The sequence below is a fragment of the Haematobia irritans genome, chromosome 3 (assembly GCF_050003625.1).
Source record: "Haematobia irritans isolate KBUSLIRL chromosome 3, ASM5000362v1, whole genome shotgun sequence".
Classification (NCBI taxonomy): Eukaryota; Metazoa; Arthropoda; class Insecta; order Diptera; family Muscidae; genus Haematobia; species Haematobia irritans.
In genome coordinates this window covers 182,049,684-182,121,772 of record NC_134399.1, presented here as the reverse complement: position 1 = coordinate 182,121,772, position 72,089 = coordinate 182,049,684, and positions in this window count along the sequence as shown.

Sequence of the window (72,089 nt, the reverse complement as noted above, 5' to 3'; positions counted from 1 at the left end):
TTTTACGATTTTGATGGAATTTTCGATTTTTTGGGGGTGGACATGAATTAAGCTCCTTTTCGCTCTAGGACGCATAGTTTAGGAGATATGAGCAAAACAAGTTTTTCATATAAAAATTTAAATTTTTTCAGGATTTGGATGGAATTTTCGATTTTTTGGAGGTGGATATGAATTAAGCTCCTTTTCGCTCTAGGACGCATAGTTTAGGAGATATGAGCAAAACAAGTTTTTCATATAAAAATTTAAATTTTTTCAGGATTTGGATGGAATTTTCGATTTTTTGTGGGTGGTCATGAATTAAGCTCCTTTTCGCTCTAGGACGCATAGTTTAGGAGATATGAGCAAAACAAGTTTTTCATATAAAAATTTCAATTTTTTCAGGATTTGGATGGAATTTTCGATTTTTTGTGGGTGGTCATGGATTAAGCTCCTTTTGGCTATAGGACGCATAGTTTAGGAGATATGAGCAAAACAAGTTTTTCATATAAAAATTTTAATTTTTTCAGGATTTGGATGGAATTTTCGATTTTTTGGGGGTGGTCATGAATTAAGGTCCTTTTCGCTCTAGGACGCATAGTTTAGGAGATATGAGCAAAACAAGTTTAGTTTAGGAGATATGAGCAAAACAAGGGTTTCATATAAAAATTTCAATTTTTTTACGATTTGGATGGAATTTTCGATTTTTTGTGGGTGGTCATGAATTAAGCTCCTTTTCGCTCTAGGACGCATAGTTTAGGAGATATGAGCAAAACAAGTTTTTCATATAAAAATTTAAATTTTTTCAGGATTTGGATGGAATTTTCGATTTTTTGGGGGTGGTCATGAATTAAGGTCCTTTTCGCTCTAGGACGCATAGTTTAGGAGATATGAGCAAAACAAGGTTTTCATATAAAAATTTCAATTTTTTTCCGATTTGGATGGAATTTTCGATTTTTTGGGGGTGGTCATGAATTAACCTCCTTTTCGCTCTAGGACGCATAGTTTAGGAGATATAAGCAAAACAAGTTTTTTATATAAAAATTTCAATTTTTTCAGGATTTGGATGGAATTTTCGATTTTTTGGGGGTGGTCATGAATTAAGCTTCTTTTTGCTCTAGGACGCATAGTTTAGGAGATATGAGCAAAACAAGTTTTTCATTACGCGGCGAATAATTTGGGTCGAAGAACCACCACTCTTGGCAGAGCTGGCCACCTTACAACTTTTATGCCATCAACCCTTCTTATTGCCGATATTTTAATAAATTTATAAATTTGGAAAAAAAAATATTTCATAAAGACACGCGTAACATAGATTGAATTTTCGATTTTTTGGGGGTGGTCATGAATTAAGCTTCTTTTCGCTTTAGGACGCATAGTTTAGGAGATATGAGCAAAACAAGTTTTTCATATAAAAATTCCATTTTTTTCAGGATTTGGATGGAATTTTCGATTTTTTGTGGGTGGTCATGAATTAAGCTCCTTTTCGCTCTAGGACGCATAGTTTAGGAGATATGAACAAAACAAGTTTTTCATATAAAAATTTAAATTTTTCCAGGATTTGGATGGAATTGATTTTTTGGGGGTGGTCATGAATTAAGCTTCTTTTCGCTCTAGGACGCATAGTTTAGGAGATATGAGCAAAACAAGTTTTTCATATAAAAAATTCAGTTTTCCAGGATTTGGATGGAATTTTCGATTTTTTGTGGGTGGTCATGAATTAAGCTTCTTTTCGCTCTAGGACGCATAGTTTAGGAGATATGAGCAAAACAAGTTTTTCATATAAAAATTTAAATTTTTTCAGGATTTGGATGGAATTTTCGATTTTTTGTGGGTGGTCATGAATTAAGCTCCTTTTCGCTCTAGGACGCATAGTTTAGGAGATATGAGCAAAACAAGGTTTTCATATAAAAATTTCAATTTTTTACGATTTGGATGGAATTTTCGATTTTTTGGGGGTGGTCATGAATTTAGCTCCTTTTCGCTCTAGGGCGCATAGTTTAGGAGATATAAGCAAAACAAGTTTTTCATATAAAAATTTAATTTTTTTCAGGATTTGGATGGAATTTTCGGTTTTTCATATAAAAATTCCATTTTTTTCAGGATTTGGATGGAATTTTCGATTTTTTGGGGGTGGACATGAATTAAGCTCCTTTTCGCTCTAGGACGCATAGTTTAGGAGATATGAGCAAAACAAGTTTTTCATATAAAAGTTTCAATTTTTTCAGGATTTGGATGGAATTTTCGATTTTTTGGAGGTGGACATGAATTAAGCTCCTTTTCGCTCTAGGATGCATAGTTTAGGAGATATGAGCAAAACAAGTTTTTCATATAAAAATTTAAATTTTTTCAGGATTTGGATGGAATTTTCGATTTTTTGTGGGTGGTCATGGATTAAGCTCCTTTTGGCTATAGGACGCATAGTTTAGAAGATATGAGCAAAACAAGTTTTTCATATAAAAATTTTAATTTTTTCAGGATTTGGATGGAATTTTCGATTTTTTGGGGGTGGTCATGAATTAAGCTCCTTTTCGCTCTAGGACGCATAGTTTAGGAGATATGAGCAAAACAAGTTTTTCATATAAAAATTTCAATTTTTTTACGATTTTGATGGAATTTTCGATTTTTTGGGGGTGGACATGAATTAAGCTCCTTTTCGCTCTAGGACGCATAGTTTAGGAGATATGAGCAAAACAAGTTTTTCATATAAAAATTTCAATTTTTTCAGGATTTGGGTGTAATTTTCGATTTTTTGGGGGTGGTCATGAATTAAGCTCCTTTTCGCTCTAGGACGCATAGTTTAGGAGATATGAGCAAAACAAGTTTTTCATATAAAAATTTAAATTTTTTCAGGATTTGGATGGAATTTTCGATTTTTTGGGGGTGGTCATGAATCAAGCTCCTTTTTGCTCTAGGACGCATAGTTTAGGAGATATGAGCAAAACAAGTTTTTCATATAAAAATTTCAATTTTTTTTACGATTTTGATGGAATTTTCAATTTTTTGGGGGTGGTCATGAATTAAGCTTCTTTTCGCTCTAGGACGCATAGTTTAGGAGATATGAGCAAAACAAGTTTTTCATATAAAAATTCCATTTTTTTCAGGATTTGGATGGAATTTTCGATTTGTTGTGGGTGGTCATGAATTAAGCTCCTTTTCGCTCTAGGACGCATAGTTTAGGAGATATGAGCAAAACAAGTTTTTCATATAAAAATTTCAATTTTTTCAGGATTTGGATGGAATTTTCGGTTTTTTGGGGGTGGACATGAATTAAGCTCCTTTTCGCTCTAGGACGCATAGTTTAGGAGATATGAGCAGGATTTGGATGTAATTTTCGATTTTTTGGGGGTGGTCATGAATTAAGCTCCTTTTCGCTCTAGGACGCATAGTTTAGGAGATATGAGCAAAACAAGTTTTTCATATAAACATTTCAATTTTTTCAGGATTTGGATGGAATTTTCGGTTTTTTGGGGGTGGACATGAATTAAGCTCCTTTTCGCTCTAGGACGCATAGTTTAGGAGATATGAGCAAAACAAGTTTTTCATATAAAAATTTTAATTTTTTCAGGATTTGGATGGAATTTTCGATTTTTTGTGGGTGGTCATGAATTAAGCTCCTTTTCGCTCTAGGACGCATAGTTTTTCATATAAAAATTTCAATTTTTTTACGATTTTGATGGAATTTTCGGTTTTTTGGGGGTGGACATGAATTAAGCTCCTTTTCGCTCTAGGACGCATAGTTTAGGAGATATGAGCAAAACAAGTTTTTCATATAAAAATTTCAATTTTTTCAGGATTTGGATGGAATTTTCGATTTTTTGGAGGTGGACATGAATTAAGCTCCTTTTCGCTCTAGGACGCATAGTTTAGGAGATATGAGCAAAACAAGTTTTTCATATAAAAATTTAAATTTTTTCAGGATTTGGATGGAATTTTCGATTTTTTGGGGGTGGTCATGAATTAAGCTCCTTTTCGCTCTAGGACGCATAGTTTAGGAGATATAAGCAAAACAAGTTTTTCATATAAAAATTTAAATTTTTTCAGGATTTGGATGGAATTTTCGATTTTTTGGGGGTGGTCATGAATTAAGCTCCTTTCCGCTCTAGGACGCATAGTTTAGGAGATATGAGCAAAACAAGTTTTTCATATAAAAATTTCAATTTTTTCAGGATTTGGATGGAATTTTCGGTTTTTTGGGGGTGGACATGAATTAAGCTCCTTTTCGCTCTAGGACGCATAGTTTAGGAGATATGAGCAAAACAAGTTTCTCATATAAAAATTTCAATTTTTTCAGGATTTGGATGGAATTTTCGGTTTTTTGGGGGTGGAGATGAATTAAGCTCCTTTTCGCTCTAGGACGCATAGTTTAGGAGATATGAGCAAAACAAGTTTTTCATATAAAAATTTAAATTTTTTCAGGATTTGGATGGAATTTTCGGTTTTTTGGGGGTGGACATGAATTAAGCTCCTTTTCGCTCTAGGACGCATAGTTTAGGAGATATGAGCAAAACAAGTTTTTCATATAAAAATTTCAATTTTTTCGGGATTTGGATGGAATTTTCGGTTTTTTGGGGGTGGACATGAATTAAGCTCCTTTTCGCTCTACGACGCATAGTTTAGGAGATATGAGCAAAACAAGTTTTTCATATAAAAATTTCAATTTTTTCTGTATTTGGATGGAATTTTCGATTTTTTGGGGGTGGTCATGAATTAAGCTCCTTTTTGCCCTAGGACGCATAGTTTAGGAGATATGAGCAAAACAAGTTTTTCATATAAAAATTTCAATTTTTTCAGGATTTGGATGGAATTTTCGATTTTTTGGGGGTGGTCATGAATTAAGCTCCTTTTTGCTCTAGGATGCATAGTTTAGGAGATATGAGCAAAACAAGTTTTTCATATAAAAATTTCAATTTTTTTACGATTTTGATGGAATTTTCGATTTTTTGTGGGTGGTCATGAATTAAGCTTCTTTTCGATCTAGGACGCATAGTTTAGGAGATATGAGCAAAACAAGTTTTTCATATAAAAATTTCAATTTTTTACGATTTGGATGGAATTTTCGATTTTTTGGGGGTGGTCATGAATTTAGCTCCTTTTCGCTCTAGGGCGCATAGTTTAGGAGATATAAGCAAAACAAGTTTTTCATATAAAAATTTAATTTTTTTCAGGATTTGGATGGAATTTTCGGTTTTTCATATAAAAATTCCATTTTTTTCAGGATTTGGATGGAATTTTCGATTTTTTGGGGGTGGACATGAATTAAGCTCCTTTTCGCTCTAGGACGCATAGTTTAGGAGATATGAGCAAAACAAGTTTTTCATATAAAAATTTCAATTTTTTCAGGATTTGGATGGAATTTTCGATTTTTTGGAGGTGGACATGAATTAAGCTCCTTTTCGCTCTAGGATGCATAGTTTAGGAGATATGAGCAAAACAAGTTTTTCATATAAAAATTTAAATTTTTTCAGGATTTGGATGGAATTTTCGATTTTTTGTGGGTGGTCATGGATTAAGCTCCTTTTGGCTATAGGACGCATAGTTTAGAAGATATGAGCAAAACAAGTTTTTCATATAAAAATTTTAATTTTTTCAGGATTTGGATGGAATTTTCGATTTTTTGGGGGTGGTCATGAATTAAGCTCCTTTTCGCTCTAGGACGCATAGTTTAGGAGATATGAGCAAAACAAGTTTTTCATATAAAAATTTCAATTTTTTTACGATTTTGATGGAATTTTCGATTTTTTGGGGGTGGACATGAATTAAGCTCCTTTTCGCTCTAGGACGCATAGTTTAGGAGATATGAGCAAAACAAGTTTTTCATATAAAAATTTCAATTTTTTCAGGATTTGGGTGTAATTTTCGATTTTTTGGGGGTGGTCATGAATTAAGCTCCTTTTCGCTCTAGGACGCATAGTTTAGGAGATATGAGCAAAACAAGTTTTTCATATAAAAATTTAATTTTTTTCAGGATTTGGATGGAATTTTCGATTTTTTGGGGGTGGTCATGAATCAAGCTCCTTTTTGCTCTAGGACGCATAGTTTAGGAGATATGAGCAAAACAAGTTTTTCATATAAAAATTTCAATTTTTTTTACGATTTTGATGGAATTTTCAATTTTTTGGGGGTGGTCATGAATTAAGCTTCTTTTCGCTCTAGGACGCATAGTTTAGGAGATATGAGCAAAACAAGTTTTTCATATAAAAATTCCATTTTTTTCAGGATTTGGATGGAATTTTCGATTTGTTGTGGGTGGTCATGAATTAAGCTCCTTTTCGCTCTAGGACGCATAGTTTAGGAGATATGAGCAAAACAAGTTTTTCATATAAAAATTTCAATTTTTTCAGGATTTGGATGGAATTTTCGGTTTTTTGGGGGTGGACATGAATTAAGCTCCTTTTCGCTCTAGGACGCATAGTTTAGGAGATATGAGCAGGATTTGGATGTAATTTTCGATTTTTTGGGGGTGGTCATGAATTAAGCTCCTTTTCGCTCTAGGACGCATAGTTTAGGAGATATGAGCAAAACAAGTTTTTCATATAAACATTTCAATTTTTTCAGGATTTGGATGGAATTTTCGGTTTTTTGGGGGTGGACATGAATTAAGCTCCTTTTCGCTCTAGGACGCATAGTTTAGGAGATATGAGCAAAACAAGTTTTTCATATAAAAATTTTAATTTTTTCAGGATTTGGATGGAATTTTCGATTTTTTGTGGGTGGTCATGAATTAAGCTCCTTTTCGCTCTAGGACGCATAGTTTTTCATATAAAAATTTCAATTTTTTTACGATTTGGATGGAATTTTCGATTTTTTGTGGGTGGTCATGAATTAAGCTCCTTTTCGCTCTAGGACGCATAGTTTAGGAGATATGAGCAAAACAAGTTTTTCATATAAAAATTTAAATTTTTTCAGGATTTGGATGGAATTTTCGATTTTTTGGGGGTGGTCATGAATTAAGGTCCTTTTCGCTCTAGGACGCATAGTTTAGGAGATATGAGCAAAACAAGGTTTTCATATAAAAATTTCAATTTTTTTCCGATTTGGATGGAATTTTCGATTTTTTGGGGGTGGTCATGAATTAACCTCCTTTTCGCTCTAGGACGCATAGTTTAGGAGATATAAGCAAAACAAGTTTTTTATATAAAAATTTCAATTTTTTCAGGATTTGGATGGAATTTTCGATTTTTTGGGGGTGGTCATGAATTAAGCTTCTTTTTGCTCTAGGACGCATAGTTTAGGAGATATGAGCAAAACAAGTTTTTCATTACGCGGCGAATAATTTGGGTCGAAGAACCACCACTCTTGGCAGAGCTGGCCACCTTACAACTTTTATGCCATCAACCCTTCTTATTGCCGATATTTTAATAAATTTATAAATTTGGAAAAAAAAATATTTCATAAAGACACGCGTAACATAGATTGAATTTTCGATTTTTTGGGGGTGGTCATGAATTAAGCTTCTTTTCGCTTTAGGACGCATAGTTTAGGAGATATGAGCAAAACAAGTTTTTCATATAAAAATTCCATTTTTTTCAGGATTTGGATGGAATTTTCGATTTTTTGTGGGTGGTCATGAATTAAGCTCCTTTTCGCTCTAGGACGCATAGTTTAGGAGATATGAACAAAACAAGTTTTTCATATAAAAATTTAAATTTTTCCAGGATTTGGATGGAATTGATTTTTTGGGGGTGGTCATGAATTAAGCTTCTTTTCGCTCTAGGACGCATAGTTTAGGAGATATGAGCAAAACAAGTTTTTCATATAAAAAATTCAGTTTTTCCAGGATTTGGATGGAATTTTCGATTTTTTGTGGGTGGTCATGAATTAAGCTTCTTTTCGCTCTAGGACGCATAGTTTAGGAGATATGAGCAAAACAAGTTTTTCATATAAAAATTTAAATTTTTTCAGGATTTGGATGGAATTTTCGATTTTTTGTGGGTGGTCATGAATTAAGCTCCTTTTCGCTCTAGGACGCATAGTTTAGGAGATATGAGCAAAACAAGGTTTTCATATAAAAATTTCAATTTTTTACGATTTGGATGGAATTTTCGATTTTTTGGGGGTGGTCATGAATTTAGCTCCTTTTCGCTCTAGGGCGCATAGTTTAGGAGATATAAGCAAAACAAGTTTTTCATATAAAAATTTAATTTTTTTCAGGATTTGGATGGAATTTTCGGTTTTTCATATAAAAATTCCATTTTTTTCAGGATTTGGATGGAATTTTCGATTTTTTGGGGGTGGACATGAATTAAGCTCCTTTTCGCTCTAGGACGCATAGTTTAGGAGATATGAGCAAAACAAGTTTTTCATATAAAAGTTTCAATTTTTTCAGGATTTGGATGGAATTTTCGATTTTTTGGAGGTGGACATGAATTAAGCTCCTTTTCGCTCTAGGATGCATAGTTTAGGAGATATGAGCAAAACAAGTTTTTCATATAAAAATTTAAATTTTTTCAGGATTTGGATGGAATTTTCGATTTTTTGTGGGTGGTCATGGATTAAGCTCCTTTTGGCTATAGGACGCATAGTTTAGAAGATATGAGCAAAACAAGTTTTTCATATAAAAATTTTAATTTTTTCAGGATTTGGATGGAATTTTCGATTTTGTGGGGGTGGTCATGAATTAAGCTCCTTTTCGCTCTAGGACGCATAGTTTAGGAGATATGAGCAAAACAAGTTTTTCATATAAAAATTTCAATTTTTTTACGATTTTGATGGAATTTTCGATTTTTTGGGGGTGGACATGAATTAAGCTCCTTTTCGCTCTAGGACGCATAGTTTAGGAGATATGAGCAAAACAAGTTTTTCATATAAAAATTTCAATTTTTTCAGGATTTGGGTGTAATTTTCGATTTTTTGGGGGTGGTCATGAATTAAGCTCCTTTTCGCTCTAGGACGCATAGTTTAGGAGATATGAGCAAAACAAGTTTTTCATATAAAAATTTAAATTTTTTCAGGATTTGGATGGAATTTTCGATTTTTTGGGGGTGGTCATGAATCAAGCTCCTTTTTGCTCTAGGACGCATAGTTTAGGAGATATGAGCAAAACAAGTTTTTCATATAAAAATTTCAATTTTTTTTACGATTTTGATGGAATTTTCAATTTTTTGGGGGTGGTCATGAATTAAGCTTCTTTTCGCTCTAGGACGCATAGTTTAGGAGATATGAGCAAAACAAGTTTTTCATATAAAAATTCCATTTTTTTCAGGATTTGGATGGAATTTTCGATTTGTTGTGGGTGGTCATGAATTAAGCTCCTTTTCGCTCTAGGACGCATAGTTTAGGAGATATGAGCAAAACAAGTTTTTCATATAAAAATTTCAATTTTTTCAGGATTTGGATGGAATTTTCGGTTTTTTGGGGGTGGACATGAATTAAGCTCCTTTTCGCTCTAGGACGCATAGTTTAGGAGATATGAGCAGGATTTGGATGTAATTTTCGATTTTTTGGGGGTGGTCATGAATTAAGCTCCTTTTCGCTCTAGGACGCATAGTTTAGGAGATATGAGCAAAACAAGTTTTTCATATAAACATTTCAATTTTTTCAGGATTTGGATGGAATTTTCGGTTTTTTGGGGGTGGACATGAATTAAGCTCCTTTTCGCTCTAGGACGCATAGTTTAGGAGATATGAGCAAAACAAGTTTTTCATATAAAAATTTTAATTTTTTCAGGATTTGGATGGAATTTTCGATTTTTTGTGGGTGGTCATGAATTAAGCTCCTTTTCGCTCTAGGACGCATAGTTTTTCATATAAAAATTTCAATTTTTTTACGATTTTGATGGAATTTTCGGTTTTTTGGGGGTGGACATGAATTAAGCTCCTTTTCGCTCTAGGACGCATAGTTTAGGAGATATGAGCAAAACAAGTTTTTCATATAAAAATTTCAATTTTTTCAGGATTTGGATGGAATTTTCGATTTTTTGGAGGTGGACATGAATTAAGCTCCTTTTCGCTCTAGGACGCATAGTTTAGGAGATATGAGCAAAACAAGTTTTTCATATAAAAATTTAAATTTTTTCAGGATTTGGATGGAATTTTCGATTTTTTGGGGGTGGTCATGAATTAAGCTCCTTTTCGCTCTAGGACGCATAGTTTAGGAGATATAAGCAAAACAAGTTTTTCATATAAAAATTTAAATTTTTTCAGGATTTGGATGGAATTTTCGATTTTTTGGGGGTGGTCATGAATTAAGCTCCTTTCCGCTCTAGGACGCATAGTTTAGGAGATATGAGCAAAACAAGTTTTTCATATAAAAATTTCAATTTTTTCAGGATTTGGATGGAATTTTCGGTTTTTTGGGGGTGGACATGAATTAAGCTCCTTTTCGCTCTAGGACGCATAGTTTAGGAGATATGAGCAAAACAAGTTTCTCATATAAAAATTTCAATTTTTTCAGGATTTGGATGGAATTTTCGGTTTTTTGGGGGTGGAGATGAATTAAGCTCCTTTTCGCTCTAGGACGCATAGTTTAGGAGATATGAGCAAAACAAGTTTTTCATATAAAAATTTAAATTTTTTCAGGATTTGGATGGAATTTTCGGTTTTTTGGGGGTGGACATGAATTAAGCTCCTTTTCGCTCTAGGACGCATAGTTTAGGAGATATGAGCAAAACAAGTTTTTCATATAAAAATTTCAATTTTTTCGGGATTTGGATGGAATTTTCGGTTTTTTGGGGGTGGACATGAATTAAGCTCCTTTTCGCTCTACGACGCATAGTTTAGGAGATATGAGCAAAACAAGTTTTTCATATAAAAATTTCAATTTTTTCTGTATTTGGATGGAATTTTCGATTTTTTGGGGGTGGTCATGAATTAAGCTCCTTTTTGCCCTAGGACGCATAGTTTAGGAGATATGAGCAAAACAAGTTTTTCATATAAAAATTTCAATTTTTTCAGGATTTGGATGGAATTTTCGATTTTTTGGGGGTGGTCATGAATTAAGCTCCTTTTTGCTCTAGGATGCATAGTTTAGGAGATATGAGCAAAACAAGTTTTTCATATAAAAATTTCAATTTTTTTACGATTTTGATGGAATTTTCGATTTTTGGTGGGTGGTCATGAATTAAGCTTCTTTTCGATCTAGGACGCATAGTTTAGGAGATATGAGCAAAACAAGTTTTTCATATAAAAATTTCAATTTTTTACGATTTGGATGGAATTTTCGATTTTTTGGGGGTGGTCATGAATTTAGCTCCTTTTCGCTCTAGGGCGCATAGTTTAGGAGATATAAGCAAAACAAGTTTTTCATATAAAAATTTAATTTTTTTCAGGATTTGGATGGAATTTTCGGTTTTTCATATAAAAATTCCATTTTTTTCAGGATTTGGATGGAATTTTCGATTTTTTGGGGGTGGACATGAATTAAGCTCCTTTTCGCTCTAGGACGCATAGTTTAGGAGATATGAGCAAAACAAGTTTTTCATATAAAAATTTCAATTTTTTCAGGATTTGGATGGAATTTTCGATTTGTTGTGGGTGGTCATGAATTAAGCTCCTTTTCGCTCTAGGACGCATAGTTTAGGAGATATGAGCAAAACAAGTTTTTCATATAAACATTTCAATTTTTTCAGGATTTGGATGGAATTTTCGGTTTTTTGGGGGTGGACATGAATTAAGCTCCTTTTCGCTCTAGGACGCATAGTTTAGGAGATATGAGCAAAACAAGTTTTTCATATAAAAATTTTAATTTTTTCAGGATTTGGATGGAATTTTCGATTTTTTGTGGGTGGTCATGAATTAAGCTCCTTTTCGCTCTAGGACGCATAGTTTTTCATATAAAAATTTCAATTTTTTTACGATTTGGATGGAATTTTCGATTTTTTGTGGGTGGTCATGAATTAAGCTCCTTTTCGCTCTAGGACGCATAGTTTAGGAGATATGAGCAAAACAAGTTTTTCATATAAAAATTTAAATTTTTTCAGGATTTGGATGGAATTTTCGATTTTTTGGGGGTGGTCATGAATTAAGCTTCTTTTTGCTCTAGGACGCATAGTTTAGGAGATATGAGCAAAACAAGTTTTTCATTACGCGGCGAATAATTTGGGTCGAAGAACCACCACTCTTGGCAGAGCTGGCCACCTTACAACTTTTATGCCATCAACCCTTCTTATTGCCGATATTTTAATAAATTTATAAATTTGGAAAAAAAAATATTTCATAAAGACACGCGTAACATAGATTGAATTTTCGATTTTTTGGGGGTGGTCATGAATTAAGCTTCTTTTCGCTTTAGGACGCATAGTTTAGGAGATATGAGCAAAACAAGTTTTTCATATAAAAATTCCATTTTTTTCAGGATTTGGATGGAATTTTCGATTTTTTGTGGGTAGTCATGAATTAAGCTCCTTTTCGCTCTAGGACGCATAGTTTAGGAGATATGAACAAAACAAGTTTTTCATATAAAAATTTAAATTTTTCCAGGATTTGGATGGAATTGATTTTTTGGGGGTGGTCATGAATTAAGCTTCTTTTCGCTCTAGGACGCATAGTTTAGGAGATATGAGCAAAACAAGTTTTTCATATAAAAAATTCAGTTTTTCCAGGATTTGGATGGAATTTTCGATTTTTTGTGGGTGGTCATGAATTAAGCTTCTTTTCGCTCTAGGACGCATAGTTTAGGAGATATGAGCAAAACAAGTTTTTCATATAAAAATTTAAATTTTTTCAGGATTTGGATGGAATTTTCGATTTTTTGTGGGTGGTCATGAATTAAGCTCCTTTTCGCTCTAGGACGCATAGTTTAGGAGATATGAGCAAAACAAGGTTTTCATATAAAAATTTCAATTTTTTACGATTTGGATGGAATTTTCGATTTTTTGGGGGTGGTCATGAATTTAGCTCCTTTTCGCTCTAGGGCGCATAGTTTAGGAGATATAAGCAAAACAAGTTTTTCATATAAAAATTTAATTTTTTTCAGGATTTGGATGGAATTTTCGGTTTTTCATATAAAAATTCCATTTTTTTCAGGATTTGGATGGAATTTTCGATTTTTTGGGGGTGGACATGAATTAAGCTCCTTTTCGCTCTAGGACGCATAGTTTAGGAGATATGAGCAAAACAAGTTTTTCATATAAAAGTTTCAATTTTTTCAGGATTTGGATGGAATTTTCGATTTTTTGGAGGTGGACATGAATTAAGCTCCTTTTCGCTCTAGGATGCATAGTTTAGGAGATATGAGCAAAACAAGTTTTTCATATAAAAATTTAAATTTTTTCAGGATTTGGATGGAATTTTCGATTTTTTGTGGGTGGTCATGGATTAAGCTCCTTTTGGCTATAGGACGCATAGTTTAGAAGATATGAGCAAAACAAGTTTTTCATATAAAAATTTTAATTTTTTCAGGATTTGGATGGAATTTTCGATTTTTTGGGGGTGGTCATGAATTAAGCTCCTTTTCGCTCTAGGACGCATAGTTTAGGAGATATGAGCAAAACAAGTTTTTCATATAAAAATTTCAATTTTTTTACGATTTTGATGGAATTTTCGATTTTTTGGGGGTGGACATGAATTAAGCTCCTTTTCGCTCTAGGACGCATAGTTTAGGAGATATGAGCAAAACAAGTTTTTCATATAAAAATTTCAATTTTTTCAGGATTTGGGTGTAATTTTCGATTTTTTGGGGGTGGTCATGAATTAAGCTCCTTTTCGCTCTAGGACGCATAGTTTAGGAGATATGAGCAAAACAAGTTTTTCATATAAAAATTTAAATTTTTTCAGGATTTGGATGGAATTTTCGATTTTTTGGGGGTGGTCATGAATCAAGCTCCTTTTTGCTCTAGGACGCATAGTTTAGGAGATATGAGCAAAACAAGTTTTTCATATAAAAATTTCAATTTTTTTTACGATTTTGATGGAATTTTCAATTTTTTGGGGGTGGTCATGAATTAAGCTTCTTTTCGCTCTAGGACGCATAGTTTAGGAGATATGAGCAAAACAAGTTTTTCATATAAAAATTCCATTTTTTTCAGGATTTGGATGGAATTTTCGATTTGTTGTGGGTGGTCATGAATTAAGCTCCTTTTCGCTCTAGGACGCATAGTTTAGGAGATATGAGCAAAACAAGTTTTTCATATAAAAATTTCAATTTTTTCAGGATTTGGATGGAATTTTCGGTTTTTTGGGGGTGGACATGAATTAAGCTCCTTTTCGCTCTAGGACGCATAGTTTAGGAGATATGAGCAGGATTTGGATGTAATTTTCGATTTTTTGGGGGTGGTCATGAATTAAGCTCCTTTTCGCTCTAGGACGCATAGTTTAGGAGATATGAGCAAAACAAGTTTTTCATATAAACATTTCAATTTTTTCAGGATTTGGATGGAATTTTCGGTTTTTTGGGGGTGGACATGAATTAAGCTCCTTTTCGCTCTAGGACGCATAGTTTAGGAGATATGAGCAAAACAAGTTTTTCATATAAAAATTTTAATTTTTTCAGGATTTGGATGGAATTTTCGATTTTTTGTGGGTGGTCATGAATTAAGCTCCTTTTCGCTCTAGGACGCATAGTTTTTCATATAAAAATTTCAATTTTTTTACGATTTTGATGGAATTTTCGGTTTTTTGGGGGTGGACATGAATTAAGCTCCTTTTCGCTCTAGGACGCATAGTTTAGGAGATATGAGCAAAACAAGTTTTTCATATAAAAATTTCAATTTTTTCAGGATTTGGATGGAATTTTCGATTTTTTGGAGGTGGACATGAATTAAGCTCCTTTTCGCTCTAGGACGCATAGTTTAGGAGATATGAGCAAAACAAGTTTTTCATATAAAAATTTAAATTTTTTCAGGATTTGGATGGAATTTTCGATTTTTTGGGGGTGGTCATGAATTAAGCTCCTTTTCGCTCTAGGACGCATAGTTTAGGAGATATAAGCAAAACAAGTTTTTCATATAAAAATTTAAATTTTTTCAGGATTTGGATGGAATTTTCGATTTTTTGGGGGTGGTCATGAATTAAGCTCCTTTCCGCTCTAGGACGCATAGTTTAGGAGATATGAGCAAAACAAGTTTTTCATATAAAAATTTCAATTTTTTCAGGATTTGGATGGAATTTTCGGTTTTTTGGGGGTGGACATGAATTAAGCTCCTTTTCGCTCTAGGACGCATAGTTTAGGAGATATGAGCAAAACAAGTTTCTCATATAAAAATTTCAATTTTTTCAGGATTTGGATGGAATTTTCGGTTTTTTGGGGGTGGAGATGAATTAAGCTCCTTTTCGCTCTAGGACGCATAGTTTAGGAGATATGAGCAAAACAAGTTTTTCATATAAAAATTTAAATTTTTTCAGGATTTGGATGGAATTTTCGGTTTTTTGGGGGTGGACATGAATTAAGCTCCTTTTCGCTCTAGGACGCATAGTTTAGGAGATATGAGCAAAACAAGTTTTTCATATAAAAATTTCAATTTTTTCGGGATTTGGATGGAATTTTCGGTTTTTTGGGGGTGGACATGAATTAAGCTCCTTTTCGCTCTACGACGCATAGTTTAGGAGATATGAGCAAAACAAGTTTTTCATATAAAAATTTCAATTTTTTCAGGATTTGGATGGAATTTTCGATTTTTTGGGGGTGGTCATGAATTAAGCTCCTTTTTGCTCTAGGATGCATAGTTTAGGAGATATGAGCAAAACAAGTTTTTCATATAAAAATTTCAATTTTTTTACGATTTTGATGGAATTTTCGATTTTTGGTGGGTGGTCATGAATTAAGCTTCTTTTCGATCTAGGACGCATAGTTTAGGAGATATGAGCAAAACAAGTTTTTCATATAAAAATTTCAATTTTTTACGATTTGGATGGAATTTTCGATTTTTTGGGGGTGGTCATGAATTTAGCTCCTTTTCGCTCTAGGGCGCATAGTTTAGGAGATATAAGCAAAACAAGTTTTTCATATAAAAATTTAATTTTTTTCAGGATTTGGATGGAATTTTCGGTTTTTCATATAAAAATTCCATTTTTTTCAGGATTTGGATGGAATTTTCGATTTTTTGGGGGTGGACATGAATTAAGCTCCTTTTCGCTCTAGGACGCATAGTTTAGGAGATATGAGCAAAACAAGTTTTTCATATAAAAATTTCAATTTTTTCAGGATTTGGATGGAATTTTCGATTTTTTGGAGGTGGACATGAATTAAGCTCCTTTTCGCTCTAGGATGCATAGTTTAGGAGATATGAGCAAAACAAGTTTTTCATATAAAAATTTAAATTTTTTCAGGATTTGGATGGAATTTTCGATTTTTTGTGGGTGGTCATGGATTAAGCTCCTTTTGGCTATAGGACGCATAGTTTAGAAGATATGAGCAAAACAAGTTTTTCATATAAAAATTTTAATTTTTTCAGGATTTGGATGGAATTTTCGATTTTTTGGGGGTGGTCATGAATTAAGCTCCTTTTCGCTCTAGGACGCATAGTTTAGGAGATATGAGCAAAACAAGTTTTTCATATAAAAATTTCAATTTTTTTACGATTTTGATGGAATTTTCGATTTTTTGGGGGTGGACATGAATTAAGCTCCTTTTCGCTCTAGGACGCATAGTTTAGGAGATATGAGCAAAACAAGTTTTTCATATAAAAATTTCAATTTTTTCAGGATTTGGGTGTAATTTTCGATTTTTTGGGGGTGGTCATGAATTAAGCTCCTTTTCGCTCTAGGACGCATAGTTTAGGAGATATGAGCAAAACAAGTTTTTCATATAAAAATTTAAATTTTTTCAGGATTTGGATGGAATTTTCGATTTTTTGGGGGTGGTCATGAATCAAGCTCCTTTTTGCTCTAGGACGCATAGTTTAGGAGATATGAGCAAAACAAGTTTTTCATATAAAAATTTCAATTTTTTTTACGATTTTGATGGAATTTTCAATTTTTTGGGGGTGGTCATGAATTAAGCTTCTTTTCGCTCTAGGACGCATAGTTTAGGAGATATGAGCAAAACAAGTTTTTCATATAAAAATTCCATTTTTTTCAGGATTTGGATGGAATTTTCGATTTGTTGTGGGTGGTCATGAATTTAGCTCCTTTTCGCTCTAGGGCGCATAGTTTAGGAGATATAAGCAAAACAAGTTTTTCATATAAAAATTTAATTTTTTTCAGGATTTGGATGGAATTTTCGGTTTTTCATATAAAAATTCCATTTTTTTCAGGATTTGGATGGAATTTTCGATTTTTTGGGGGTGGACATGAATTAAGCTCCTTTTCGCTCTAGGACGCATAGTTTAGGAGATATGAGCAAAACAAGTTTTTCATATAAAAATTTCAATTTTTTCAGGATTTGGATGGAATTTTCGATTTTTTGGAGGTGGACATGAATTAAGCTCCTTTTCGCTCTAGGATGCATAGTTTAGGAGATATGAGCAAAACAAGTTTTTCATATAAAAATTTAAATTTTTTCAGGATTTGGATGGAATTTTCGATTTTTTGTGGGTGGTCATGGATTAAGCTCCTTTTGGCTATAGGACGCATAGTTTAGAAGATATGAGCAAAACAAGTTTTTCATATAAAAATTTTAATTTTTTCAGGATTTGGATGGAATTTTCGATTTTTTGGGGGTGGTCATGAATTAAGCTCCTTTTCGCTCTAGGACGCATAGTTTAGGAGATATGAGCAAAACAAGTTTTTCATATAAAAATTTCAATTTTTTTACGATTTTGATGGAATTTTCGATTTTTTGGGGGTGGACATGAATTAAGCTCCTTTTCGCTCTAGGACGCATAGTTTAGGAGATATGAGCAAAACAAGTTTTTCATATAAAAATTTCAATTTTTTCAGGATTTGGGTGTAATTTTCGATTTTTTGGGGGTGGTCATGAATTAAGCTCCTTTTCGCTCTAGGACGCATAGTTTAGGAGATATGAGCAAAACAAGTTTTTCATATAAAAATTTAAATTTTTTCAGGATTTGGATGGAATTTTCGATTTTTTGGGGGTGGTCATGAATCAAGCTCCTTTTTGCTCTAGGACGCATAGTTTAGGAGATATGAGCAAAACAAGTTTTTCATATAAAAATTTCAATTTTTTTTACGATTTTGATGGAATTTTCAATTTTTTGGGGGTGGTCATGAATTAAGCTTCTTTTCGCTCTAGGACGCATAGTTTAGGAGATATGAGCAAAACAAGTTTTTCATATAAAAATTCCATTTTTTTCAGGATTTGGATGGAATTTTCGATTTGTTGTGGGTGGTCATGAATTAAGCTCCTTTTCGCTCTAGGACGCATAGTTTAGGAGATATGAGCAAAACAAGTTTTTCATATAAAAATTTCAATTTTTTCAGGATTTGGATGGAATTTTCGGTTTTTTGGGGGTGGACATGAATTAAGCTCCTTTTCGCTCTAGGACGCATAGTTTAGGAGATATGAGCAGGATTTGGATGTAATTTTCGATTTTTTGGGGGTGGTCATGAATTAAGCTCCTTTTCGCTCTAGGACGCATAGTTTAGGAGATATGAGCAAAACAAGTTTTTCATATAAACATTTCAATTTTTTCAGGATTTGGATGGAATTTTCGGTTTTTTGGGGGTGGACATGAATTAAGCTCCTTTTCGCTCTAGGACGCATAGTTTAGGAGATATGAGCAAAACAAGTTTTTCATATAAAAATTTTAATTTTTTCAGGATTTGGATGGAATTTTCGATTTTTTGTGGGTGGTCATGAATTAAGCTCCTTTTCGCTCTAGGACGCATAGTTTTTCATATAAAAATTTCAATTTTTTTACGATTTTGATGGAATTTTCGGTTTTTTGGGGGTGGACATGAATTAAGCTCCTTTTCGCTCTAGGACGCATAGTTTAGGAGATATGAGCAAAACAAGTTTTTCATATAAAAATTTCAATTTTTTCAGGATTTGGATGGAATTTTCGATTTTTTGGAGGTGGACATGAATTAAGCTCCTTTTCGCTCTAGGACGCATAGTTTAGGAGATATGAGCAAAACAAGTTTTTCATATAAAAATTTAAATTTTTTCAGGATTTGGATGGAATTTTCGATTTTTTGTGGGTGGTCATGAATTAAGCTCCTTTTCGCTCTAGGACGCATAGTTTAGGAGATATGAGCAAAACAAGTTTTTCATATAAAAATTTAAATTTTTTCAGGATTTGGATGGAATTTTCGAGTTTTTGGGGGTGGTCATGAATTAAGCTCCTTTTCGCTCTAGGACGCATAGTTTAGGAGATATGAGCAAAACATGTTTTTCATATAAAAATTTAATTTTTTTCAGGATTTGGATGGAATTTTCGATTTTTTGGGGGTGGTCATGAATTAAGCTCCTTTTCGCTCTAGGACGCATAGTTTAGGAGATATAAGCAAAACAAGTTTTTCATATAAAAATTTAAATTTTTTCAGGATTTGGATGGAATTTTCGATTTTTTGGGGGTGGTCATGAATTAAGCTCCTTTCCGCTCTAGGACGCATAGTTTAGGAGATATGAGCAAAACAAGTTTTTCATATAAAAATTTGAATTTTTTCAGGATTTGGATGGAATTTTCGGTTTTTTGGGGGTGGACATGAATTAAGCTCCTTTTCGCTCTAGGACGCATAGTTTAGGAGATATGAGCAAAACAAGTTTCTCATATAAAAATTTCAATTTTTTCAGGATTTGGATGGAATTTTCGGTTTTTTGGGGGTGGAGATGAATTAAGCTCCTTTTCGCTCTAGGACGCATAGTTTAGGAGATATGAGCAAAACAAGTTTTTCATATAAAAATTTAAATTTTTTCAGGATTTGGATGGAATTTTCGGTTTTTTGGGGGTGGACATGAATTAAGCTCCTTTTCGCTCTAGGACGCATAGTTTAGGAGATATGAGCAAAACAAGTTTTTCATATAAAAATTTCAATTTTTTCGGGATTTGGATGGAATTTTCGGTTTTTTGGGGGTGGACATGAATTAAGCTCCTTTTCGCTCTACGACGCATAGTTTAGGAGATATGAGCAAAACAAGTTTTTCATATAAAAATTTCAATTTTTTCAGGATTTGGATGGAATTTTCGATTTTTTGGGGGTGGTCATGAATTAAGCTCCTTTTTGCCCAGGACGCATAGTTTAGGAGATATGAGCAAAACAAGTTTTTCATATAAAAATTTCAATTTTTTCAGGATTTGGATGGAATTTTCGATTTTTTGGGGGTGGTCATGAATTAAGCTCCTTTTTGCTCTAGGATGCATAGTTTAGGAGATATGAGCAAAACAAGTTTTTCATATAAAAATTTCAATTTTTTTACGATTTTGATGGAATTTTCGATTTTTGGTGGGTGGTCATGAATTAAGCTTCTTTTCGATCTAGGACGCATAGTTTAGGAGATATGAGCAAAACAAGTTTTTCATATAAAAATTTAAATTTTTTCAGTATTTGGATGGAATTTTCGATTTTTTGGGGGTGGTCATGAATTAAGCTCCTTTTCGCTCTAGGACGCATAGTTTAGGAGATATGAGCAAAACAAGTTTTTCATATAAAAATTTCAATTTTTTCAGGATTTGGATGGAATTTTCAATTTTTTGTGGGTGGTCATGAATTAAGCTTTTTTTCGCTCTAGGACGCATAGTTTAGGAGATATGAGCAAAACAAGTTTTTCATATAAAAATTTCAATTTTTTCAGGATTTGGATGGAATTTTCGGTTTTTTGGGGGTGGACATGAATTAAGCTCCTTTTTGCTCTAGGACGCATAGTTTAGGAGATATGAGCAAAACAAGTTTTTCATATAAAAATTTCAATTTTTTCAGGATTTGGATGGAATTTTCGGTTTTTTGGGGGTGGACATGAATTAAGCTCCTTTTCGCTCTAGGACGCATAGTTTAGGAGATATGAGCAAAACAAGTTTTTCATATAAAAATTTTAATTTTTTCAGGATTTGGATGGAATTTTCGATTTTTTGTGGGTGGTCATGAATTAAGCTCCTTTTCGCTCTAGGACGCATAGTTTTTCATATAAAAATTTCAATTTTTTTTACGATTTTGATGGAATTTTCGGTTTTTTGGGGGTGGACATGAATTAAGCTCCTTTTCGCTCTAGGACGCATAGTTTAGGAGATATGAGCAAAACAAGTTTTTCATATAAAAATTTCAATTTTTTCAGGATTTGGATGGAATTTTCGATTTTTTGGAGGTGGACATGAATTAAGCTCCTTTTCGCTCTAGGACGCATAGTTTAGGAGATATGAGCAAAACAAGTTTTTCATATAAAAATTTAAATTTTTTCAGGATTTGGATGGAATTTTCGATTTTTTGTGGGTGGTCATGAATTAAGCTCCTTTTCGCTCTAGGACGCATAGTTTAGGAGATATGAGCAAAACAAGTTTTTCATATAAAAATTTAAATTTTTTCAGGATTTGGATGGAATTTTCGAGTTTTTGGGGGTGGTCATGAATTAAGCTCCTTTTCGCTCTAGGACGCATAGTTTAGGAGATATGAGCAAAACATGTTTTTCATATAAAAATTTAATTTTTTTCAGGATTTGGATGGAATTTTCGATTTTTTGGGGGTGGTCATGAATTAAGCTCCTTTTCGCTCTAGGACGCATAGTTTAGGAGATATAAGCAAAACAAGTTTTTCATATAAAAATTTAAATTTTTTCAGGATTTGGATGGAATTTTCGATTTTTTGGGGGTGGTCATGAATTAAGCTCCTTTCCGCTCTAGGACGCATAGTTTAGGAGATATGAGCAAAACAAGTTTTTCATATAAAAATTTCAATTTTTTCAGGATTTGGATGGAATTTTCGGTTTTTTGGGGGTGGACATGAATTAAGCTCCTTTTCGCTCTAGGACGCATAGTTTAGGAGATATGAGCAAAACAAGTTTCTCATATAAAAATTTCAATTTTTTCAGGATTTGGATGGAATTTTCGGTTTTTTGGGGGTGGAGATGAATTAAGCTCCTTTTCGCTCTAGGACGCATAGTTTAGGAGATATGAGCAAAACAAGTTTTTCATATAAAAATTTAAATTTTTTCAGGATTTGGATGGAATTTTCGGTTTTTTGGGGGTGGACATGAATTAAGCTCCTTTTCGCTCTAGGACGCATAGTTTAGGAGATATGAGCAAAACAAGTTTTTCATATAAAAATTTCAATTTTTTCGGGATTTGGATGGAATTTTCGGTTTTTTGGGGGTGGACATGAATTAAGCTCCTTTTCGCTCTACGACGCATAGTTTAGGAGATATGAGCAAAACAAGTTTTTCATATAAAAATTTCAATTTTTTCTGTATTTGGATGGAATTTTCGATTTTTTGGGGGTGGTCATGAATTAAGCTCCTTTTTGCCCTAGGACGCATAGTTTAGGAGATATGAGCAAAACAAGTTTTTCATATAAAAATTTCAATTTTTTCAGGATTTGGATGGAATTTTCGATTTTTTGGGGGTGGTCATGAATTAAGCTCCTTTTTGCTCTAGGATGCATAGTTTAGGAGATATGAGCAAAACAAGTTTTTCATATAAAAATTTCAATTTTTTTACGATTTTGATGGAATTTTCGATTTTTGGTGGGTGGTCATGAATTAAGCTTCTTTTCGATCTAGGACGCATAGTTTAGGAGATATGAGCAAAACAAGTTTTTCATATAAAAATTTAAATTTTTTCAGTATTTGGATGGAATTTTCGATTTTTTGGGGGTGGTCATGAATTAAGCTCCTTTTCGCTCTAGGACGCATAGTTTAGGAGATATGAGCAAAACAAGTTTTTCATATAAAAATTTCAATTTTTTCAGGATTTGGATGGAATTTTCAATTTTTTGTGGGTGGTCATGAATTAAGCTTTTTTTTCGCTCTAGGACGCATAGTTTAGGAGATATGAGCAAAACAAGTTTTTCATATAAAAATTTCAATTTTTTCAGGATTTGGATGGAATTTTCGGTTTTTTGGGGGTGGACATGAATTAAGCTCCTTTTTGCTCTAGGACGCATAGTTTAGGAGATATGAGCAAAACAAGTTTTTCATATAAAAATTTCAATTTTTTCAGGATTTGGATGGAATTTTCGGTTTTTTGGGGGTGGACATGAATTAAGCTCCTTTTCGCTCTAGGACGCATAGTTTAGGAGATATGAGCAAAACAAGTTTTTCATATAAAAATTTCAATTTTTTCGGGATTTGGATGGAATTTTCGCTTTTTTGGGGGTGGACATGAATTAAGCTCCTTTTCGCTATACGACGCATAGTTTAGGAGATATGAGCAAAACAAGTTTTTCATATAAAAATTTCAATTTTTTCTGGATTTGGGTGGAATTTTCGATTTTTTGGGGGTGGACATGAATTAAGCTCCTTTTCGCTCTAGGACGCATAGTTTAGGAGATATGAGCAAAACAAGTTTTTCATATAAAAATTTATTTTTTTTCAGGATTTGGATGAATTTTCGATTTTTTGGGGGTGGTCATGAATTAAGCTCCTTTTCGCTCTAGGACGCATAGTTTAGGAGATATGAACAAAACAAGTTTTTCATATAAAAATTTCAATTTTTTCAGGATTTGGATGGAGTTTTCGATTTTTTGGGGGTGGTCATGAATTAAGCTCCTTTTCGCTCTAGGACGCATAGTTTAGGAGATATGAGCAAAACAAGTTTTTCATATAAAAAGTTAAATTTTTTCAGGATTTGGATGGAATTTTCGATTTTTTGTGGGTGGTCATGAATTAAGCTCCTTTTCGCTCTAGGACGCGTAGTTTAGGAGATATGAGCAAAACAAGTTTTTCATATAAAAATTTAATTTTTTTCAGGATTTGGATGGAATTTTCGATTTTTTGGGGGTGGTCATGAATTAAGCTCCTTTTCGCTCTAGGACGCATAGTTTAGGAGATATGAGCAAAACAAGTTTTTCATATAAAAATTTAAATTTTTTTCAGGATTTGGATGGAAGTTTCGATTTTTTGGGGGTGGTCATGAATTAAGCTCCTTTTCGCTCTAGGACGCATAGTTTAGGAGATATAAGCAAAACAAGTTTTTCATATAAAAATTTAAATTTTTTCAGGATTTGGATGGAATTTTCGATTTTTTGGGGGTGGTCATGAATTAAGCTCCTTTTCGCTCTAGGACGCATAGTTTAGGAGATATGAGCAAAACAAGTTTTTCATATAAAAATTTCAATTTTTTCAGGATTTGGATGGAATTTTCGGTTTTTTGGGGGTGGACATGAATTAAGCTCCTTTTCGCTCTAGGACGCATAGTTTAGGAGATATGAGCAAAACAAGTTTTTCATATAAAAATTTCAATTTTTTCAGGATTTGGATGGAATTTTCGATTTTTTGGAGGTGGACATGAATTAAGCTCCTTTTCGCTCTAGGACGCATAGTTTAGGAGATATGAGCAAAACAAGTTTTTCATATAAAAATTTTAATTTTTTCAGGATTTGGATGGAATTTTCGATTTTTTGTGGGTGGACATGAATTAATCTCCTTTTCGCTCTAGGACGCATAGTTTAGGAGATATGAGCAAAACAAGTTTTTCATATAAAAATTTCAATTTTTTTACGATTTTGATGGAATTTTCGATTTTTTGGGGGTGGACATGAATTAAGCTCCTTTTCGCTCTAGGACGCATAGTTTAGGAGATATGAGCAAAACAAGTTTTTCATATAAAAATTTCAATTTTTTCAGGATTTGGATGGAATTTTCGATTTTTTGGGGGTGGTCATGAATTAAGCTCCTTTTTGCTCTAGGATGCATAGTTTAGGAGATATGAGCAAAACAAGTTTTTCATATAAAAATTTCAATTTTTTTACGATTTTGATGGAATTTTCGATTTTTGGTGGGTGGTCATGAATTAAGCTTCTTTTCGATCTAGGACGCATAGTTTAGGAGATATGAGCAAAACAAGTTTTTCATATAAAAATTTAAATTTTTTCAGTATTTGGATGGAATTTTCGATTTTTTGGGGGTGGTCATGAATTAAGCTCCTTTTCGCTCTAGGACGCATAGTTTAGGAGATATGAGCAAAACAAGTTTTTCATATAAAAATTTCAATTTTTTCAGGATTTGGATGGAATTTTCGATTTTTTGTGGGTGGTCATGAATTAAGCTTTTTTTCGCTCTAGGACGCATAGTTTAGGAGATATGAGCAAAACAAGTTTTTCATATAAAAATTTCAATTTTTTCCGGATTTGGATGGAATTTTCGGTTTTTTGGGGGTGGACATGAATTAAGCTCCTTTTTGCTCTAGGACGCATAGTTTAGGAGATATGAGCAAAACAAGTTTTTCATATAAAAATTTCAATTTTTTCAGGATTTGGATGGAATTTTCGGTTTTTTGGGGGTGGACATGAATTAAGCTCCTTTTCGCTCTAGGACGCATAGTTTAGGAGATATGAGCAAAACAAGTTTTTCATATAAAAATTTTAATTTTTTCAGGATTTGGATGGAATTTTCGATTTTTTGGGGGTGGTCATGAATTAAGCTCCTTTTCGGTCTAGGACGCATAGTTTAGGAGATATGAGCAAAACAAGTTTTTCATATAAAAATTTCAATTTTTTTACGATTTTGATGGAATTTTCGATTTTTTGGGGGTGGACATGAATTAAGCTCCTTTTCGCTCTAGGACGCATAGTTTAGGAGATATGAGCAAAACAAGTTTTTCATATAAAAATTTCAATTTTTTCAGGATTTGGATGGAATTTTCGATTTTTTGGAGGTGGACATGAATTAAGCTCCTTTTCGCTCTAGGACGCATAGTTTAGGAGATATGAGCAAAACAAGTTTTTCATATAAAAATTTAAATTTTTTCAGGATTTGGATGGAATTTTCGATTTTTTGTGGGTGGTCATGAATTAAGCTCCTTTTCGCTCTAGGACGCATAGTTTAGGAGATATGAGCAAAACAAGTTTTTCATATAAAAATTTAAATTTTTTCTGGATTTGGATGGAATTTTTGATTTTTTGGGGGTTGTCATGAATTAAGCTCCTTTTCGCTCTAGGACGCATAGTTTAGGAGATATGAACAAAACAAGTTTTTCATATAAAAATTTAAATTTTTTCAGGATTTGGATGGAATTTTCGATTTTTTGGGGGTGGTCATGCATTAAGCTCCTTTTCGCTCTAGGACGCATAGTTTAGGAGATATGAGCAAAACAAGTTTTTCATATAAAAATTTAAATTTTTTCAGGATTTGGATGGAATTTTCGATTTTTTGGGGTGGTCATGAATTAAGCTCCTTTTCGCTCTAGGACGCATAGTTTAGGAGATATGAGCAAAACAAGTTTTTCATATAAAAATTTAAATTTTTTCAGGATTTGGATGGAATTTTCGGTTTTTTGGGGGTGGACATGAATTAAGCTCCTTTTCGCTCTAGGACGCATAGTTTAGGAGATATGAGCAAAACAAGTTTTTCATATAAAAATTTATTTTTTTTCAGGATTTGGATGAATTTTCGATTTTTTGGGGGTGGTCATGAATTAAGCTCCTTTTCGCTCTAGGACGCATAGTTTAGGACATATGAACAAAACAAGTTTTTCATATAAAAATTTCAATTTTTTCAGGATTTGGATGGAATTTTCGATTTTTGGGGGTGGTCATGAATTAAGCTCCTTTTCGCTCTAGGACGCATAGTTTAGGAGATATGAGCAAAACAAGTTTTTCATATAAAAATTTTAATTTTTTCAGGATTTGGATGGAATTTTCGATTTTTTGTGGGTGGTCATGAATTAAGCTCCTTTTCGCTCTAGGACGCGTAGTTTAGGAGATATGAGCAAAACAAGTTTTTCATATAAAAATTTAAATTTTTTCAGGATTTGGATGAATTTTCGATTTTTTGGGGGTGGTCATGAATTAAGCTCCTTTTCGCTCTAGGACGCATAGTTTAGGAGATATGAGCAAAACAAGTTTTTCATATAAAAATTTAATTTTTTTCAGGATTTGGATGGAATTTTCGATTTTTTGGGGGTGGTCATGAATTAAGCTCCTTTTCGCTCTAGGACGCATAGTTTAGGAGATATGAGCAAAACAAGTTTTTCATATAAAAATTTAAATTTTTTCAGGATTTGGATGGAATTTTCGGTTTTTTGGGGGTGGAGATGAATTAAGCTCCTTTTTGCTCTAGGACGCATAGTTTAGGAGATATGAGCAAAACAAGTTTTTCATATAAAAATTTCAATTTTTTCAGGATTTGGATGGAATTTTCGATTTTTTGTGGGTGGTCATGAATTAAGCTTCTTTTCGCTCTAGGACGCATAGTTTAGGAGATATGAGCAAAACAAATTTTTCATATAAAAAATTCAATTTTTTCAGGATTTGGATGGAATTTTCGGTTTTTTTGGGGGTGGACATGAATTAAGCTCCTTTTTGCTCTAGGACGCATAGTTTAGGAGATATGAGCAAAACAAGTTTTTCATATAAAAATTTCAATTTTTTCAGTATTTGGATGGAATTTTCGATTTTTTGGGGTAGTCATGAATTAAGCTCCTTTTCGCTCTAGGACGCATAGTTTAGGAGATATGAGCAAAACAAGTTTTTCATATAAAAATTTAAATTTTTTCAGTATTTGGATGGAATTTTCGATTTTTTGGGGGTGGTCATGAATTAAGCTCCTTTTCGCTCTAGGACGCATAGTTTAGGAGATATGAGCAAAACAAGTTTTTCATATAAAAATTTAAATTTTTTCAGTATTTGGATGGAATTTTCGATTTTTTGTGGGTGGTCATGAATTAAGCTTCTTTTCGCTCTAGGACGCATAGTTTAGGAGATATGAGCAAAACAAGTTTTTCATATAAAAATTTCAATTTTTTCAGGATTTGGATGGAATTTTCGGTTTTTTGGGGGTGGACATGAATTAAGCTCCTTTTTGCTCTAGGACGCATAGTTTAGGAGATATGAGCAAAACAAGTTTTTCATATAAAAATTTCAATTTTTTTTACGATTTTGATGGAATTTTCAATTTTTTGGGGGTGGTCATGAATTAAGCTCCTTTTCGCTCTAGGACGCATAGTTTAGGAGATATGAGCAAAACAAGTTTTTCATATAAAAATTTAAATTTTTTCAGGATTTGGATGGAATTTTCGATTTTTTGGGGGTGGTCATGAATCAAGCTCCTTTTTGCTCTAGGACGCATAGTTTAGGAGATATGAGCAAAACAAGTTTTTCATATAAAAATTTCAATTTTTTTTACGATTTTGATGGAATTTTCAATTTTTTGGGGGTGGTCATGAATTAAGCTCCTTTTCGCTCTAGGACGCATAGTTTAGGAGATATGAGCAAAACTAGTTTTTCATATAAAAATTTAAATTTTTTCAGGATTTGGATGGAATTTTCGATTTTTTGGAGGTGGACATGAATTAAGCTCGTTTTCGCTCTAGGACGCATAGTTTAGGAGATATGAGCAAAACAAGTTTTTCATATAAAAATTTCAATTTTTTTTACGATTTTGATGGAATTTTCAATTTTTTGGGGGTGGTCATGAATTAAGCTAATTTTCGCTCTAGGACGCATAGTTTAGGAGATATGAGCAAAACTAGTTTTTCATATAAAAATTTAAATTTTTTCAGGATTTGGATGGAATTTTCGATTTTTTGGAGGTGGACATGAATTAAGCTCCTTTTCGCTCTAGGACGCATAGTTTAGGAGATATGAGCAAAACAAGTTTTTCATATAAAAATTTCAATTTTTTCAGGATTTGGATGGAATTTTCGATTTTTTGGAGGTGGACATGAATTAAGCTCCTTTTCGCTCTAGGACGCATAGTTTAGGAGATATGAGCAAAACAAGTTTTTCATATAAAAATTTCAATTTTTTTACGATTTTGATGGAATTTTCGATTTTTTGGGGGTGGACGTGAATTAAGCTCCTTTTCGCTCTAGGACGCATAGTTTAGGAGATATGAGCAAAACAAGTTTTTTTATAAAAATTTCAATTTTTTCAGGATTTGGATGGAATTTTCGATTTTTTGGAGGTGGACATGAATTAAGCTCCTTTTCGCTCTAGGACGCATAGTTTAGGAGATATGAGCAAAACAAGTTTTTCATATAAAAATTTAATTTTTTTCAGGATTTGGATGGAATTTTCGATTTTTTGGATGTGGTCATGAATTAAGCTCCTTTTCGCTCTAGGACGCATAGTTTAGGAGATATGAGCAAAACAAGTTTTTCATATAAAAATTTAAATTTTTTTCAGGATTTGGATGGAATTTTCGATTTTTTGGGGGTGGTCATGAATTAAGCTCCTTTTCGCTCTAGGACGCATAGTTTAGGAGATATAAGCAAAACAAGTTTTTCATATAAAAATTTAAATTTTTTCAGGATTTGGATGAATTTTCGATTTTTTGGGGGTGGTCATGAATTAAGCTCCTTTTCGCTCTAGGACGCATAGTTAAGGAGATATGAGCAAAACTAGTTTTTCATATAAAAATTTCAATTTTTTCAGGATTTGGATGGAATTTTCGGTTTTTTGGGGGTGGAGATGAATTAAGCTCCTTTTTGCTCTAGGACGCATAGTTTAGGAGATATGAGCAAAACAAGTTTTTCATATAAAATTTTCAATTTTTTCAGGATTTGGATGGAATTTTCGATTTTTTGGGGGTGGTCATGAATTAAGCTCCTTTTTGCTCTAGGACGCATAGTTTAGGAGATATGAGCAAAACAAGTTTTTCATATAAAAATTTAAATTTTTTCAGGATTTGGATGGAATTTTCGAGTTTTTGGGGGTGGTCATGAATTAAGCTCCTTTTCGCTCTAGGACGCATAGTTTAGGAGATATGAGCAAAACATGTTTTTCATATAAAAATTTAATTTTTTTCAGGATTTGGATGGAATTTTCGATTTTTTGGGGGTGGTCATGAATTAAGCTCCTTTTCGCTCTAGGACGCATAGTTTAGGAGATATAAGCAAAACAAGTTTTTCATATAAAAATTTAAATTTTTTCAGGATTTGGATGGAATTTTCGATTTTTTGGGGGTGGTCATGAATTAAGCTCCTTTTCGCTCTAGGACGCATAGTTTAGGAGATATGAGCAAAACAAGTTTTTCATATAAAAATTTCAATTTTTGCAGGATTTGGATGGAATTTTCGGTTTTTTGGGGGTGGACATGAATTAAGCTCCTTTTCGCTCTAGGACGCATAGTTTAGGAGATATGAGCAAAACAAGTTTTTCATATAAAAATTTCAATTTTTTCAGGATTTGGATGGAATTTTCGGTTTTTTGGGGGTGGAGATGAATTAAGCTCCTTTTCGCTCTAGGACGCATAGTTTAGGAGATATGAGCAAAACAAGTTTTTCATATAAAAATTTAAATTTTTTCAGGATTTGGATGGAATTTTCGGTTTTTTGGGGGTGGACATGAATTAAGCTCCTTTTCGCTCTAGGACGCATAGTTTAGGAGATATGAGCAAAACAAGTCATGAATTAAGCTCCTTTTTGCCCTAGGACGCATAGTTTAGGAGATATGAGCAAAACAAGTTTTTCATATAAAAATTTCAATTTTTTCAGGATTTGGATGGAATTTTCGATTTTTTGGGGGTGGTCATGAATTAAGCTCCTTTTTGCTCTAGGATGCATAGTTTAGGAGATATGAGCAAAACAAGTTTTTCATATAAAAATTTAAATTTTTTCAGGATTTGGATGGAATTTTCGGTTTTTTGGGGGTGGACATGAATTAAGCTCCTTTTCGCTCTAGGACGCATACTTTAGGAGATATGAGCAAAACAAGTTTTTCATATAAAAATTTATTTTTTTTCAGGATTTGGATGAATTTTCGATTTTTTGGGGGTGGTCATGAATTAAGCTCCTTTTCGCTCTAGGACGCATAGTTTAGGAGATATGAGCAAAACAAATTTTTCATATAAAAATTTCAATTTTTTCAGGATTTGGATGGAATTTTCGATTTTTTGTGGGTGGTCATGAATTAAGCTTTTTTTCGCTCTAGGACGCATAGTTTAGGAGATATGAGCAAAACAAGTTTTTCATATAAAAATTTCAATTTTTTCAGGATTTGGATGGAATTTTCGGTTTTTTGGGGGTGGACATGAATTAAGCTCCTTTTTGCTCTAGGACGCATAGTTTAGGAGATATGAGCAAAACAAGTTTTTCATATAAAAATTTCAATTTTTTCAGGATTTGGATGGAATTTTCGGTTTTTTGGGGGTGGACATGAATTAAGCTCCTTTTCGCTCTAGGACGCATAGTTTAGGAGATATGAGCAGGATTTGGATGGAATTTTCGATTTTTTGGGGTGGTCATGAATTAAGCTCCTTTTCGCTCTAGGACGCATAGTTTAGGAGATATGAGCAAAACAAGTTTTTCATATAAAAATTTAAATTTTTTCAGGATTTGGATGGAATTTTCGGTTTTTTGGGGGTGGACATGAATTAAGCTCCTTTTCGCTCTAGGACGCATAGTTTAGGAGATATGAGCAAAACAAGTTTTTCATATAAAAATTTATTTTTTTTCAGGATTTGGATGAATTTTCGATTTTTTGGGGGTGGTCATGAATTAAGCTCCTTTTCGCTCTAGGACGCATAGTTTAGGAGATATGAACAAAACAAGTTTTTCATATAAAAATTTCAATTTTTTCAGGATTTGGATGGAATTTTCGATTTTTTGGGGGTGGTCATGAATTAAGCTCCTTTTCGCTCTAGGACGCATAGTTTAGGAGATATGAGCAAAACAAGTTTTTCATATAAAAAGTTAAATTTTTTCAGGATTTGGATGGAATTTTCGATTTTTTGTGGGTGGTCATGAATTAAGCTCCTTTTCGCTCTAGGACGCGTAGTTTAGGAGATATGAGCAAAACAAGTTTTTCATATAAAAATTTAATTTTTTTCAGGATTTGGATGGAATTTTCGATTTTTTGGGGGTGGTCATGAATTAAGCTCCTTTTCGCTCTAGGACGCATAGTTTAGGAGATATGAGCAAAACAAGTTTTTCATATAAAAATTTAAAATTTTTTCAGGATTTGGATGGAAGTTTCGATTTTTTGGGGGTGGTCATGAATTAAGCTCCTTTTCGCTCTAGGACGCATAGTTTAGGAGATATAAGCAAAACAAGTTTTTCATATAAAAATTTAAATTTTTTCAGGATTTGGATGGAATTTTCGATTTTTTGGGGGTGGTCATGAATTAAGCTCCTTTTCGCTCTAGGACGCATAGTTTAGGAGATATGAGCAAAACAAGTTTTTCATATAAAAATTTCAATTTTTTCAGGATTTGGATGGAATTTTCGGTTTTTTGGGGGTGGACATGAATTAAGCTCCTTTTCGCTCTAGGACGCATAGTTTAGGAGATATGAGCAAAACAAGTTTTTCATATAAAAATTTCAATTTTTTCAGGATTTGGATGGAATTTTCGGTTTTTTGGGGGTGGACATGAATTAAGCTCCTTTTCGCTCTAGGACGCATAGTTTAGGAGATATGAGCAAAACAAGTTTTTCATATAAAAATTTTAATTTTTTCAGGATTTGGATGGAATTTTCGATTTTTTGTGGGTGGACATGAATTAATCTCCTTTTCGCTCTAGGACGCATAGTTTAGGAGATATGAGCAAAACAAGTTTTTCATATAAAAATTTCAATTTTTTTACGATTTTGATGGAATTTTCGATTTTTTGGGGGTGGACATGAATTAAGCTCCTTTTCGCTCTAGGACGCATAGTTTAGGAGATATGAGCAAAACAAGTTTTTCATATAAAAATTTAAATTTTTTCAGGATTTGGATGGAATTTTCGATTTTTTGGAGGTGGACATGAATTAAGCTCCTTTTCGCTCTAGGACGCATAGTTTAGGAGATATGAGCAAAACAAGTTTTTCATATAAAAATTTAAATTTTTTCAGTATTTGGATGGAATTTTCGATTTTTTGTGGGTGGTCATGAATTAAGCTTCTTTTCGCTCTAGGACGCATAGTTTAGGAGATATTAGCAAAACAAGTTTTTCATATAAAAATTTCAATTTTTTCAGGATTTGGATGGAATTTTCGGTTTTTTGGGGGTGGACATGAATTAAGCTCATTTTCGCTCTAGGACGCATAGTTTAGGAGATATGAGCAAAACAAGTTTTTCATATAAAAATTTAAATTTGATGGAATTTTCGATTTTTTGGGGGTGGACATGAATTAAGCTCCTTTTCGCTCTAGGACGCATAGTTTAGGAGATATGAGCAAAACAAGTTTTTCATATAAAAATTACAATTTTTTCAGGATTTGGATGGAATTTTCGATTTTTTGGAGGTGGACATGAATTAAGCTCCTTTTCGCTCTAGGACGCATAGTTTAGGAGATATGAGCAAAACAAGTTTTTCATATAAAAATTTAATTTTTTTCAGGATTTGGATGGAATTTTCGATTTTTTGGAGGTGGACATGAATTAAGCTCCTTTTCGCTCTAGGACGCATAGTTTAGGAGATATGAGCAAAACAAGTTTTTCATATAAAAATTTTAATTTTTTCAGGATTTGGATGGAATTTTCGATTTTTTGGGGGTGGTCATGAATTAAGCTCCTTTTCGCTCTAGGACGCATAGTTTAAGAGATATAAGCAAAACAAGTTTTTCATATAAAAATTTCAATTTTTTTACGATTTTGATGGTATTTTCGTTTTTTGGGGTGGTCATGAATTAAGCTCCTTTTCGCTCTAGGACGCATAGTTTAGGAGATATGAGCAAAACAAGTTTTTCATATAAAAATTTCAATTTTTTCAGGATTTGGATGGAATTTTCGATTTTTTGGAGGTGGACATGAATTAAGCTCCTTTTCGCTCTAGGACGCATAGTTTAGGAGATATGAGCAAAACAAGTTTTTCATATAAAAATTTCAATTTTTTCAGGATTTGGATGGAATTTTCGATTTTTTGTGGGTGGTCATGAATTAAGCTCCTTTTCGCTCTAGGACGCATAGTTTAGGAGATATGAACAAAACAAGTTTTTCATATAAAAAGTTAAATTTTTTCAGGATTTGGATGGAATTTTCGATTTTTTGTGGGTGGTCATGAATTAAGCTCCTTTTCGCTCTAGGACGCATAGTTTAGGAGATATGAGCAAAACAAGTTTTTCATATAAAAATTTAAATTTTTTCAGGATTTGGATGGAATTTTCGATTTTTTATGGGTGGTCATGAATTAAGCTCCTTTTCGCTCTAGGGCGCATAGTTTAGGAGATATGAGCAAAACAAGTTTTTCATATAAAAATTTAAATTTTTTCAGGATTTGGATGGAATTTTCGATTTTTTGGGGGTGGTCATGAATTAAGCTCCTTTTCGCTCTAGGACGCATAGTTTAGGACATATAAGCAAAACAAGTTTTTCATATAAAAATTTAAATTTTTTCAGGATTTGGATGGAATTTTCGATTTTTTGGGGGTGGTCATGAATTAAGCTCCTTTTCGCTCTAGGACGCATAGTTTAGGAGATATGAGCAAAACAAGTTTTTCATATAAAAATTTCAATTTTTTCGGGATTTGGATGGAATTTTCGGTTTTTTGGGGGTGGACATGAATTAAGCTCCTTTTCGCTCTAGGACGCATAGTTTAGGAGATATGAGCAAAACAAGTTTTTCATATAAAAATTTCAATTTTTTCAGGATTTGGATGGAATTTTCGATTTTTTGGGGGTGGTCATGAATTAAGCTCCTTTTTGCTCTAGGACGCATAGTTTAGGAGATATGAGCAAAACAAGTTTTTCATATAAAAATTTCAATTTTTTCGGGATTTGGATGGAATTTTCGGTTTTTTGGGGGTGGAGATGAATTAAGCTCCTTTTCGCTCTAGGACGCATAGTTTAGGAGATATGAGCAAAACAAGTTTTTCATATAAAAATTTCAATTTTTTCGGGATTTGGATGGAATTTTCGGTTTTTTGGGGGTGGACATGAATTAAGCTCCTTTTCGCTCTAGGACGCATAGTTTAGGAGATATGAGCAAAACAAGTTTTTCATATAAAAATTTCAATTTTTTCAGGATTTGGATGGAATTTTCGATTTTTTGGGGGTGGTCATGAATTAAGCTCCTTTTTGCTCTAGGACGCATAGTTTAGGAGATATGAGCAAAACAAGTTTTTCATATAAAAATTTTAATTTTTTTACGATTTTGATGGAATTTTCGATTTTTTGGGGGTGGTCATGAATTAAGCTCCTTTTCGCTCTAGGACGCATAGTTTAGGAGATATGAGCAAAACAAGTTTTTCATATAAAAATTTCAATTTTTTCGGGATTTGGATGGAATTTTCGGTTTTTTGGGGGTGGACATGAATTAAGCTCCTTTTCGCTCTAGGACGCATAGTTTAGGAGATATGAGCAAAACAAGTTTTTCATATAAAAATTTAAATTTTTTCAGTATTTGGATGGAATTTTCGATTTTTTGTGGGTGGTCATGAATTAAGCTTCTTTTCGCTCTAGGACGCATAGTTTAGGAGATATTAGCAAAACAAGTTTTTCATATAAAAATTTCAATTTTTTCAGGATTTGGATGGAATTTTCGGTTTTTTGGGGGTGGACATGAATTAAGCTCATTTTCGCTCTAGGACGCATAGTTTAGGAGATATGAGCAAAACAAGTTTTTCATATAAAAATTTAAATTTGATGGAATTTTCGATTTTTTGGGGGTGGACATGAATTAAGCTCCTTTTCGCTCTAGGACGCATAGTTTAGGAGATATGAGCAAAACAAGTTTTTCATATAAAAATTACAATTTTTTCAGGATTTGGATGGAATTTTCGATTTTTTGGAGGTGGACATGAATTAAGCTCCTTTTCGCTCTAGGACGCATAGTTTAGGAGATATGAGCAAAACAAGTTTTTCATATAAAAATTTAATTTTTTTCAGGATTTGGATGGAATTATCGATTTTTTGGAGGTGGACATGAATTAAGCTCCTTTTCGCTCTAGGACGCATAGTTTAGGAGATATGAGCAAAACAAGTTTTTCATATAAAAATTTTAATTTTTTCAGGATTTGGATGGAATTTTCGATTTTTTGGGGGTGGTCATGAATTAAGCTCCTTTTCGCTCTAGGACGCATAGTTTAAGAGATATAAGCAAAACAAGTTTTTCATATAAAAATTTCAATTTTTTTACGATTTTGATGGTATTTTCGATTTTTTGGGGTGGTCATGAATTAAGCTCCTTTTCGCTCTAGGACGCATAGTTTAGGAGATATGAGCAAAACAAGTTTTTCATATAAAAATTTCAATTTTTTCAGGATTTGGATGGAATTTTCGATTTTTTGGAGGTGGACATGAATTAAGCTCCTTTTCGCTCTAGGACGCATAGTTTAGGAGATATGAGCAAAACAAGTTTTTCATATAAAAATTTCAATTTTTTTACGATTTTGATGGAATTTTCGATTTTTTGGGGGTGGACATGAATTAAGCTCCTTTTCGCTCTAGGACGCATAGTTTAGGAGATATGAGCAAAACAAGTTTTTCATATAAAAATTTAAATTTTTTCAGGATTTGGATGGAATTTTCGATTTTTTGGAGGTGGACATGAATTAAGCTCCTTTTCGCTCTAGGACGCATAGTTTAGGAGATATGAGCAAAACAAGTTTTTCATATAAAAATTTAAATTTTTTCAGTATTTGGATGGAATTTTCGATTTTTTGTGGGTGGTCATGAATTAAGCTTCTTTTCGCTCTAGGACGCACAGTTTAGGAGATATTAGCAAAACAAGTTTTTCATATAAAAATTTCAATTTTTTCAGGATTTGGATGGAATTTTCGGTTTTTTGGGGGTGGACATGAATTAAGCTCATTTTCGCTCTAGGACGCATAGTTTAGGAGATATGAGCAAAACAAGTTTTTCATATAAAAATTTAAATTTGATGGAATTTTCGATTTTTTGGGGGTGGACATGAATTAAGCTCCTTTTCGCTCTAGGACGCATAGTTTAGGAGATATGAGCAAAACAAGTTTTTCATATAAAAATTACAATTTTTTCAGGATTTGGATGGAATTTTCGATTTTTTGGAGGTGGACATGAATTAAGCTCCTTTTCGCTCTAGAACGCATAGTTTAGGAGATATGAGCAAAACAAGTTTTTCATATAAAAATTTAATTTTTTTCAGGATTTGGATGGAATTTTCGATTTTTTGGAGGTGGACATGAATTAAGCTCCTTTTCGCTCTAGGACGCATAGTTTAGGAGATATGAGCAAAACAAGTTTTTCATATAAAAATTTTAATTTTTTCAGGATTTGGATGGAATTTTCGATTTTTTGGGGGTGGTCATGAATTAAGCTCCTTTTCGCTCTAGGACGCATAGTTTAAGAGATATAAGCAAAACAAGTTTTTCATATAAAAATTTCAATTTTTTTACGATTTTGATGGTATTTTCGATTTTTTGGGGGTGGTCATGAATTAAGCTCCTTTTCGCTCTAGGACGCATAGTTTAGGAGATATGAGCAAAACAAGTTTTTCATATAAAAATTTCAATTTTTTCAGGATTTGGATGGAATTTTCGATTTTTTGGAGGTGGACATGAATTAAGCTCCTTTTCGCTCTAGGACGCATAGTTTAGGAGATATGAGCAAAACAAGTTTTTCATATAAAAATTTAAATTTTTTCAGGATTTGGATGAATTTTCGATTTTTTGGGGGTGGTCATGAATTAAGCTCCTTTTCGCTCTAGGACGCATAGTTTAGGAGATATGAACAAAACAAGTTTTTCATATAAAAATTTTAATTTTTTCAGGATTTGGATGGAATTTTCGATTTTTTGGGGGTGGTCATGAATTAAGCTCCTTTTCGCTCTAGGACGCATAGTTTAGGAGATATGAGCAAAACAAGTTTTTCATATAAAAATTTAAATTTTTTCAGGATTTGGATGGAATTTTCGATTTTTTATGGGTGGTCATGAATTAAGCTCCTTTTCGCTCTAGGGCGCATAGTTTAGGAGATATGAGCAAAACAAGTTTTTCATATAAAAATTTAAATTTTTTCAGGATTTGGATGGAATTTTCGATTTTTTGGGGGTGGTCATGAATTAAGCTCCTTTTCGCTCTAGGACGCATAGTTTAGGACATATAAGCAAAACAAGTTTTTCATATAAAAATTTAAATTTTTTCAGGATTTGGATGGAATTTTCGATTTTTTGGGGGTGGTCATGAATTAAGCTCCTTTTCGCTCTAGGACGCATAGTTTAGGAGATATGAGCAAAACAAGTTTTTCATATAAAAATTTCAATTTTTTCGGGATTTGGATGGAATTTTCGGTTTTTTGGGGGTGGACATGAATTAAGCTCCTTTTCGCTCTAGGACGCATAGTTTAGGAGATATGAGCAAAACAAGTTTTTCATATAAAAATTTAAATTTTTTCAGGATTTGGATGGAATTTTCGATTTTTTGGGGGTGGTCATGAATTAAGCTCCTTTTTGCTCTAGGACGCATAGTTTAGGAGATATGAGCAAAACAAGTTTTTCATATAAAAATTTCAATTTTTTCGGGATTTGGATGGAATTTTCGGTTTTTTGGGGGTGGACATGAATTAAGCTCCTTTTCGCTCTAGGACGCATAGTTTAGGAGATATGAGCAAAACAAGTTTTTCATATAAAAATTTCAATTTTTTCGGGATTTGGATGGAATTTTCGGTTTTTTGGGGGTGGACATGAATTAAGCTCATTTTCGCTCTAGGACGCATAGTTTAGGAGATATGAGCAAAACAAGTTTTTCATATAAAAATTTAAATTTTTTCAGTATTTGGATGGAATTTTCGATTTTTTGTGGGTGGTCATGAATTAAGCTTCTTTTCGCTCTAGGACGCATAGTTTAGGAGATATTAGCAAAACAAGTTTTTCATATAAAAATTTCAATTTTTTCAGGATTTGGATGGAATTTTCGGTTTTTTGGGGGTGGACATGAATTAAGCTCATTTTCGCTCTAGGACGCATAGTTTAGGAGATATGAGCAAAACAAGTTTTTCATATAAAAATTTAACATTTGATGGAATTTTCGATTTTTTGGGGGTGGACATGAATTAAGCTCCTTTTCGCTCTAGGACGCATAGTTTAGGAGATATGAGCAAAACAAGTTTTTCATATAAAAATTACAATTTTTTCAGGATTTGGATGGAATTTTCGATTTTTTGGAGGTGGACATGAATTAAGCTCCTTTTCGCTCTAGGACGCATAGTTTAGGAGATATGAGCAAAACAAGTTTTTCATATAAAAATTTAATTTTTTTCAGGATTTGGATGGAATTTTCGATTTTTTGGAGGTGGACATGAATTAAGCTCCTTTTCGCTCTAGGACGCATAGTTTAGGAGATATGAGCAAAACAAGTTTTTCATATAAAAATTTTAATTTTTTCAGGATTTGGATGGAATTTTCGATTTTTTGGGGGTGGTCATGAATTAAGCTCCTTTTCGCTCTAGGACGCATAGTTTAAGAGATATAAGCAAAACAAGTTTTTCATATAAAAATTTCAATTTTTTTACGATTTTGATGGTATTTTCGATTTTTTGGGGTGGTCATGAATTAAGCTCCTTTTCGCTCTAGGACGCATAGTTTAGGAGATATGAGCAAAACAAGTTTTTCATATAAAAATTTCAATTTTTTCAGGATTTGGATGGAATTTTCGATTTTTTGGAGGTGGACATGAATTAAGCTCCTTTTCGCTCTAGGACGCATAGTTTAGGAGATATGAGCAAAACAAGTTTTTCATATAAAAATTTAAATTTTTTCAGGATTTGGATGAATTTTCGATTTTTTGGGGGTGGTCATGAATTAAGCTCCTTTTCGCTCTAGGACGCATAGTTTAGGAGATATGAGCAAAACAAGTTTTTCATATAAAAATTTAAATTTTTTCAGGATTTGGATGGAATTTTCGATTTTTTATGGGTGGTCATGAATTAAGCTCCTTTTCGCTCTAGGGCGCATAGTTTAGGAGATATGAGCAAAACAAGTTTTTCATATAAAAATTTAAATTTTTTCAGGATTTGGATGGAATTTTCGATTTTTTGGGGGTGGTCATGAATTAAGCTCCTTTTCGCTCTAGGACGCATAGTTTAGGACATATAAGCAAAACAAGTTTTTCATATAAAAATTTAAATTTTTTCAGGATTTGGATGGAATTTTCGATTTTTTGGGGGTGGTCATGAATTAAGCTCCTTTTCGCTCTAGGACGCATAGTTTAGGAGATATGAGCAAAACAAGTTTTTCATATAAAAATTTCAATTTTTTCGGGATTTGGATGGAATTTTCGGTTTTTTGGGGGTGGACATGAATTAAGCTCCTTTTCGCTCTAGGACGCATAGTTTAGGAGATATGAGCAAAACAAGTTTTTCATATAAAAATTTCAATTTTTTCAGGATTTGGATGGAATTTTCGATTTTTTGGGGGTGGTCATGAATTAAGCTCCTTTTTGCTCTAGGACGCATAGTTTAGGAGATATGAGCAAAACAAGTTTTTCATATAAAAATTTTAATTTTTTTACGATTTTGATGGAATTTTCGATTTTTTGGGGGTGGTCATGAATTAAGCTTCTTTTCGCTCTAGGACGCATAGTTTAGGAGATATGAGCAAAACAAGTTTTTCATATACAAATTTCAATTTTTTCAGGATTTGGATGGAATTTTCGATTTTTTGGGGGTGGTCATGAATTAAGCTCCTTTTCGCTCTAGGACGCATAGTTTAGGAGATATGAGCAAAACAAGTTTTTCATATAAAAATTTCAATTTTTTCAGGATTTGGATGGAATTTTCGATTTTTTGGGGGTGGACATGAATTAAGCTCCTTTTCGCTCTAGGACGCATAGTTTAGGAGATATGAGCAAAACAAGTTTTTCATATAAAAATTTAAATTTTTTCAGGATTTGGATGGAATTTTCGATTTTTTGGGGGTGGTCATGAATCAAGCTCCTTTTTGCTCTAGGACGCATAGTTTAGGAGATATGAGCAAAACAAGTTTTTCATATAAAAATTTCAATTTTTTCAGGATTTGGATGGAATTTTCGATTTTTTGGGGGTGGTCATGAATTAAGCTCCTTTTCGCTCTAGGACGCATAGTTTAGGAGATATGAGCAAAACAAGTTTTTCATATAAAAATTTCAATTTTTTCAGGATTTGGATGGAATTTTCGATTTTTTGGGGGTGGACATGAATTAAGCTCCTTTTCGCTCTAGGACGCATAGTTTAGGAGATATGAGCAAAACAAGTTTTTCATATAAAAATTTCAATTTTTTCAGGATTTGGATGAATTTTCGATTTTTTGGGGGTGGTCATGAATTAGCTCCTTTTCGCTCTAGGACGCATAGTTTAGGAGATATGAACAAAACAAGTTTTTCATATAAAAATTTCAATTTTTTCAGGATTTGGATGGAATTTTCGATTTTTTGGGGGTGGTCATGAATTAAGCTCCTTTTCGCTCTAGGACGCATATTTTAGGAGATATGAGCAAAACAAGTTTTTCATACAAAAATTTAAATTTTTTCAGGATTTGGATGGAATTTTCGATTTTTTGTGGGTGGTCATGAATTCGCTCTAGGACGCATAGTTTAGGAGATATGAGCAAAACAAGTTTTTCATATAAAAATTTAAATTTTTTCAGGATTTGGATGGAATTTTCGATTTTTTGGGGGTGGTCATGAATTAAGCTCCTTTTCGCTCTAGGACGCATAGTTTAGGAGATATGAGCAAAACAAGTTTTTCATATAAAAATTTAATTTTTTTCAGGATTTGGATGGAATTTTCGATTTTTTGGGGGTGGTCATGAATTAAGCTCCTTTTCGCTCTAGGACGCATAGTTTAGGAGATATAAGCAAAACAAGTTTTTCATATAAAAATTTAAATTTTTTCAGGATTTGGATGGAATTTTCGATTTTTTGGGGGTGGTCATGAATTAAGCTCCTTTTCGCTCTAGGACGCATAGTTTAGGAGATATGAGCAAAACAAGTTTTTCATATAAAAATTTCAATTTTTTCAGGATTTGGATGGAATTTTCGGTTTTTTGGGGGTGGACATGAATTAAGCTCCTTTTCGCTCTAGGACGCATAGTTTAGGAGATATGAGCAAAACAAGTTTTTCATATAAAAATTTCAATTTTTTCAGGATTTGGATGGAATTTTCGGTTTTTTGGGGGTGGAGATGAATTAAGCTCCTTTTCGCTCTAGGACGCATAGTTTAGGAGATATGAGCAAAACAAGTTTTTCATATAAAAATTTCAATTTTTTCACGATTTGGATGGAATTTTCGGTTTTTTGGGGGTGGAGATGAATTAAGCTCCTTTTCGCTCTAGGACGCATAGTTTAGGAGATATGAGCAAAACAAGTTTTTCATATAAAAATTTCAATTTTTTCACGATTTGGATGGAATTTTCGGTTTTTTGGGGGTGGACATGAATTAAGCTCCTTTTCGCTCTAGGACGCATAGTTTAGGAGATATGAGCAAAACAAGTTTTTCATATAAAAATTTAAATTTTTTCAGGATTTGGATGGAATTTTCGATTTTTTGGGGGGTGGTCATGAATTAAGCTCCTTTTCGCTCTAGGACGCATAGTTTAGGAGATATGAGCAAAACAAGTTTTTCATATAAAAATTTAAATTTTTTCAGGATTTGGATGGAATTTTCGATTTTTTGGGGGTGGTCATGAATTAAGCTCCTTTTCGCTCTAGGACGCATAGTTTAGGAGATATGAGCAAAACAAGTTTTTCATATAAAAATTTCAATTTTTTCAGGATTTGGATGGAATTTTCGGTTTTTTGGGGGTGGTCATGAATTAAGCTCCTTTTCGCTCTAGGACGCATAGTTTAGGAGATATGAGCAAAACAAGTTTTTCATATAAAAATTTCAATTTTTTCAGGATTTGGATGGAATTTTCGGTTTTTTGGGGGTGGACATGAATTAAGCTCCTTTTCGCTCTAGGACGCATAGTTTAGGAGATATGAGCAAAACAAGTTTTTCATATAAAAATTTCAATTTTTTTACGATTTTGATGGAATTTTCGATTCTTTGGGGGTGGACATGAATTAAGCTCCTTTTCGCTTTAGGACGCATAGTTTAGGAGATATGAGCAAAACAAGTTTTTCATATAAAAATTTCAATTTTTTTACGATTTTGATGGAATTTTCGATTTTTTGGGGGTGGTCATGAATTAAGCTTCTTTTCGCTCTAGGACGCATAGTTTAGGAGATATGAGCAAAACAAGTTTTTCATATACAAATTTCAATTTTTTCAGGATTTGGATGGAATTTTCGATTTTTGGTGGGTGGTCATGAATTAAGCTTCTTTTCGATCTAGGACGCATAGTTTAGGAGATATGAGCAAAACAAGTTTTTCATATACAAATTTCAATTTTTTCAGTATTTGGATGGAATTTTCGATTTTTTGGGGGTGGTCATGAATTAAGCTCCTTTTCGCTCTAGGACGCATAGTTTAGGACATATGAGCAAAACAAGTTTTTCATATAAAAATTTCAATTTTTTCAGGATTTGGATGGAATTTTCGATTTTTTGTGGGTGGTCATGAATTAAGCTCCTTTTCGCTCTAGGACGCATAGTTTAGGAGATATGAGCAAAACAAGTTTTTCATATAAAAATTTAAATTTTTTCAGTATTTGGATGGAATTTTCGATTTTTTGGGGGGTAGTCATGAATTAAGCTCCTTTTCGCTCTAGGACGCATAGTTTAGGAGATATGAGCAAAACAAGTTTTTCATATAAAAATTTCAATTTTTTCAGTATTTGGATGGAATTTTCGATTTTTTGGGGGTGGTCATGAATTAAGCTCCTTTTCGCTCTAGGACGCATAGTTTAGGAGATATGAGCAAAACAAATTTTTCATATAAAAATTTCAATTTTTCAGGATTTGGATGGAATTTTCGATTTTTTGGGGGTGGACATGAATTAAGCTCCTTTTTGCTCTAGGACGCATAGTTTAGGAGATATGAGCAAAACAAGTTTTTCATATAAAAATTTCAATTTTTTCAGTATTTGGATGGAATTTTCGATTTTTTGGGGGTAGTCATGAATTAAGATCCTTTTCGCTCTAGGACGCATAGTTTAGGAGATATGAGCAAAACAAGTTTTTCATATAAAAATTTCAATTTTTTCAGGATTTGGATGGAATTTTCGATTTTTTGGAGGTGGACATGAATTAATCTCCTTTTCGCTCTAGGACGCATAGTTTAGGAGATATGAGCAAAACAAGTTTTTCATATAAAAATTTCATTTTTTTCAGGATTTGGATGGAATTTTCGGTTTTTTGGGGGTGGAGATGAATTAAGCTCCTTTTCGCTCTAGGACGCATAGTTTAGGAGATATGAGCAAAACAAGTTTTTCATATAAAAATTTCAATTTTTTCAGGATTTGGATGGAATTTTCGGTTTTTTGGGGGTGGACATGAATTAAGCTCCTTTTCGCTCTAGGACGCATAGTTTAGGAGATATGAGCAAAACAAGTTTTTCATATAAAAATTTAAATTTTTTCAGGATTTGGATGGAATTTTCGATTTTTTGGAGGTGGACATGAATTAAGCTCCTTTTCGCTCTAGGACGCATAGTTTAGGAGATATGAGCAAAACAAGTTTTTCATATAAAAATTTAATTTTTTTCAGGATTTGGATGGAATTTTCGATTTTTTGTGGGTGGTCATGAATTAAGCTTCTTTTCGCTCTAGGACGCATAGTTTAGGAGATATTAGCAAAACAAGTTTTTCATATAAAAATTTCAATTTTTTCAGGATTTGGATGGAATTTTCGGTTTTTTGGGGGTGGACATGAATTAAGCTCATTTTCGCTCTAGGACGCATAGTTTAGGAGATATGAGCAAAACAAGTTTTTCATATAAAAATTTAAATTTGATGGAATTTTCGATTTTTTGGGGGTGGACATGAATTAAGCTCCTTTTCGCTCTAGGACGCATAGTTTAGGAGATATGAGCAAAACAAGTTTTTCATATAAAAATTACAATTTTTTCAGGATTTGGATGGAATTTTCGATTTTTTGGAGGTGGACATGAATTAAGCTCCTTTTCGCTCTAGGACGCATAGTTTAGGAGATATGAGCAAAACAAGTTTTTCATATAAAAATTTAATTTTTTTCAGGATTTGGATGGAATTTTCGATTTTTTGGAGGTGGACATGAATTAAGCTCCTTTTCGCTCTAGGACGCATAGTTTAGGAGATATGAGCAAAACAAGTTTTTCATATAAAAATTTAAATTTTTTCAGGATTTGGATGGAATTTTCGATTTTTTGGGAGTGGTCATGAATTAAGCTCCTTTTCGCTCTAGGACCCATAGTTTAGGAGATATGAGCAAAACAAGTTTTTCATATAAAAATTTTAATTTTTTCAGGATTTGGATGGAATTTTCGATTTTTTGGGGGTGGTCATGAATTAAGCTCCTTTTCGCTCTAGGACGCATAGTTTAAGAGATATAAGCAAAACAAGTTTTTCATATAAAAATTTCAATTTTTTTACGATTTTGATGGTATTTTCGATTTTTTGGGGTGGTCATGAATTAAGCTCCTTTTCGCTCTAGGACGCATAGTTTAGGAGATATGAGCAAAACAAGTTTTTCATATAAAAATTTCAATTTTTTCAGGATTTGGATGGAATTTTCGATTTTTTGGAGGTGGACATGAATTAAGCTCCTTTTCGCTCTAGGACGCATAGTTTAGGAGATATGAGCAAAACAAGTTTTTCATATAAAAATTTAAATTTTTTCAGGATTTGGATGGAATTTTCGATTTTTTATGGGTGGTCATGAATTAAGCTCCTTTTCGCTCTAGGGCGCATAGTTTAGGAGATATGAGCAAAACAAGTTTTTCATATAAAAATTTAAATTTTTTCAGTATTTGGATGGAATTTTCGATTTTTTGGGGGTGGTCATGAATTAAGCTCCTTTTCGCTCTAGGACGCATAGTTTAGGACATATAAGCAAAACAAGTTTTTCATATAAAAATTTAAATTTTTTCAGGATTTGGATGGAATTTTCGATTTTTTGGGGGTGGTCATGAATTAAGCTCCTTTTCGCTCTAGGACGCATAGTTTAGAAGATATGAGCAAAACAAGTTTTTCATATAAAAATTTCAATTTTTTCGGGATTTGGATGGAATTTTCGGTTTTTTGGGGGTGGACATGAATTAAGCTCCTTTTCGCTCTAGGACGCATAGTTTAGGAGATATGAGCAAAACAAGTTTTTCATATAAAAATTTCAATTTTTTCAGGATTTGGATGGAATTTTCGATTTTTTGGGGGTGGTCATGAATTAAGCTCCTTTTTGCTCTAGGACGCATAGTTTAGGAGATATGAGCAAAACAAGTTTTTCATATAAAAATTTTAATTTTTTTACGATTTTGATGGAATTTTCGATTTTTTGGGGGTGGTCATGAATTAAGCTTCTTTTCGCTCTAGGACGCATAGTTTAGGAGATATGAGCAAAACAAGTTTTTCATATAAAAATTTCAATTTTTTCAGGATTTGGATGGAATTTTCGATTTTTTGGGGGTGGTCATGAATTAAGCTCCTTTTCGCTCTAGGACGCATAGTTTAGGAGATATGAGCAAAACAAGTTTTTCATATAAAAATTTCAATTTTTTCAGGATTTGGATGGAATTTTCGATTTTTTGGGGGTGGACATGAATTAAGCTCCTTTTCGCTCTAGGACGCATAGTTTAGGAGATATGAGCAAAACAAGTTTTTCATATAAAAATTTAAATTTTTTCAGGATTTGGATGGAATTTTCGATTTTTTGGGGGTGGTCATGAATCAAGCTCCTTTTTGCTCTAGGACGCATAGTTTAGGAGATATGAGCAAAACAAGTTTTTCATATAAAAATTTCAATTTTTTCAGGATTTGGATGGAATTTTCGATTTTTTGGGGGTGGTCATGAATTAAGCTCCTTTTCGCTCTAGGACGCATAGTTTAGGAGATATGAGCAAAACAAGTTTTTCATATAAAAATTTCAATTTTTTCAGGATTTGGATGGAATTTTCGATTTTTTGGGGGTGGACATGAATTAAGCTCCTTTTCGCTCTAGGACGCATAGTTTAGGAGATATGAGCAAAACAAGTTTTTCATATAAAAATTTCAATTTTTTCAGGATTTGGATGAATTTTCGATTTTTTGGGGGTGGTCATGAATTAGCTCCTTTTCGCTCTAGGACGCATAGTTTAGGAGATATGAACAAAACAAGTTTTTCATATAAAAATTTCAATTTTTTCAGGATTTGGATGGAATTTTCGATTTTTTGGGGGTGGTCATGAATTAAGCTCCTTTTCGCTCTAGGACGCATATTTTAGGAGATATGAGCAAAACAAGTTTTTCATACAAAAATTTAAATTTTTTCAGGATTTGGATGGAATTTTCGATTTTTTGTGGGTGGTCATGAATTCGCTCTAGGACGCATAGTTTAGGAGATATGAGCAAAACAAGTTTTTCATATAAAAATTTAAATTTTTTCAGGATTTGGATGGAATTTTCGATTTTTTGGGGGTGGTCATGAATTAAGCTCCTTTTCGCTCTAGGACGCATAGTTTAGGAGATATGAGCAAAACAAGTTTTTCATATAAAAATTTAATTTTTTTCAGGATTTGGATGGAATTTTCGATTTTTTGGGGGTGGTCATGAATTAAGCTCCTTTTCGCTCTAGGACGCATAGTTTAGGAGATATAAGCAAAACAAGTTTTTCATATAAAAATTTAAATTTTTTCAGGATTTGGATGGAATTTTCGATTTTTTGGGGGTGGTCATGAATTAAGCTCCTTTTCGCTCTAGGACGCATAGTTTAGGAGATATGAGCAAAACAAGTTTTTCATATAAAAATTTCAATTTTTTCAGGATTTGGATGGAATTTTCGGTTTTTTGGGGGTGGACATGAATTAAGCTCCTTTTCGCTCTAGGACGCATAGTTTAGGAGATATGAGCAAAACAAGTTTTTCATATAAAAATTTCAATTTTTTCAGGATTTGGATGGAATTTTCGGTTTTTTGGGGGTGGAGATGAATTAAGCTCCTTTTCGCTCTAGGACGCATAGTTTAGGAGATATGAGCAAAACAAGTTTTTCATATAAAAATTTCAATTTTTTCACGATTTGGATGGAATTTTCGGTTTTTTGGGGGTGGAGATGAATTAAGCTCCTTTTCGCTCTAGGACGCATAGTTTAGGAGATATGAGCAAAACAAGTTTTTCATATAAAAATTTCAATTTTTTCACGATTTGGATGGAATTTTCGGTTTTTTGGGGGTGGACATGAATTAAGCTCCTTTTCGCTCTAGGACGCATAGTTTAGGAGATATGAGCAAAACAAGTTTTTCATATAAAAATTTAAATTTTTTCAGGATTTGGATGGAATTTTCGATTTTTTGGGGGGTGGTCATGAATTAAGCTCCTTTTCGCTCTAGGACGCATAGTTTAGGAGATATGAGCAAAACAAGTTTTTCATATAAAAATTTAAATTTTTTCAGGATTTGGATGGAATTTTCGATTTTTTGGGGGTGGTCATGAATTAAGCTCCTTTTCGCTCTAGGACGCATAGTTTAGGAGATATGAGCAAAACAAGTTTTTCATATAAAAATTTCAATTTTTTCAGGATTTGGATGGAATTTTCGGTTTTTTGGGGGTGGAGATGAATTAAGCTCCTTTTCGCTCTAGGACGCATAGTTTAGGAGATATGAGCAAAACAAGTTTTTCATATAAAAATTTCAATTTTTTCAGGATTTGGATGGAATTTTCGGTTTTTTGGGGGTGGACATGAATTAAGCTCCTTTTCGCTCTAGGACGCATAGTTTAGGAGATATGAGCAAAACAAGTTTTTCATATAAAAATTTCAATTTTTTTACGATTTTGATGGAATTTTCGATTCTTTGGGGGTGGACATGAATTAAGCTCCTTTTCGCTTTAGGACGCATAGTTTAGGAGATATGAGCAAAACAAGTTTTTCATATAAAAATTTCAATTTTTTTACGATTTTGATGGAATTTTCGATTTTTTGGGGGTGGTCATGAATTAAGCTTCTTTTCGCTCTAGGACGCATAGTTTAGGAGATATGAGCAAAACAAGTTTTTCATATACAAATTTCAATTTTTTCAGGATTTGGATGGAATTTTCGATTTTTGGTGGGTGGTCATGAATTAAGCTTCTTTTCGATCTAGGACGCATAGTTTAGGAGATATGAGCAAAACAAGTTTTTCATATACAAATTTCAATTTTTTCAGTATTTGGATGGAATTTTCGATTTTTTGGGGGTGGTCATGAATTAAGCTCCTTTTCGCTCTAGGACGCATAGTTTAGGACATATGAGCAAAACAAGTTTTTCATATAAAAATTTCAATTTTTTCAGGATTTGGATGGAATTTTCGATTTTTTGTGGGTGGTCATGAATTAAGCTCCTTTTCGCTCTAGGACGCATAGTTTAGGAGATATGAGCAAAACAAGTTTTTCATATAAAAATTTAAATTTTTTCAGTATTTGGATGGAATTTTCGATTTTTTGGGGGGTAGTCATGAATTAAGCTCCTTTTCGCTCTAGGACGCATAGTTTAGGAGATATGAGCAAAACAAGTTTTTCATATAAAAATTTCATTTTTTTCAGTATTTGGATGGAATTTTCGATTTTTTGGGGGTGGTCATGAATTAAGCTCCTTTTCGCTCTAGGACGCATAGTTTAGGAGATATGAGCAAAACAAATTTTTCATATAAAAATTTCAATTTTTTCAGGATTTGGATGGAATTTTCGATTTTTTGGGGGTGGACATGAATTAAGCTCCTTTTTGCTCTAGGACGCATAGTTTAGGAGATATGAGCAAAACAAGTTTTTCATATAAAAATTTCAATTTTTTCAGTATTTGGATGGAATTTTCGATTTTTTGGGGGTAGTCATGAATTAAGCTCCTTTTCGCTCTAGGACGCATAGTTTAGGAGATATGAGCAAAACAAGTTTTTCATATAAAAATTTAAATTTTTTCAGGATTTGGATGGAATTTTCGATTTTTTGGAGGTGGACATGAATTAAGCTCCTTTTCGCTCTAGGACGCATAGTTTAGGAGATATGAGCAAAACAAGTTTTTCATATAAAAATTTAAATTTTTTCAGGATTTGGATGGAATTTTCGATTTTTTGGGGGTGGTCATGAATTAAGCTCCTTTTCGCTCTAGGACGCATAGTTTAGGAGATATGAGCAAAACAAGTTTTTCATATAAAAATTTAAATTTTTTCTGTATTTGGATGGAATTTTCGATTTTTTGGGGGTGGTCATGAATTAAGCTCCTTTTTGCCCTAGGACGCATAGTTTAGGAGATATGAGCAAAACAAGTTTTTCATATAAAAATTTCAATTTTTTTAGGATTTGGATGGAATTTTCGATTCTTTGGGGGTGGACATGAATTAAGCTCCTTTTCGCTCTAGGACGCATAGTTTAGGAGATATGATCAAAACAAGTTTTTCATATAAAAATTTCAATTTTTTCAGGATTTGGATGGAATTTTCGATTTTTTGGGGGTGGACATGAATTAAGCTCCTTTTTGCTCTAGGACGCATAGTTTAGGAGATATGAGCAAAACAAGTTTTTCATATAAAAATTTCAATTTTTTCAGTATTTGGATGGAATTTTCGATTTTTTGGGGGTAGTCATGAATTAAGCTCCTTTTCGCTCTAGGACGCATAGTTTAGGAGATATGAGCAAAACAAGTTTTTCATTTAAAAATTTAAATTTTTTCAGTATTTGGATGGAATTTTCGATTTTTTGTGGGTGGTCATGAATTAAGCTTCTTTTCGCTCTAGGACGCATAGTTTAGGAGATATGAGCAAAACAAGTTTTTCATATAAAAATTTCAATTTTATCAGGATTTGGATGGAATTTTCGGTTTTTTGGGGGTGGACATGAATTAAGCTCCTTTTTGCTCTGGGACGCATTGTTTAGGAGATATGAGCAAAACAAGTTTTTCATATAAAAATTTCAATTTTTTTTACGATTTTGATGGAATTTTCGGTTTTTTGGGGGGTGGTCATGAATTAAGCTCCTTTTCGCTCTAGGACGCATAGTTTAGGAGATATGAGCAAAACAAGTTTTTCATATAAAAATTTAAATTTTTTAGGATTTGGATGGAATTTTCGATTTTTTGGAGGTGGACATGAATTAAGCTCCTTTTCGCTCTAGGACGCATAGTTTAGGAGATATGAGCAAAACAAGTTTTTCATATAAAAATTTCATTTTTTCAGGATTTGGATGGAATTTTCGGTTTTTTGGGGGTGGAGATGAATTAATCTCCTTTTCGCTCTAGGACGCATAGTTTAGGAGATATGAGCAAAACAAGTTTTTCATATAAAAATTTCAATTTTTTTACGATTTTGATGGAATTTTCGATTCTTTGGGGGTGGACATGAATTAAGCTCCTTTTCGCTCTAGGACGCATAGTTTAGGAGATATGAGCAAAACAAGTTTTTCATATAAAAATTTAAATTTTTTCAGGATTTGGATGGAATTTTCGATTTTTTGGAGGTGGACATGAATTAAGCTCCTTTTCGCTCTAGGACGCATAGTTTAGGAGATATGAGAAAAACAAGTTTTTCATATAAAAATTTAAATTTTTTCAGGATTTGGATGGAATTTTCGATTTTTTGTGGGTGGTCATGAATTAAGCTCCTTTTCGCTCTAGGACGCATAGTTTAGGAGATATGAGCAAAACAAGTTTTTCATATAAAAATTTCAATTTTTTCAGGATTTGGATGGAATTTTCGATTTTTTGTGGGTGGTCATGAATTAAGCTCCTTTTCGCTCTAGGACGCATAGTTTAGGAGATATGAGCAAAACAAGTTTTTCATATAAAAATTTAAATTTTTTCAGGATTTGGATGGAATTTTCGATTTTTGGGGGGTGGTCATGAATTAAGCTCCTTTTCGCTCTAGGACGCATAGATTAGGAGATATAAGCAAAACAAGTTTTTCATATAAAAATTTAAATTTTTTCAGGATTTGGATGGAATTTTCGATTTTTTGGGGTAGTCATGAATTAGTTTAGGAGATATGAGCAAAACAAGTTTTTCATATAAAAATTTAAATTTTTTCAGGATTTGGATGGAATTTTCGGTTTTTTGGGGGTGGACATGAATTAAGCTCCTTTTCGCTCTAGGACGCATAGTTTAGGAGATATGAGCAAAACAAGTTTTTCATATAAAAATTTATTTTTTTTCAGGATTTGGATGAATTTTCGATTTTTTGGGGGTGGTCATGAATTAAGCTCCTTTTCGCTCTAGGACGCATAGTTTAGGAGATATGAACAAAACAAGTTTTTCATATAAAAATTTCCATTTTTTCAGGATTTGGATCGAATTTTCGATTTTTTGGGGGTGGTCATGAATTAAGCTCCTTTTCGCTCTAGGACGCATAGTTTAGGATATATAAGCAAAACAAGTTTTTCATATAAAAATTTAAATTTTTTCAGGATTTGGATGGAATTTTCGGTTTTTTGGGGGTGGACATGAATTAAGCTCCTTTTCGCTCTAGGACGCATAGTTTAGGAGATATGAGCAAAACAAGTTTTTCATATAAAAATTTAAATTTTTTCAGGATTTGGATGGAATTTTCGATTTTTGGGGGGTGGTCATGAATTAAGCTCCTTTTCGCTCTAGGACGCATAGATTAGGAGATATAAGCAAAACAAGTTTTTCATATAAAAATTTAAATTTTTTCAGGATTTGGATGGAATTTGCGATTTTTTGGGGTGGTCATGAATTAGTTTAGGAGATATGAGCAAAACAAGTTTTTCATATAAAAATTTAAATTTTTTCAGGATTTGGATGGAATTTTCGGTTTTTTGGGGGTGGACATGAATTAAGCTCCTTTTCGCTCTAGGACGCATAGTTTAGGAGATATGAACAAAACAAGTTTTTCATATAAAAATTTCCATTTTTTCAGGATTTGGATCGAATTTTCGATTTTTTGGGTGTGGTCATGAATTAAGCTCCTTTTCGCTCTAGGACGCATGGTTTAGGAGATATGAGCAAAACAAATTTTTCATATAAAAATTTCAATTTTTTCAGGATTTGGATGGAATTTTCGATTTTTTGGGGGTGGACATGAATTAAGCTCCTTTTTGCTCTGGGACGCATTGTTTAGGAGATATGAGCAAAACAAGTTTTTCATTTAAAAATTTAAATTTTTTCAGTATTTGGATGGAATTTTCGATTTTTTGTGGGTGGTCATGAATTAAGCTTCTTTTCGCTCTAGGACGCATAGTTTAGGAGATATGAGCAAAACAAGTTTTTCATATAAAAATTTCAATTTTATCAGGATTTGGATGGAATTTTCGGTTTTTTGGGGGTGGACATGAATTAAGCTCCTTTTTGCTCTGGGACGCATTGTTTAGGAGATATGAGCAAAACAAGTTTTTCATATAAAAATTTCAATTTTTTCAGGATTTGGATGGAATTTTCGATTTTTTGGGGGTGGTCATGAATCAAGCTCCTTTTTGCTCTAGGACGCATAGTTTAGGAGATATGAGCAAAACAAGTTTTTCATATAAAAATTTCAATTTTTTTTACGATTTTGATGGAATTTTCGGTTTTTTGGGGGTGGTCATGAATTAAGCTTCTTTTCGCTCTAGGACGCATAGTTTAGGAGATATGAGCAAAACAAGTTTTTCATATAAAAATTTCAATTTTTTCGGGATTTGGATGGAATTTTCGGTTTTTTGGGGGTGGACATGAATTAAGCTCCTTTTCGCTCTAGGACGCATAGTTTAGGAGATATGAGCAAAACAAGTTTTTCATATAAAAATTTAAATTTTTTAGGATTTGGATGGAATTTTCGATTTTTTGGAGGTGGACATGAATTAAGCTCCTTTTCGCTCTAGGACGCATAGTTTAGGAGATATGAGCAAAACAAGTTTTTCATATAAAAATTTCATTTTTTCAGGATTTGGATGGAATTTTCGGTTTTTTGGGGGTGGAGATGAATTAAGCTCCTTTTCGCTCTAGGACGCATAGTTTAGGAGATATGAGCAAAACAAGTTTTTCATATAAAAATTTCAATTTTTTTACGATTTTGATGGAATTTTCGATTCTTTGGGGGTGGACATGAATTAAGCTCCTTTTCGCTCTAGGACGCATAGTTTAGGAGATATGAGCAAAACAAGTTTTTCATATAAAAATTTAAATTTTTTCAGGATTTGGATGGAATTTTCGATTTTTTGGAGGTGGACATGAATTAAGCTCCTTTTCGCTCTAGGACGCATAGTTTAGGAGATATGAGAAAAACAAGTTTTTCATATAAAAATTTAAATTTTTTCAGGATTTGGATGGAATTTTCGATTTTTTGTGGGTGGTCATGAATTAAGCTCCTTTTCGCTCTAGGACGCATAGTTTAGGAGATATGAGCAAAACAAGTTTTTCATATAAAAATTTCAATTTTTTTAAGATTTTGATGGAATTTTCGATTTTTTGGGGGTGGACATGAATTAAGCTCCTTTTCGCTCTAGGACGCATAGTTTAGGAGATATGAGCAAAACAAGTTTTTCATATAAAAATTTCAATTTTTTCAGGATTTGGATGGAATTTTCGATTTTTTGGAGGTGGACATGAATTAAGCTCCTTTTCGCTCTAGGACGCATAGTTTAGGAGATATGAGCAAAACAAGTTTTTCATATAAAAATTTCAATTTTTTCAGGATTTGGATGGAATTTTCGATTTTTTGTGGGTGGTCATGAATTAAGCTCCTTTTCGCTCTAGGACGCATAGTTTAGGAGATATGAGCAAAACAAGTTTTTCATATAAAAATTTAAATTTTTTCAGGATTTGGATGGAATTTTCGATTTTTGGGGGGTGGTCATGAATTAAGCTCCTTTTCGCTCTAGGACGCATAGATTAGGAGATATGAGCAAAACAAGTTTTTCATATAAAAATTTAAATTTTTTCAGGATTTGGATGGAATTTTCGATTTTTTGTGGGTGGTCATGAATTAAGCTCCTTTTCGCTCTAGGACGCATAGTTTGGGAGATATGAGCAAAACAAGTTTTTCATATAAAAATTTAAATTTTTTCAGGATTTGGATGGAATTTTCGATTTTTTGTGGGTGGTCATGAATTAAGCTCCTTTTCGCTCTAGGACGCATAGTTTGGGAGATATGAGCAAAACAAGTTTTTCATATAAAAATTTCAATTTTTTTACGATTTTGATGGAATTTTCGATTTTTTGGGGGTAGACATGAATTAAGCTCTTTTTCGCTCTAGGACGCATAGTTTAGGAGATATGAGCAAAACAAGTTTTTCATATAAAAATTTAAATTTTTTCAGGATTTGGATGGAATTTTCGATTTTTGGGGGGTGGTCATGAATTAAGCTCCTTTTCGCTCTAGGACGCATAGATTAGGAGATATAAGCAAAACAAGTTTTTCATATAAAAATTTAAATTTTTTCAGGATTTGGATGGAATTTTCGATTTTTTGGGGTGGTCATGAATTAGTTTAGGAGATATGAGCAAAACAAGTTTTTCATATAAAAATTTAAATTTTTTCAGGATTTGGATGGAATTTTCGGTTTTTTGGGGGTGGACATGAATTAAGCTCCTTTTCGCTCTAGGACGCATAGTTTAGGAGATATGAGCAAAACAAGTTTTTCATATAAAAATTTATTTTTTTTCAGGATTTGGATGAATTTTCGATTTTTTGGGGGTGGTCATGAATTAAGCTCCTTTTCGCTCTAGGACGCATAGTTTAGGAGATATGAACAAAACAAGTTTTTCATATAAAAATTTCCATTTTTTCAGGATTTGGATCGAATTTTCGATTTTTTGGGGGTGGTCATGAATTAAGCTCCTTTTCGCTCTAGGACGCATAGTTTAGGAGATATGAGCAAAACAAGTTTTTCATATAAAAATTTAAATTTTTTCAGGATTTGGATGGAATTTTCGATTTTTTGTGGGTGGTCATGAATTAAGCTCCTTTTCGCTCTAGGACGCATAGTTTAGGAGATATGAGCAAAACAAGTTTTTCATATAAAAATTTAAATTTTTTCAGGATTTGGATGGAATTTTCGATTTTTTGGGGGTGGACATGAATTAAGCTCCTTTTCGCTCTAGGACGCATAGTTTAGGAGATATGAGCAAAACAAGTTTTTCATATAAAAATTTAATTTTTTTCAGGATTTGGATGGAATTTTCGATTTTTTGGGGGTGGTCATGAATTAAGCTCCTTTTCGCTCTAGGACGCATAGTTTAGGATATATAAGCAAAACAAGTTTTTCATATAAAAATTTAAATTTTTTCAGGATTTGGATGGAATTTTCGGTTTTTTGGGGGTGGACATGAATTAAGCTCCTTTTCGCTCTAGGACGCATAGTTTAGGAGATATGAGCAAAACAAGTTTTTCATATAAAAATTTCAATTTTTTCAGGATTTGGATGGAATTTTCGGTTTTTTGGGGGTGGAGATGAATTAAGCTCCTTTTCGCTCTAGGACGCATAGTTTAGGAGATATGAGCAAAACAAGTTTTTCATATAAAAATTTCAATTTTTTTACGATTTTGATGGAATTTTCGATTCTTTGGATGGAATTTTCGATTCTTTGGGGGTGGACATGAATTAAGCTCCTTTTCGCTCTAGGACGCATAGTTTAGGAGATATGAGCAAAACAAGTTTTTCATATAAAAATTTAAATTTTTTCAGGATTTGGATGGAATTTTCGATTTTTTGTGGGTGGTCATGAATTAAGCTCCTTTTCGCTCTAGGACGCATAGTTTGGGAGATATGAGCAAAACAAGTTTTTCATATAAAAATTTCAATTTTTTTACGATTTTGATGGAATTTTCGATTTTTTGGGGGTAGACATGAATTAAGCTCTTTTTCGCTCTAGGACGCATAGTTTAGGAGATATGAGCAAAACAAGTTTTTCATATAAAAATTTAAATTTTTTCAGGATTTGGATGGAATTTTCGATTTTTGGGGGGTGGTCATGAATTAAGCTCCTTTTCGCTCTAGGACGCATAGATTAGGAGATATAAGCAAAACAAGTTTTTCATATAAAAATTTAAATTTTTTCAGGATTTGGATGGAATTTTCGATTTTTTGGGGTGGTCATGAATTAGTTTAGGAGATATGAGCAAAACAAGTTTTTCATATAAAAATTTAAATTTTTTCAGGATTTGGATGGAATTTTCGGTTTTTTGGGGGTGGACATGAATTAAGCTCCTTTTCGCTCTAGGACGCATAGTTTAGGAGATATGAGCAAAACAAGTTTTTCATATAAAAATTTATTTTTTTTCAGGATTTGGATGAATTTTCGATTTTTTGGGGGTGGTCATGAATTAAGCTCCTTTTCGCTCTAGGACGCATAGTTTAGGAGATATGAACAAAACAAGTTTTTCATATAAAAATTTCCATTTTTTCAGGATTTGGATCGAATTTTCGATTTTTTGGGGGTGGTCATGAATTAAGCTCCTTTTCGCTCTAGGACGCATAGTTTAGGAGATATGAGCAAAACAAGTTTTTCATATAAAAATTTAAATTTTTTCAGGATTTGGATGGAATTTTCGATTTTTTGTGGGTGGTCATGAATTAAGCTCCTTTTCGCTCTAGGACGCATAGTTTAGGAGATATGAGCAAAACAAGTTTTTCATATAAAAATTTAAATTTTTTCAGGATTTGGATGGAATTTTCGATTTTTTGGGGGTGGACATGAATTAAGCTCCTTTTCGCTCTAGGACGCATAGTTTAGGAGATATGAGCAAAACAAGTTTTTCATATAAAAATTTAATTTTTTTCAGGATTTGGATGGAATTTTCGATTTTTTGGGGGTGGTCATGAATTAAGCTCCTTTTCGCTCTAGGACGCATAGTTTAGGATATATAAGCAAAACAAGTTTTTCATATAAAAATTTAAATTTTTTCAGGATTTGGATGGAATTTTCGGCTTTTTGGGGGTGGACATGAATTAAGCTCCTTTTCGCTCTAGGACGCATAGTTTAGGAGATATGAGCAAAACAAGTTTTTCATATAAAAATTTCAATTTTTTCAGGATTTGGATGGAATTTTCGGTTTTTTGGGGGTGGAGATGAATTAAGCTCCTTTTCGCTCTAGGACGCATAGTTTAGGAGATATGAGCAAAACAAGTTTTTCATATAAAAATTTCAATTTTTTCAGGATTTGGATGGAATTTTCAGTTTTTTGGGGGTGGACATGAATTAAGCTCCTTTTCGCTCTAGGACGCATAGTTTAGGAGATATGAGCAAAACAAGTTTTTCATATAAAAATTTCAATTTTTTTACGATTTTGATGGAATTTTCGATTTTTTGGGGGTGGACATGAATTAAGCTCCTTTTCGCTCTAGGACGCATAGTTTAGGAGATATGAGCAAAACAAGTTTTTCATATAAAAATTTCAATTTTTTCAGGATTTGGATGGAATTTTCGATTTTTTGGAGGTGGACATGAATTAAGCTCCTTTTCGCTCTAGGACGCATAGTTTAGGAGATATGAGCAAAACAAGTTTTTCATATAAAAATTTAAATTTTTTCAGGATTTGGATGGAATTTTCGATTTTTTGTGGGTGGTCATGAATTAAGCTCCTTTTCGCTCTAGGACGCATAGTTTAGGAGATATGAGCAAAACAAGTTTTTCATATAAAAATTTTAATTTTTTCAGGATTTGGATGGAATTTTCGATTTTTTGGGGGTGGTCATGAATTAAGCTCCTTTTCGCTCTAGGACGCATAGTTTAGGAGATATAAGCAAAACAAGTTTTTCATATAAAAATTTAAATTTTTTCAGGATTTGGATGGAATTTTCGATTTTTTGGGGGTGGTCATGAATTAAGCTCCTTTTCGCTCTAGGACGCATAGTTTAGGAGATATGAGCAAAACAAGTTTTTCATATAAAAATTTAAATTTTTTCAGGATTTGGATGGAATTTTCGATTTTTTGGGGTGGTCATGAATTAGTTTAGGAGATATGAGCAAAACAAGTTTTTCATATAAAAATTTAAATTTTTTCAGGATTTGGATGGAATTTTCGGTTTTTTGGGGGTGGACATGAATTAAGCTCCTTTTCGCACTAGGACGCATAGTTTAGGAGATATGAGCAAAACAAGTTTTTCATATAAAAATTTATTTTTTTCAGGATTTGGATGAATTTTCGATTTTTTGGGGGTGGTCATGAATTAAGCTCCTTTTCGCTCTAGGACGCATAGTTTAGGAGATATGAGCAAAACAAGTTTTTCATATAAAAATTTAAATTTTTTCAGGATTTGGATGGAATTTTCGATTTTTTGTGGGTGGTCATGAATTAAGCTTCTTTTCGCTCTAGGACGCATAGTTTAGGAGATATGAGCAAAACAAGTTTTTCATATAAAAATTTAAATTTTTTCAGGATTTGGATGGAATTTTCGATTTTTTGGGGGTGGACATGAATTAAGCTCCTTTTCGCTCTAGGACGCATAGTTTAGGAGATATGAGCAAAACAAGTTTTTCATATAAAAATTTAATTTTTTTCAGTTTTTCATATAAAAATTTCAATTTTTTCAGGATTTGGATGGAATTTTCGATTTTTTGGGGGTGGTCATGAATTAAGCTCCTCTTCGCTCTAGGACGCATAGTTTAGGAGATATGAGCAAAACAAGTTTTTCATATAAAAATTTAAATTTTTTCAGGATTTGGATGGAATTTTCGATTTTTTGGAGGTGGACATGAATTAAGCTCCTTTTCGCTCTAGGACGCATAGTTTAGGAGATATGAGCAAAACAAGTTTTTCATATAAAAATTTCAATTTTTTCAGGATTTGGATGGAATTTTCGGTTTTTTGGGGGTGGAGATGAATTAAGCTCCTTTTCGCTCTAGGACGCATAGTTTAGGAGAAATGAGCAAAACAAGTTTTTCATATAAAAATTTCAATTTTTTCAGGATTTGGATGGACTTTTCAGTTTTTTGGGGGTGGACATGAATTAAGCTCCTTTTCGCTCTAGGACGCATAGTTTAGGAGATATGAGCAAAACAAGTTTTTCATATAAAAATTTCAATTTTTTTACGATTTTGATGGAATTTTCGATTTTTTGGGGGTGGACATGAATTAAGCTCCTTTTCGCTCTAGGACGCATAGTTTAGGAGATATGAGCAAAACAAGTTTTTCATATAAAAATTTCAATTTTTTCAGGATTTGGATGGAATTTTCGATTTTTTGGAGGTGGACATGAATTAAGCTCCTTTTCGCTCTAGGACGCATAGTTTAGGAGATATGAGCAAAACAAGTTTTTCATATAAAAATTTCAATTTTTTCAGGATTTGGATGGAATTTTCGATTTTTTGGAGGTGGACATGAATTAAGCTCCTTTTCGCTCTAGGACGCATAGTTTAGGAGATATGAGCAAAACAAGTTTTTCATATAAAAATTTAAATTTTTTCAGGATTTGGATGGAATTTTCGATTTTTTGTGGGTGGTCATGAATTAAGCTCCTTTTCGCTCTAGGACGCATAGTTTAGGAGATATGAGCAAAACAAGTTTTTCATATAAAAATTTTAATTTTTTCAGGATTTGGATGGAATTTTCGATTTTTTGGGGGTGGTCATGAATTAAGCTCCTTTTCGCTCTAGGACGCATAGTTTAGGAGATATGAGCAAAACAAGTTTTTCATATAAAAATTTCAATATTTTCAGGATTTGGATGGAATTTTCGGTTTTTTGGGGGTGGACATGAATTAAGCTCCTTTTCGCTCTAGGACGCATAGTTTAGGAGATATAAGCAAAACAAGTTTTTCATATAAAAATTTAAATTTTTTCAGGATTTGGATGGAATTTTCGATTTTTTGGGGTGGTCATGAATTAGTTTAGGAGATATGAGCAAAACAAGTTTTTCATATAAAAATTTAAATTTTTTCAGGATTTGGATGGAATTTTCGGTTTTTTGGGGGTGGACATGAATTAAGCTCCTTTTCGCTCTAGGACGCATAGTTTAGGAGATATGAGCAAAACAAGTTTTTCATATAAAAATTTATTTTTTTCAGGATTTGGATGAATTTTCGATTTTTTGGGGGTGGTCATGAATTAAGCTCCTTTTCGCTCTAGGACGCATAGTTTAGGAGATATGAGCAAAACAAGTTTTTCATATAAAAATTTAAATTTTTTCAGGATTTGGATGGAATTTTCGATTTTTTGGGGGTGGTCATGAATTAAGCTCCTTTTCGCTCTAGGACGCATAGTTTAGGAGATATGAGCAAAACAAGTTTTTCATATAAAAATTTAATTTTTTTCAGGATTTGGATGGAATTTTCGATTTTTTGGGGATGGTCATGAATTAAGCTCCTTTTCGCTCTAGGACGCATAGTTTAGGAGATATGAGCAAAACAAGTTTTTCATATAAAAATTTCAATTTTTTCAGGATTTGGATGGAATTTTCGGTTTTTTGGGGGTGGACATGAATTAAGCTCCTTTTCGCTCTAGGACGCATAGTTTAGGAGATATGAACAAAACAAGTTTTTCATATAAAAATTTCCATTTTTTCAGGATTTGGATCGAATTTTCGATTTTTTGGGGGTGGTCATGAATTAAGCTCCTTTTCGCTCTAGGACGCATAGTTTAGGAGATATGAGCAAAACAAGTTTTTCATATAAAAATTTAAATTTTTTCAGGATTTGGATGGAATTTTCGATTTTTTGGGGGTGGACATGAATTAAGCTCCTTTTCGCTCTAGGACGCATAGTTTAGGAGATATGAGCAAAACAAGTTTTTCATATAAAAATTTAATTTTTTTCAGGATTTGAATGGAATTTTCGATTTTTTGGGGGTGGTCATGAATTAAGCTCCTTTTCGCTCTAGGACGCATAGTTTAGGATATATAAGCAAAACAAGTTTTTCATATAAAAATTTCAATTTTTTCAGGATTTGGATGGAGTTTTCGGTTTTTTGGGGGTGGACATGAATTAAGCTCCTTTTCGCTCTAGGACGCATAGTTTAGGAGATATGAGCAAAACAAGTTTTTCATATAAAAATTTCAATTTTTTTACGATTTTGATGGAATTTTCGATTTTTTGGGGGTGGACATGAATTAAGCTCCTTTTCGCTCTAGGACGCATAGTTTAGGAGATATGAGCAAAACAAGTTTTTCATATAAAAATTTCAATTTTTTCAGGATTTGGATGGAATTTTCGATTTTTTGGAGGTGGACATGAATTAAGCTCCTTTTCGCTCTAGGACGCATAGTTTAGGAGATATGAGCAAAACAAGTTTTTCATATAAAAATTTAAATTTTTTCAGGATTTGGATGGAATTTTCGATTTTTTGTGGGTGGTCATGAATTAAGCTCCTTTTCGCTCTAGGACGCATAGTTTAGGAGATATGAACAAAACAAGTTTTTCATATAAAAATTTCCATTTTTTCAGGATTTGGATCGAATTTTCGATTTTTTGGGGGTGGTCATGAATTAAGCTCCTTTTCGCTCTAGGACGCATAGTTTAGGAGATATGAGCAAAACAAGTTTTTTATATAAAAATTTAAATTTTTTCAGGATTTGGATGGAATTTTCGATTTTTTGTGGGTGGTCATGAATTAAGCTCCTTTTCGCTCTAGGACGCATAGTTTAGGAGATATGAGCAAAACAAGTTTTTCATATAAAAATATAATTTTTTTCAGGATTTGGATGGAATTTTCGATTTTTTGGGGGTGGTCATGAATTAAGCTCCTTTTCGCTCTAGGACGCATAGCTTAGGAGATATGAGCAAAACAAGTTTTTCATATAAAAATTTAAATTTTTTCAGGATTTGGATGGAATTTTCTGTTTTTTGGGGGTGGACATGAATTAAGCTCCTTTTCGCTCTAGGACGCATAGTTTAGGAGATATGAGCAAAACAAGTTTTTCATATAAAAATTTCAATTTTTTCAGGATTTGGATGGAATTTTCGGTTTTTTGGGGGTGGAGATGAATTAAGCTCCTTTTCGCTCTAGGACGCATAGTTTAGTAGATATGAGCAAAACAAGTTTTTCATATAAAAATTTCAATTTTTTCAGGATTTGGATGGAATTTTCGGTTTTTTGGGGTGGACATGAATTAAGCTCCTTTTCGCTCTAGGACGCATAGTTTAGGAGATATAAGCAAAACAAGTTTTTCATATAAAAATTTAAAATTTTTCAGGATTTGGATGGAATTTTCGATTTTTTGGGGGTGGTCATGAATCAAGCTCCTTTTTGCTCTAGGACGCATAGTTTAGGAGATATGAGCAAAACAAGTTTTTCATATAAAAATTTAAATTTTTTCAGGATTTGGATGGAATTTTCGATTTTTTGGGGGTGGACATGAATTAAGCTCCTTTTCGCTCTAGGACGCATAGTTTAGGAGATATGAGCAAAACAAGTTTTTCATATAAAAATATAATTTTTTTCAGGATTTGGATGGAATTTTCGATTTTTTGGGGGTGGTCATGAATTAGTTTAGGAGATATGAGTAAAACAAGTTTTTCATATAAAAATTTAAATTTTTTCAGGATTTGGATGGAATTTTCGGTTGTTTGGGGGTGGACATGAATTAAGCTCCTTTTCGCTCTAGGACGCATAGTTTAGGAGATATGAGCAAAACAAGTTTTTCATATAAAAATTTATTTTTTTTCAGGATTTGGATGAATTTTCGATTTTTTGGGGGTGGTCATGAATTAAGCTCCTTTTCGCTCTAGGACGCATAGTTTAGGAGATATGAACAAAACAAGTTTTTCATATAAAAATTTCCATTTTTTCAGGATTTGGATCGAATTTTCGATTTTTTGGGGGTGGTCATGAATTAAGCTCCTTTTCGCTCTAGGACGCATAGTTTAGGAGATATGAGCAAAACAAGTTTTTCATATAAAAATTTAAATTTTTTCAGGATTTGGATGGAATTTTCGATTTTTTGTGGGTGGTCATGAATTAAACTCCTTTTCGCTCTAGGACGCATAGTTTAGGAGATATGAGCAAAACAAGTTTTTCATATAAAAATTTCAATTTTTTTCAGGATTTGGATGGAATTTTCGGTTTTTTGGGGGTGGAGATGAATTAAGCTCCTTTTCGCTCTAGGACGCATAGTTTAGTAGATATGAGCAAAACAAGTTTTTCATATAAAAATTTCATTTTTTTCAGGATTTGGATGGAATTTTCGGTTTTTTGGGGTGGACATGAATTAAGCTCCTTTTCGCTCTAGGACGCATAGTTTAGGAGATATAAGCAAAACAAGTTTTTCATATAAAAATTTAAATTTTGTCAGGATTTGGATGGAATTTTCGATTTTTTGGGGGTGGTCATGAATTAAGCTCCTCTTCGCTCTAGGACGCATAGTTTAGGAGATATGAGCAAAACAAGTTTTTCATATAAAAATTTAAATTTTTTCAGGATTTGGATGGAATTTTCGATTTTTTGGAGGTGGAAATGAATTAAGCTCCTTTTCGCTCTAGGACGCATAGTTTAGGAGATATGAGCAAAACAAGTTTTTCATATAAAAATTTCAATTTTTCAGGATTTGGATGGAATTTTCGGTTTTTTGGGGGTGGAGATGAATTAAGCTCCTTTTCGCTCTAGGACGCATAGTTTAGGAGATATGAGCAAAACAAGTTTTTCATATAAAAATTTCAATTTTTTCAGGATTTGGATGGAATTTTCAGTTTTTTTGGGGATGGACATGAATTAAGCTCCTTTTCGCTCTAGGACGCATAGTTTAGGAGATATGAGCAAAACAAGTTTTTCATATAAAAATTTCAATTTTTTTACGATTTTGATGGAATTTTCGATTTTTTGGGGGTGGACATGAATTAAGCTCCTTTTCGCTCTAGGACGCATAGTTTAGGAGATATGAGCAAAACAAGTTTTTCATATAAAAATTTCAATTTTTTCAGGATTTGGATGGAATTTTCGATTTTTTGGAGGTGGACATGAATTAAGCTCCTTTTCGCTCTAGGACGCATAGTTTAGGAGATATGAGCAAAACAAGTTTTTCATATAAAAATTTAAATTTTTTCAGGATTTGGATGGAATTTTCGATTTTTTGTGGGTGGTCATGAATTAAGCTCCTTTTCGCTCTAGGACGCATAGTTTAGGAGATATGAGCAAAACAAGTTTTTCATATAAAAATTTTAATTTTTTCAGGATTTGGATGGAATTTTCGATTTTTTGGGGGTGGTCATGAATTAAGCTCCTTTTCGCTCTAGGACGCATAGTTTAGGAGATATAAGCAAAACAAGTTTTTCATATAAAAATTTAAATTTTTTCAGGATTTGGATGGAATTTTCGATTTTTTGGGGGTGGTCATGAATTAAGCTCCTTTTCGCTCTAGGACGCATAGTTTAGGAGATATGAGCAAAACAAGTTTTTCATATAAAAATTTCAATTTTTTCAGGATTTGGATGGAATTTTCGGTTTTTTGGGGGTGGAGATGAATTAAGCTCCTTTTCGCTCTAGGACGCATAGTTTAGTAGATATGAGCAAAACAAGTTTTTCATATAAAAATTTCAATTTTTTCAGGATTTGGATGGAATTTTCGGTTTTTTGGGGTGGACATGAATTAAGCTCCTTTTCGCTCTAGGACGCATAGTTTAGGAGATATAAGCAAAACAAGTTTTTCATATAAAAATTTAAAATTTTTCAGGATTTGGATGGAATTTTCGATTTTTTGGGGGTGGTCATGAATCAAGCTCCTTTTTGCTCTAGGACGCATAGTTTAGGAGATATGAGCAAAACAAGTTTTTCATATAAAAATTTAAATTTTTTCAGGATTTGGATGGAATTTTCGATTTTTTGGGGGTGGACATGAATTAAGCTCCTTTTCGCTCTAGGACGCATAGTTTAGGAGATATGAGCAAAACAAGTTTTTCATATAAAAATATAATTTTTTTCAGGATTTGGATGGAATTTTCGATTTTTTGGGGGTGGTCATGAATTAGTTTAGGAGATATGAGTAAAACAAGTTTTTCATATAAAAATTTAAATTTTTTCAGGATTTGGATGGAATTTTCGGTTGTTTGGGGGTGGACATGAATTAAGCTCCTTTTCGCTCTAGGACGCATAGTTTAGGAGATATGAGCAAAACAAGTTTTTCATATAAAAATTTATTTTTTTTCAGGATTTGGATGAATTTTCGATTTTTTGGGGGTGGTCATGAATTAAGCTCCTTTTCGCTCTAGGACGCATAGTTTAGGAGATATGAACAAAACAAGTTTTTCATATAAAAATTTCCATTTTTTCAGGATTTGGATCGAATTTTCGATTTTTTGGGGGTGGTCATGAATTAAGCTCCTTTTCGCTCTAGGACGCATAGTTTAGGAGATATGAGCAAAACAAGTTTTTCATATAAAAATTTAAATTTTTTCAGGATTTGGATGGAATTTTCGATTTTTTGTGGGTGGTCATGAATTAAACTCCTTTTCGCTCTAGGACGCATAGTTTAGGAGATATGAGCAAAACAAGTTTTTCATATAAAAATTTCAATTTTTTTCAGGATTTGGATGGAATTTTCGGTTTTTTGGGGGTGGAGATGAATTAAGCTCCTTTTCGCTCTAGGACGCATAGTTTAGTAGATATGAGCAAAACAAGTTTTTCATATAAAAATTTCATTTTTTTCAGGATTTGGATGGAATTTTCGGTTTTTTGGGGTGGACATGAATTAAGCTCCTTTTCGCTCTAGGACGCATAGTTTAGGAGATATAAGCAAAACAAGTTTTTCATATAAAAATTTAAATTTTGTCAGGATTTGGATGGAATTTTCGATTTTTTGGGGGTGGTCATGAATTAAGCTCCTCTTCGCTCTAGGACGCATAGTTTAGGAGATATGAGCAAAACAAGTTTTTCATATAAAAATTTAAATTTTTTCAGGATTTGGATGGAATTTTCGATTTTTTGGAGGTGGAAATGAATTAAGCTCCTTTTCGCTCTAGGACGCATAGTTTAGGAGATATGAGCAAAACAAGTTTTTCATATAAAAATTTCAATTTTTCAGGATTTGGATGGAATTTTCGGTTTTTTGGGGGTGGAGATGAATTAAGCTCCTTTTCGCTCTAGGACGCATAGTTTAGGAGATATGAGCAAAACAAGTTTTTCATATAAAAATTTCAATTTTTTCAGGATTTGGATGGAATTTTCAGTTTTTTTGGGGATGGACATGAATTAAGCTCCTTTTCGCTCTAGGACGCATAGTTTAGGAGATATGAGCAAAACAAGTTTTTCATATAAAAATTTCAATTTTTTTACGATTTTGATGGAATTTTCGATTTTTTGGGGGTGGACATGAATTAAGCTCCTTTTCGCTCTAGGACGCATAGTTTAGGAGATATGAGCAAAACAAGTTTTTCATATAAAAATTTCAATTTTTTCAGGATTTGGATGGAATTTTCGATTTTTTGGAGGTGGACATGAATTAAGCTCCTTTTCGCTCTAGGACGCATAGTTTAGGAGATATGAGCAAAACAAGTTTTTCATATAAAAATTTAAATTTTTTCAGGATTTGGATGGAATTTTCGATTTTTTGTGGGTGGTCATGAATTAAGCTCCTTTTCGCTCTAGGACGCATAGTTTAGGAGATATGAGCAAAACAAGTTTTTCATATAAAAATTTTAATTTTTTCAGGATTTGGATGGAATTTTCGATTTTTTGGGGGTGGTCATGAATTAAGCTCCTTTTCGCTCTAGGACGCATAGTTTAGGAGATATAAGCAAAACAAGTTTTTCATATAAAAATTTAAATTTTTTCAGGATTTGGATGGAATTTTCGATTTTTTGGGGGTGGTCATGAATTAAGCTCCTTTTCGCTCTAGGACGCATAGTTTAGGAGATATGAGCAAAACAAGTTTTTCATATAAAAATTTCAATTTTTTCAGGATTTGTATGGAATTTTCGGTTTTTTGGGGGTGGAGATGAATTAAGCTCCTTTTCGCTCTAGGACGCATAGTTTAGGAGATATGAGCAAAACAAGTTTTTCATATAAAAATTTCAATTTTTTCAGGATTTGGATGGAATTTTCGGTTTTTTGGGGGTGGACATGAATTAAGCTCCTTTTCGCTCTAGGACGCATAGTTTAGGAGATATGAGCAAAACAAGTTTTTCATATAAAAATTTCAATTTTTTCAGGATTTGGATGGAATTTTCGGTTTTTTGGGGGTGGAGATGAATTAAGCTCCTTTTCGCTCTAGGACGCATAGTTTAGTAGATATGAGCAAAACAAGTTTTTCATATAAAAATTTCAATTTTTTCAGGATTTGGATGGAATTTTCGGTTTTTTGGGGTGGACATGAATTAAGCTCCTTTTCGCTCTAGGACGCATAGTTTAGGAGATATAAGCAAAACAAGTTTTTCATATAAAAATTTAAATTTTTTCAGGATTTGGATGGAATTTTCGATTTTTTGGGGGTGGTCATGAATTAAGCTCCTCTTCGCTCTAGGACGCATAGTTTAGGAGATATGAGCAAAACAAGTTTTTCATATAAAAATTTAAATTTTTTCAGGATTTGGATGGAATTTTCGATTTTTTGGAGGTGGACATGAATTAAGCTCCTTTTCGCTCTAGGACGCATAGTTTAGGAGATATGAGCAAAACAAGTTTTTCATATAAAAATTTCAATTTTTTCAGGATTTGGATGGAATTTTCGGTTTTTTGGGGGTGGAGATGAATTAAGCTCCTTTTCGCTCTAGGACGCATAGTTTAGGAGATATGAGCAAAACAAGTTTTTCATATAAAAATTTCAATTTTTTCAGGATTTGGATGGAATTTTCAGTTTTTTGGGGGTGGACATGAATTAAGCTCCTTTTCGCTCTAGGACGCATAGTTTAGGAGATATGAGCAAAACAAGTATTTCATATAAAAATTTAAATTTTTTTACGATTTTGATGGAATTTTCGATTTTTTGGGGGTGGACATGAATTAAGCTCCTTTTCGCTCTAGGACGCATAGTTTAGGAGATATGAGCAAAACAAGTTTTTCATATAAAAATTTCAATTTTTTCAGGATTTGGATGGAATTTTCGATTTTGTGGAGGTGGACATGAATTAAGCTCCTTTTCGCTCTAGGACGCATAGTTTAGGAGATATGAGCAAAACAAGTTTTTCATATAAAAATTTAAATTTTTTCAGGATTTGGATGGAATTTTCGATTTTTTGTGGGTGGTCATGAATTAAGCTCCTTTTCGCTCTAGGACGCATAGTTTAGGAGATATGAGCAAAACAAGTTTTTCATATAAAAATTTTAATTTTTTCAGGATTTGGATGGAATTTTCGAGTTTTTGGGGGTGGTCATGAATTAAGCTCCTTTTCGCTCTAGGACGCATAGTTTAGGAGATATAAGCAAAACAAGTTTTTCATATAAAAATTTCAATTTTTTCAGGATTTGGATGGAATTTTCGATTTTTTGGGGGTGGTCATGAATTAAGCTCCTTTTCGCTCTAGGACGCATGGTTTAGGAGATATGAGCAAAACAAGTTTTTCATATAAAAATTTCAATTTTTTCAGGATTTGGATGGAATTTTCGGTTTTTTGGGGGTGGACATGAATTAAGCTCCTTTTCGCTCTAGGACGCATAGTTTAGGAGATATAGGCAAAACAAGTTTTTCATATAAAAATTTAAATTTTTTCAGGATTTGGATGGAATTTTCGATTTTTTGGGGGTGGTCATGAATTAAGCTCCTTTTCGCTCTAGGACGCATAGTTTAGGAGATATGAGCAAAACAAGTTTTTCATATAAAAATTTCAATTTTTTCAGGATTTGGATGGAATTTTCGGTTTTTTGGGGGTGGACATGAATTAAGCTCCTTTTCGCTCTAGGACGCATAGTTTAGGAGATATGAGCAAAACAAGTTTTTCATATAAAAATTTCAATTTTTTCAGGATTTGGATGGAATTTTCGGTTTTTTTGGGGGTGGAGATGAATTAAGGATTTGGATGGAATTTTCGATTTTTTGGGGGTGGACATGAATTAAGTTCCTTTTCGCTCTAGGACGCATAGTTTAGGAGATATGAGCAAAACAAGTTTTTCATATAAAAATTTCAATTTTATCAGGATTTGGATGGAATTTTCGGTTTTTTGGGGGTGGAGATGAATTAAGCTCCTTTTCGCCTAGGACGCATAGTTTAGGAGATATGAGCAAAACAAGTTTTTCATATAAAAATTTCAATTTTTCAGGATCTGGATGGAATTTTCGGTTTTTTGGGGGTGGACATGAATTAAGCTCCTTTTCGCTCTAGGACGCATAGTTTAGGAGATATGAGCAAAACAAGTTTTTCATATAAAAATTTCAATTTTTTCAGGATTTGGATGGAATTTTCGGTTTTTTGGGTGTGGACATGAATTAAGCTCCTTTTCGCTCTAGGACGCATAGTTTAGGAGATATGAGCAAAACAAGTTTTTCATATAAAAATTTCAATTTTTTCAGGATTTGGATGGAATTTTCGGTTTTTTGGGGGTGGACATGAATTAAGCTCCTTTTCGCTCTACGACGCATAGTTTAGGAGATATGAGCAAAACAAGTTTTTCATATAAAAATTTCAATTTTTTCAGGATTTGGATGGAATTTTCGATTTTTTGGGGGTGGTCATGAATTAAGCTTCTTTTCGCTCTAGGACGCATAGTTTAGGAGATATGAGCAAAACAAGTTTTTCATATAAAAATTTCAATTCTTTCAGGATTTGGATGGAATTTTCGATTTTTTGTGGGTGGTCATGAATTAAGCTTCTTTTCGCTCTAGGACCCATAGTTTAGGAGATATGAGCAAAACAAATTTTTCATATAAAAAATTCAATTTTTTCAGGATTTGGATGGAATTTTCGATTTTTTGGGGGTGGACATGAATTAAGCTCCTTGTTGCTCTAGGACGCATAGTTTAGGAGATATGAGCAAAACAAGTTTTTCATATAAAAATTTAAATTTTTTCAGTATTTGGATGGAATTTTCGATTTTTTGGGGGTAGTCATGAATTAAGCTCCTTTTCGCTCTAGGAGATATGAGCAAAACAAGTTTTTCATATAAAAATTTCAATTTTTTCAGTATTTGGATGGAATTTTCGATTTTTTGGGGGTGGTCATGAATTGAGCTCCTTTTCGCTCTAGGACGCATAGTTTAGGAGATATGAGCAAAACAAGTTTTTCATATAAAAATTTAAATTTTTTCAGTATTTGGATGGAATTTTCGATTTTTTGTGGGTGGTCATGAATTAAGCTTCTTTTCGCTCTAGGACGCATAGTTTAGGAGATATGAGCAAAACAAGTTTTTCATACAAAAATTTCAATTTTTTCAGGATTTGGATGGAATTTTCGGTTTTTTGGGGGTGGACATGAATTAAGCTCCTTTTTGCTCTAGGACGCATAGTTTAGGAGATATGAGCAAAACAAGTTTTTCATATAAAAATTTTAATTTTTTCAGGATTTGGATGAAATTTTCGATTTTTTGGGGGTGGTCATGAATTAAGCTCCTTTTCGCTCTAGGACGCATAGTTTAGGAGATATGAGCAAAACAAGTTTTTCATATAAAAATTTAAATTTTTTCAGGATTTGGATGGAATTTTCGATTTTTTGGGGGTGGTCATGAATTAAGCTCCTTTTCGCTCTAGGACGCATAGTTTAGGAGATATAAGCAAAACAAGTTTTTCATATAAAAATTTAAATTTTTTCAGGATTTGGATGGAATTTTCGATTTTTTGGGGTGGTCATGAATTAACATCCTTTTCGCTCTAGGACGCATAGTTTAGGAGATATGAGCAAAACAAGTTTTTCATATAAAAATTTAAATTTTTTCAGGATTTGGAAGGAATTTTCGGTTTTTTGGGGGTGGACATGAATTAAGCTCCTTTTCGCTCTAGGACGCATAGTTTAGGAGATATGAGCAAAACAAGTTTTTCATATAAAAATTTATTTTTTTTCAGGATTTGGATGAATTTTCGATTTTTTGGGGGTGGTCATGAATTAAGCTCCTTTTCGCTCTAGGACGCATAGTTTAGGAGATATGAGCAAAACAAGTTTTTCATATAAAAATTTAAATTTTTTCAGGATTTGGATGGAATTTTCGATTTTTTGTGGGTGTTTATGAATTAAGCTCCTTTTCGCTCTAGGACGCATAGTTTAGGAGATATGAGCAAAACAAGTTTTTCATATAAAAATTTTAATTTTTTCAGGATTTGGATGAAATTTTCGATTTTTTGGGGGTGGTCATGAATTAAGCTCCTTTTCACTCTAGGACGCATAGTTTAGGAGATATGAGCAAAACAAGTTTTTCATATAAAAATTTATTTTTTTCAGGATTTGGATGAATTTTCGATTTTTTGGGGGTGGTCATAGTTTAGGAGATATGAGCAAAACAAGTTTTTCATATAAAAATTTTAATTTTTTCAGGATTTGGATGAAATTTTCGATTTTTTGGGGGTGGTCATGAATTAAGCTCCTTTTCGCTCTAG